General features: G+C 37.5%; 2 protein-coding genes across 2 annotated transcripts; both read left to right on the forward strand.

Annotated features, from left to right (window-relative positions):
- The first annotated feature begins 8772 nt into the window (after nucleotides 1-8772).
- itga11b (integrin, alpha 11b) lies at nucleotides 8773-57492 on the forward strand. Its single transcript, XM_084094200.1, has 30 exons — nucleotides 8773-8897; nucleotides 14425-14536; nucleotides 22011-22120; nucleotides 22206-22297; nucleotides 22859-22973; nucleotides 23059-23186; nucleotides 24779-24927; nucleotides 25981-26125; nucleotides 26431-26593; nucleotides 28589-28659; nucleotides 31283-31427; nucleotides 32413-32561; nucleotides 35380-35523; nucleotides 37536-37739; nucleotides 38242-38372; nucleotides 39272-39438; nucleotides 40038-40177; nucleotides 41307-41417; nucleotides 42240-42325; nucleotides 43688-43892; nucleotides 47011-47109; nucleotides 47934-48010; nucleotides 48184-48267; nucleotides 48937-49021; nucleotides 49154-49267; nucleotides 51060-51143; nucleotides 53243-53353; nucleotides 53999-54094; nucleotides 55206-55319; nucleotides 55804-57492. Exons 1-30 carry the CDS (start codon nucleotides 8855-8857, stop codon nucleotides 55876-55878), a joined length of 3549 nt encoding a protein of 1182 aa, XP_083950326.1. The 5' UTR covers nucleotides 8773-8854; the 3' UTR covers nucleotides 55879-57492.
- Nucleotides 57493-61945: 4453 nt separating this feature from the next.
- On the forward strand, nucleotides 61946-66866 carry LOC311071394 (uncharacterized protein). Its single transcript, XM_084095806.1, has 8 exons — nucleotides 61946-62213; nucleotides 62299-62476; nucleotides 62571-62647; nucleotides 62745-62925; nucleotides 64138-64386; nucleotides 64474-64645; nucleotides 65981-66129; nucleotides 66297-66866. Exons 1-8 carry the CDS (start codon nucleotides 62031-62033, stop codon nucleotides 66542-66544), a joined length of 1437 nt encoding a protein of 478 aa, XP_083951932.1. The 5' UTR covers nucleotides 61946-62030; the 3' UTR covers nucleotides 66545-66866.
- Nucleotides 66867-68816: the final 1950 nt, after the last annotated feature.

Here is a 68816-nt window from a genome sequence, read left to right on the forward strand (position 1 = left end):
TGGATTTTCTATATGGTTTTTAGGAATATTTATTTATTTTTCAGGTTTAGAACATTAAAATGAAACTTGCAGAAGTGAAATATTATTATTTTCTATTTTTAGTTAACATTCATTTCATTTCAAGCTACTTTTTTATTGTTTGATGTTTAATTTTAGTTTCAGTTAGCTATAATAACCCCAGGCACTAAAATGGAGTGAAATGTATTTTGAATAAAAATAAAATAAAAATGTGTAAAAATAAAAATAAATATTGAATAAAAATAAAAAAGAATAAAAATGAATGTTTTGGAGTTTTTGGAAAAAATAAACGAGACCGGTGCTAGTTGTCACAAATTGTATTTACATAAATCTTCAGCTGTGTTACTAATGCTTGAAAATCTTTGCTGATCGAAATTCTTAAATCTAAACTCTAAACTCTAAAAAATCCTCTAATTTAAGATATATTTTGATGTATATAAGATGTATAGCTTATATTTTTTTCAGCCCAGTACACTTCCTCACACAATATATATATATAATTCCTCACAATAATATAATGTAAAGCTGGTGAAATTGGGTTTTAAACCACTCCACTTTGGTGAATTTAATATTTCTCTATGAAACTGAAAGTGAATGCTGTCGGCATCATCTGAGCCGTATCACTTCATTGTTATGAACATTATATTAATGCGAGTGAAGGATTTCAGCGCAGTGGATTCAGCTGGTGGGAGCGTTCAGATTTCTATTGGCTTCAGATTCAGAAATGATTTCCCAGAGGACAGAATTACACCATCGCACGGTTCACCCGTCACACTGTCACAGTGATTTCTGCTTCTGACAAACAAGAACTTCTGAGAGATAAACCTCTATTCAGATCTATTTAAAAACAGATTATTGAAGCGTTTGACCAAAATCCAGTTCAACAAATATTACTAAGATGCATAAATAGTTTACAAATGAAATATAGTGTTATAGTGTAGAAGTATTACTTGAAAAGGATATATACATATATATGTCTGATCAAGGAAACTTTATATCTTAAACTTTTATTAAAATATAAAAATGTGTCAAAGATTTTATAAGCATGTTGTGTAGTTGTGCTTGGAGTCGATTGATTTATTTGTGATAATAACGCAATGAAACATGACAAATTGAAAATGAAATATTTTTGCCAGGCTGTCATACAAAGAAATCACTCATGCAACCAATGGAATATTAATAAATTATTATGTTGTATAGTCAGTGTGTGTTTTTTGATTTTGTATGCATTTTTTATTTATTTTTTGCATTGTAAAATAGAACCTGTTTGTTGTTCCCTCATATAGAATTTTTAATGTTTTCCTCATATTTTGACACACACTCATTGATAAGCACACACACACACACACACACACACACACACATACACTCATTGATAAGCACACACACACACACACACACACACATACACTCATTGATAAGCACACACGCAGCCACACACTCACACACTCATTGATACACACACACACACTCATTGATAAGCACACACACATGTACACACACACACACACACACACGCACACACACACACACACACACGCACACATTCACACTCTCACACTCACACACACACACACACACACACACACGCACACATTCACACTCTCACACACACTCTCTCACACACACACTCTCTCTCACACACACACACACACGGATGAGCTCATGCTTCAGGCTGACTTCACTTGTGTCTGATGTGGCTCTCAGATGGTATTTCAGCACATCTGATTCATTTTGAGGTTATTTGACGCAGGTTTAATTGAGGCCGTGTTTTGGCTGTGAACATTATGAGTTCAAACACACCCACAGAGTCTATATTTAAAGGTTTACAGCGCCTGACGTCGGCTGATCCATATTCCAGATCATTTCCATGGGTTTTTTTTTTTTTTTTTGCACCAATTTCTTAATCACTTGTTCTTCAACAAAATACATGCTCTGCAATTAAAATGAGTTGAAATTACTTAAACATTCAAGTTGATTGTACTTGAAAAAACAGTTTTCCATTTAAAACAAGATAGCAACACTTAGATACTAGTGCACGTTTTTATAGATTATATTTTTTTTACACTTTTTAAGACACGTTTATACTGAAAACAATTAATAAAAGCTTATATTAAATATATATTCTCTGAAAAAAAGAAAAATTTTCTAGTTTTAGGATTTTTAGATGTTTTAAAGGTAAACTACATAAAAACTGCAAAACTTGTTAAAATATGCTCTGAAAAGTGTAATATCTCACGCAGTTTTGCTTCAGAAGTGCATTTATCTTGTTTTAAGGATTGCTATGATGTGTAGATATTTTTTGCATTGATTTTAGACATTGAGAACATGCACTATATGTATATTTTATCTTTTTCTGTACAATACAAAAGGTCCATGCGGTGTTCTTTTCCAAAGAATAAAAAAATAAAAATTATTACAATAATTTATATTATTATGATTCAATTTGGATCTGTTCCTCACATTAATTTATCATATGACTTCCTGAATACTTTTATGGCGCCTTTATGTCCTTTTGGGATCTTGACACCTTCATCTTTTCTTGTTCCATGGAAGAAACTCATTTGGTTTCTCGTATGAACTTCAGTTTTTCTGTGAACTGGAAGATTATTCCACTATTAAGAGCATCTCTACAGGGTTAATCATCTCCAGCTTTGTTGTTCTAGCGTATCAAACATCTCCTGGTGTCTGGAGTCTCTTAAACACACGACTCATGAAGGTCAGCGGTCTCTGTTGTGGTTATATCCCCCTCACCAGCTTCCAGGATATTCATCCGTTTACTCTGGTTTCCAGAAGTGTGACGCCCACTTTTGACAAACTAAACCACACGCTGGTGTTTGAAACTAGAGAAATCACTAGTAAATTTCACACAAAAAAATCACCAAACAGCAAGCAACACTAAATTACACATGAAATTTCAAGAAAAATTCATTGTCTAGTTTTTCAGTACATCTAAACGTTCTTAAATCAAGATGCATTTACTTTCTTGTTTTCTGAAAAATTTATCAAAATGCTGAGTAAATACTATAAGAATTTTTTTATATATATATATAAAAAAAATTTAATGACATCCAAGTTTATTTTTTCAACTTTTTTTTATTTGTTTTATTTACACTAAAAGATTATATGATCAATATGTTAATGACAACATGTGTTTTTACATTGCTTTAACTCATCAAAAAAAGTTAAGCAATTTTAAACCTTTTTTTTTATAAGTTATACAAGATTCAACTAATTTTTTTAAGTCAGTTTAATGTAATTTAAGTTGAAATGTCCACCTGTGGTGAAAATCCAGTTTTTATGCATCTATGTGGTGTTTTTACCAGAGGCGGACAAAGTACACAGCTACATTACTTGAGTAAAAGTACAGATACCCCTTGCTAAATTTTACTCAAGTACAAGTAAAAGTACTACAGTCAGATGTCTACTTAAGTAAAAGTACTAAAGTACTTGTTTTTAAAAGTACTTGAGTATCAAGAGTACAAGAGTACATTTTCTAAATATTGCATTACTTCTGCCACAGTGCTTACATTGGTAAACACAGCAAACACTTGAAGCGAAAACTATCATTAACTTGTTCAGAAAATTGAAATAGTCTGGCGAGGTGGGGCCACGGCTTGGCACATTCCCGGGATGCGATATTTTTTCCCCCAGGATGGTAGGGGAAGACTCATGAATATTCATTAGGGAAGTCATCCCTGATTGGTCTGATGACCTCCATAACCCCGTCCCTAAACCTACCCGTCACTGGGGTTAAGACCAATCAGGGATGACTTCCCTAATGAATATTCATGAGTCTTCCCCTACCATCCTGGGAAAAAAAATATCGCTCCCGGGATGGACCTGCTGCGTCTTCATCCATTGTTTCGTCCATGGTTTCGTCTCTTATCTAAATCTGACCATGGAGTTGACTTTGGCGGAAAGCTGAAGGTGATTGCTGATAGGCTGTCCCAATCAGTGGCGCCTGCACAATCCAATCACATTTGAGAGGGTTTCCGAGATGTTTCTTTTTTCCTTTTTTTTTTTTTTTTTTAGAAGAAGTAACGGGTACTCACAGTTATGGATAGAAATGTAGTGGAGTAAAGAGTACAATATTTGCCTCTCAAATGTACTTGAGTAAAGTCATGAGTACTCCCCAAAAATGATACTCGAGTAAAGTACAGATCCCTCAAAATTGTACTTAAGTACTGTACTCAAGTAAATGTACTCCGTTACTGTCCGGCTCTGGTTTTTACAGTTTTTCTCGATTGCTTAAACACTATAACCAGGCTTTTGAACTAAAATTTCAAAACCATAACGCCATTTAGCAAAAAGCACACCCATTTCACTAAACTATAAACACTATTCCCTGTTTTGACACATGAGTCAGATTTGTTGAACTGTCACTGCAAAACTCTACACACAAATCCCTTCATTTCTCATTGCTTAGACCATGTTGTCATTTAGAAAGCACTAGCATTCAAAATTGTTCACTCAAGTCAGCACAGCTTCAGCTCAGTTAGCACACAATTATCCAGGTGGAAACACTAAGAGTCAAAATTTAACACACATCAATCAGGACCTTTACAGTTTTTTACGATTGTTTATACACTAAAATAAAAATGTCCACACAATTTGCAAAATTCTACTCCAATGAGCAAAATACCTCCACAGATTTGCACAACATTACACACAATGTCTGCTTCACCCTTTTTGCAAAACATTACACACAGTGATTTGTAAAACTCTACACACATTTTCACACCTTAGACACAGGTAAGGATTGTGAGGTTACTTCCTAGTCATTACAAAGCCCCGGATTGCCAAAGACCACACTAATGAACGAATTGGATAATCACATCCACCAGGTGTGGAAGCACACATGTGCTAATTTGAAAACGCAGCACTCAGGTGTGCTATAAAAGGCAGCAGGTGAGTTCACCTGTCTACAACAATGATGGAAGGAGCTAGAAGAAGAATGAGAATGAGAATGAGAATGAGAGGGGGAGCTCAAAGAGGAGATGAAGGAGGTAGAGGAAGAGGAGAAGGAGGTAGAGGAGGAGGAGAAGGAGGTAGAGGAGGAGGCCCAGGTAGAGGAAGAGGAGAAGGAGATAGAGGAAGAGGCCTAGGTAGAGGAAGAGGAGAAGGAGATAACATCACCTTTTGCGCTGCTATTACACAAAATGGGGTCCTCCACCACCATGCAAATCTGGGACCCTATAATGCAAATTTAATACTTGCATTTCTTGACAGATTGCACGAGATTGTCACAGCATTAAACCAAGTGGACCAGATGTGGTACATTGTCGTTTGGGACAATGTCTCATTCCATTGGGCTGCTCTGGTCCAGAATTGGTTCCATGAGCACCCTGAATTTGAAGTCTTATACCTTCCCCCATACTCCCCCTTCCTGAATCCAATAGAAGAGTTTTTTTCAGCATGGCGGTGGAAGGTATACGACCTGCGGCCCTATGACCGTTTGCCCCTCATTCAGGCCATGGAGCAGGCCTGTGATCATATCGAAGCAGCTTCTGTGCAGGGGTGGATTCGTCACACAAGGCGATTCTTCCAACGGTGCCTTGCCAATGAAGACATAGCCTGTGATGTGGATGAAATCTTATGGCCTGATCCAGCCAGATGGAGAGATGATGAATAGTTACAGTATTCTTGTTGCTTTTACAGTAGTTTTTCTTCAGAGTCAAAGTGTATGTACTTCATGCAGTAATTTTTATTTGCCTACAGATTTTATTTGTTTCATTGATTTCATTGTTGGTTGATTACTGTAACTGATGGTAAGAAATACTGTAAGTATTGAAATAAATACTTGAAATATTCAGTCTGCAGCATCAGTGTTGTGCAGTGCTTTGTAAGTTTATAGTAGGCCTATTTGTGTACATTCTCCCTATATCTCAAACTAATCATGAAGAATGTTGTGGGTATGTCACTATTTTTTTTTTTTTTTTGTCATCTAAATTATCCCTTACATAACAATGTCTGGCCAAAAATCTAGCACATGCTATTTCCTAAAATTAGTTTTTTTACAAATGTGTTTTATATTTATCACAGCTGTGTGAAACTGGCTGCAATAGTGTCTGATCATTGAGGATTGTGTTGGTTAAATGAAAACTAATAGCATTTTCACAAATATGTGTATATGTTTTGACTGAAGTGTGTCATTTTGCAAACAATCTAGGAATTATGCAAATTGAGTGTGGTGTTTGGATAATTGTGATTCTGTTTTGAAAAAAAGAACCCGGTTTTCAAAATTGTGTGTAAACAATTGAAAAAAACTGTATTTTTTCATCTAAATTATCCCTTACATAACAATGTCTGGCCAAAAATCTAGCACATGCTATTTCCTAAAATTATTTTTTTTTACAAATGTGTTTTATATTTATCACAGCTGTGTGTAACTGGCTGCAATAGTGTCTGATCATTGAGGACTGTGTTGGTTAAATGAAAACTAATAGCATTTTCACAAATATGTGTATATGTTTTGACTGAAGTGTGTATGTTTTGACTGAAGTGTGTAATTTTGCAAACAATCTAGGAATTATGCAAACTGAGTGTGGTGTTTGGATAATTGTGATTATATTTTGAAAAAAAGAACCCGGTTTTCAAAATTGCGTGTAAACAATTGAAAAAAACTGTAATAGATATATAAAAGGGCCCAAATCAGTTTATTGCGTTTTGGAACAATGGATCCAGAAAGACATGAAGGAAGAGGGATAAGAATGAGGAGGAGGAAGGGCAAGGACAAGAAGACAAGCAGTCTCAGATGAAATTCAAGCCACTCTAGTTGCACATGTCTTTATCATGTTTATGAGGGAGGCTGGGCTACGAGTAAGGCCAAATTTGAGTCGCTTCACCGTCGCCTCGAGAACCTTCAGGGAGGAGTGGTGGCAAACAAAATTCTATCACTGAATAAGAGACAAACATTTCCAATAGTCTTTGATGAGGTTTATTTTCTTGCAAGAAAAGGCCAGCAGTCGTACAGTCACACAGAGTGGCACAGAGTGTGACAGTGAAGGGAGGGCATCCTTTCTCCTTTATAGTCCTGACTCCAGAATGTTATCTTTCTAGGCGAATGATGGTATTTCAACCATATGTGGAACATTCTTAGACGTATCCATCATATTGTATCCTTGAGTGGAGGCTCTCCTGTCACGACCCAACACTCTTTACCATTCCAATACAATTCGAATTCCATATTAGAATATGGTTTGTGTGTGCTCTTTTACTGTCATATGTTGGTCACACACATCTTACTGTAAGTAAATATAAAAAAGAATTAGAGGAGAGAGTAAAAAAAAAAGAGTAAAAAAAAAAGAGTAAAACAGGAAAAAAAAATTTTTTTTGTGTGTGTGTGTGTTTTCTGTGTATGAATAAAAATGTGCCAATGTATCCACTGGTTGTGTCTTTTGTGTTCATCATGTGAAAAGGTTTGTGAGGAGGGGAACCACAAGCAACATAACTTACCAGTTTTGGAAATGTTGTTTTGAATTTATTGCACCAGTGTCTTAGACTATGTTGTAGTGTGTGTGATTTTGAGGGCTTGTGTGTCCTGTCTGAGGGCAAAGTTTGGTTTTTCAGCAAGAGTGAATGGTTTTGAGTGTAGAGCTTCATTTTGACCTGAAAATAGGATGTTTGGGGAATTGGGTGAGACGTTATGGATTTGTGTTTATAGTTTTGAGAATACGAGGCATAGTTTCAAGAAATGTGTTTAAGCAATCGAGAAAAACTGTAATATGCTTTCAGACAAACCACGTGTAAATTCATAAGTCGACACCATTGCTGAGTATTTTCTCTTTAAAACTGCAGTGAACCAAAGACAGTCTCAAAAACACGCTTTGAAATCGCTGGTGTTTCTGACGTCACAAACTACCTTGTAACCAATCAGATCAACGTGTGATCGACAACGAGTGGATCTCTGAGCTGAGTGAGTGGAGGCGGGGCTCATTTGCATATTCATAGAACTGTGCATACTAAATGAGGCAAGGGTGTCGAGTTACATTCAAGATATTTTAAGGCATGAAGAATTTTTTCAAAGATGTGTTTTAAGAGATAAAATGATTAACTACAGTTAACTGTACTTAAAAATTTAAGGCAGCAACTTTTTAAAAAATTTGTTGTATTTACACTGTAAAAAATTATATGATCAATAGGTTATGACCACATATGGTTTTACATTGCTTTAACTTGCCCAAAATAAGCAATTTTCAACAACAAAAAATTAACAAGTTAAACAAGATTCAGTTTCATGCACTTTAACTTAAAATGACTTACACATCCAAGTTGATTGTACAAATTTTATTTTAGTTTTGAATACTTCGAATATAATATTTTATAGTGCGGTGATTACATTACACAACTAATCCTAATCACTGTACTGTTTTTGTCCAGAGGTTTTAGCATGAAATTGAGTGTATAGATTCAAAGTAAAGCTTCATGTAACACGAGAGTAAACTTAAAGTCACAATTCTGATTTCTTGAGGTCTTTAAAGAGTGTAAATCACCATGTTATGGAAGTGCGTTGAGCTCTGCGGTGTTTCCCGACAGATGTGAAGTCCAGAGAGCTGAACATCTGGAGAGAGAGAGAGAGAGAGAGAGCAGTAAAAGCATGCGGGACGCTCCTAGAAAGCCCAGTCTGGTCTAATAAACACAGTTTACCGGTACCTGCTCCAAACTCTCTCTCTCTGTGCGAGTTTGAGGACGATCAGCCCGTTTTCAGCTCCTCCTTCTCAGATGTAGTTCTGCTGCGGTTCAGTCAGGTTCAGACCCGAGTGTGTGCTCTCGCTGTGAGGACCTCATGCACACACACACACACACACACACCGACTGATTCACGTATGAACTTATGGAGTACATCTTGCTGATGTGGATCGGCGCTCTGCTGCCAGGTGAGCCAGATTATGCATGATTGTCAGGTGTACACTGCAAAATATGATATTTTTATCTTGTTTTACAGTACAAATATCTAAATATTCTTAAATCAAGATACTGGAGAAGCAAATTGACTTTGCTTAGAACAAATATCTGCAAATGGGGTCAGAGAAATCAACTTAATTCAAAGGGAAAGCAAGTGTATATTTCTGACCCCACTAAGAGATACGCATAAATTCATTTTAAGACTTAACATCTGAAGGCATTTTGCTTCTCGAGTAAATCCATCTTGTACTACAGTATAGTCAACATTTAAAGTGGATCAAAAAAGTTGACAAGAACAGGTATTGTTCAAAATTCATTTGATGAAAGGTTTTGATCCACGTCAGATGTTGACGACTGTAGAAAACAAGACAAAAACACTGAGGAAGAAAGCATGTTTTGGGACAAAACAGTCTCAAAAAGTGAGATAAATCAGACTAAATCTCTGAAGTAATGATTTTTCTCGAATGGTTTCTCCTGGGAAATAATAACAGACCCAAATGAGTCACTATAGTTGTCATCCAGTGAGAGTATGAGGTTATATAATGAACGTGGAGCAGCTCAGGTAATTTGATGAGAAATTATATTGAGATTTGGCAGAGTTTGAGACAGTTTTTCTGAAACTCTAGAGGAGACGCATGTGAATACGTGTGCAAAAGCTAAATAAAAGATATTAAAGAGGTTTTTTCATTAACACCCGTGATAAAACAGTCATAATAGTTGTGCACTTTTCTAAATTCTGAGAAATTAAGTATTTGACATGTATACTGTAGATTTTAGTGAGTGTTGCTCGTGGTTTGGGGTCAAGTTGACCTCAAGTTCAGTAAAGTTAATCCTTTATTGCTTTGGGAACGACAGGTTGATAAAAAAGGAGGAATTACTGTGTGATCTTCAACCAGAACATCCAGATGGACTTTTAAGACCAGGATCAAACACACAATCTGGATCCACTTACACACTCACAGCACTCATCTAATGGACCTACACAAGCGGCCCTGTACTTTCTTACATTAGCATACATAGTGAGTCAGAAATTGATGAGAAGAATAAAACCATCTTCATTTGCCTGCATTAAAATAATAATAAAAAAGTTTGGGAACCATAAGATCCATCTCTCCTTTAGCGCTGCGTTTGCATGAAGCCTCCAGCAGAGGGCGCGGGTTTATTACACTGTTTACCTGCGTCTCTGAGCTCTTAAAACACTGTCATTTAAAAACAATATAAGTCTCAAAATGGAAAAAGTACGTCTGAGGCCAGATATTTTTAGGGAATGCTTTGGAAAAAGGACCTAAGTCCTGGCTAACTCCCATTAATTACAACTGGAGCCAACTTTAAAGTACAAATGCATGTGAAAGAACTTACGGACCGTATTTTGTTGTCACTGTGATGAATAACATATAACATATTAAAATTTAATCAATAACATAATTCAATTCGAATACTTGCGGTGATGTTTCTCGTTGTTTTCGTCGCCATGGTGAAGCTCCTGGAGAGCGCTCTGATTGGCTGATGATAACACAGGAAGTGTCTAGGGCCGGAGTTCTGGCGGGAGTTCTGGGCTGCGTTCAGCCCCGACAAAACGTTGCACAACGTTTTTTAAACAGAAACGGTGATGCGTTGAACACACTGTTCTGATGACGCAAGAGTTGCAACTATGGCAGCTGAGAAGGCCATTCTTTGTGTTCTTTGTGAAGAATTTTCAGAGCCTGATGAAGTCGGTATAAATATGTGTTTAATACTACAAAATATGCCCGATGTTACAGTTACTGCACTTGCCGCCCAGAACAAAAGAGAACATCCCAATCGAGTGAAGGGATTGCTGAAACTGAAATGGAAGCACACATCTTACCTAATTCAGACTAAAACACATCTATTTAGTCTCACATACTGACTTTATTTGTAGTTCATACTGTTTTAATACCCTGTATTTTCTTTCTCATTTTTAAGAAAAGCACTTAATTACCTTGTTTATTTCTATACCAAATGTCATACACTTGCAATGAAGCTAAAAATATAAACAACTACATCATTATGTTGATATCCTATATTTTTACAATAAAACTTACGACAAACATGTCTTCTAATATCCTCAGTTGTTGTGTATACCGAGCTGCATCGAACACATTTGTAAATTACTTTCCTTGAACCCATTGTGCGAGTTCACTTTAATACTGCAAGCTTTATATACATGTTGTTGCTGATTGGACTGCAGTTCTGACACACCCACCAAACAAGAGAAAACGTATCTCAAACCCCGTTGCACACCGGTGCACGCCGTTTCCAGGAAACATGACGTTCAACCCGGAAACCGTAGCAAAACGTTGCGCACCGTTTTGAACTTGAACATGCCCCTGATACGCGAGTACATAAACATCCGTCCGTCTGACAGATTAGAACCTACTTTTAGCTGGATCAAAACTCAGATACGGCTTTTCCAATATTTAATTTTGGGATACATAATTAATTATGCTCTCTTTAGTGATTGCACTGTAAAAAAAAAAAAAAAAAAAAAAAGATTGTCATAGCCTACTTGGTATTTGTCGTTTTTTCTAGCACAAACATCTAAATATTCTCAAATCAAGATACATTTACTTGAGATGCTAAATGGCTTAAGATATTAAGTCCTATTTTCTGAAAACACTCAAAAGTAAGTGAGTTTATTCATAAAATAAGAAAAATATCTGCCATTGGGGTCAGAAAAATACACTTTACTCAAAGGGAAAAGAAGACTTTTTTTTCTTCACTGGGATATTTTTTCTTGTTTTAAGCAAAAACTCACTTAATTTTTAACATTTTTCAGTAATTTCGACTTAAGTCATTTTGTTTCTCCAGTAAATGTATCTTGATGTTTAGATATTTGTACTAATACCAGACAGATACTACTTTTTTTTGCAGCGTGGATCTCAAAATCATGTGTCTTGTTATGGAGAAGTTCTGTTTCTTTATTAAGTGATCAGACATATGATGATTTTCACCTGTTGGACAGTAAAACAGGTGGGGAAGCACTGAATGAGGGATATGAGCCATATCTAGAGACTTGGATGAGTCAGAAGAGCCACTTGTTCAATAACTCAGAAATAAGAGCGCTTTCCCAGAATCCTTTTGTGAAGACTTTACCATCCTGGAATCTTACGCAGTCACTTGCCATGTGAGTGTAATGTCTGGTTCGGTTCATTTCTGGCCCAAAGTGTGGGTCATGGATTCATTTCTCATCTGAGCCAGAACCGGTCTGAAGCCACTGCGATAAATAAATCCAATTCTGGCGACCCGACTGGATATTTTTGTCTCAATCTAATTGAAATGTATGCATTTTACCTAATAAATATATATATATATATATATATATATATATATATATATGCAGTATGCAATAAGGTTGCTCACTTAGTTTTTAGACAGATTAACATCTTATTTGGGTAATAAAGCAGCCCTGAGATGATCTGAGAGCTACTGTTTGGATTAAAACATGTGAATCACACGTGAAAAATGACTCTAATGTCACCAGATCCTCTCAAGAATCCAGAGCATCTGAGCGCATGACATTCGTTATAGTCATTAGTATAGTAAAGTGACTATTTTAGCCACAGGTCTCGGCTGGTTTCGCAATAACAAGGAGCGATTGGCTCATATTTCCCGAGATGGGTTATTAAAGAAGTGTTATGGGTTTTTGTTACTGTTGTTAACTAAAACTATTAAAAATAGTTAAAAAAACTATTTAAAATGAACTAAGTACTAAGATTACTAATAAAATTTGCAGGTACATGCACAGATAGACCCCAAGTGATGCTCAAGCGCCTGCCCTTTTTGGTCTCTGACTAAATAAGTGCCCTTTTTGCAAGACATTTTTTATTTTATATTTTAGGTTTTTTTAGTGCATGGCGTCAATTCTCATTGATTCACGTCTCTCTGATCTGCATTCACTGGTGACAATCAATAGTTTTTACCCTAAGCTTTGGCGTTGTTTTTCATTGCTGTCAGATTAAACCACGATTAAAATAGCCTAACTTAGACAATAACCCTCCATTAAGCTTAACAAGCAAGATAATCTGGCATTGGCATAAAATAGCGTTGTGCCTTATCGGAAATGCCACCAAAATGAACAAAAACGCCTATGAAGATGTGAATTGTTATTGTAAATGAGATATTTTAAAGTTTTTCCTTGAAAAAAAAATTTCTTCATGGCTTAAAATATTTTGAATGTAACTCGACACCCTTGCCTCATTTAGTATGCACGGTTCTATGAATATGCAAATGAGCCCTGCCTCCACTCATCACTCAGCTCAGAGATCCACTGGTTGACGATCACACGTTGATCTGATTGGTTACAAGGTAGTTTGTGACGTCAGAAACACCAGCGATTTCAAACCGTGTTTTTGAGACTGTCTTTGGTTCACTGCAGTTTTAAGGAGAAAATACTCAGCAATGCTGTCGACTTATGAATTTACACATGGTTTGTCTTACTAGAACTACAAATAGCTACAATTTTATTGGCCTAGATCAGTTGTATTCTCTCTAAAATTAGGCTTTAGAGGTTCACAGTTCTTCTCTAAACCCTCAAAGTGTATTTAACCCAGAACATATAGAGCGACAGTCTCCAAAACACAAAGATTGTGAATATGAGAAATACATTTCCATTCCCTTTTCATCCTGGATCTCTTTCTTTATAGGACTTTCATCCTGCCGAGAAAAAGAGAAGAATACAGAGGAAATGTGACTGACCCATTTTCTCTTTTTTTCCTGCATAAGGAGAAACGTTTCCCCAGGAAATTAAACTTGAAAGGCGATGTGATATCACCACATTCAAGTGACCTTCCCCGATAAACATTTAAATGAAATCCAGAGGCACTTACTGTTGAGATGTCCAATCCAGATCCCGAGGGAATGGGAATAGACCATCACAGGACAGATAATCCCCTTGCCGATGGTGTTTAGCCATTATCTTTCATTATCTTTCATGTGCTCTGATTGACTCTTTATCATCTTTGTGCACCATGTGAGATAAATTGTGCCTCTTTAGAGTAGAATCAGCGTTCCTTAGGCGTATTGCAACATACAGACTTTTTATCAGTGACTTAATCTTAATTTGATTTATGCCAAAAATGACACTACACTGCAAAAAGTGATTTTCTCATTTTCCAGGACAAATATCTAAGCATCTTAAATCAATATGCATTAACTGGAGAAGCAAAATAACATAAAATGCATTAAAATTCGTGAGTTTATATTTAAAACATGAAGAAGAAGAAAAAAATCTTGCCAATGGGGTCAGGAAAACTTGATTCAAAGGGAAAACAAGTTTATTTTTCTTCACCAGATGGTGGATATTTGCATTTGTTTTAAGCATAAAGTCTTTAAGTTTTTAACCAGCATGCAATGCATCCCGAATCATTTGCACTCAAGATATGAATTATTCCTCAAGTCACTTCTAATAATCTATGGAACGGTCTGCAAATGAAGTATTCAACATGAATCCAATCAAAAAGCTGTGTTTGTTTATTTCAGGGCCACGGACTTGCTTTAATATTGACACAAGACATGCAAAAATCATCAAGGGTTCGAAAGAGGCTCAGTTTGGATATACGGTTCAACAACACGAGGCCGATGGGCAGAAATGGTAAGACTAGCATGTTCAGGAAAACATTTCTTCTGTCAGCCAGTCCATATAGAGCAAAGAGAAAACCAGTTCTGTCTGAAAACCTGATTGCAACCTTGAATTTATATTCTCAGTTTGAGTTTCATAGGCCTGAGAAAACATTCCCATGAAGCATTGCAAACATGTATTTCAAAATATGCATGTATGTTTTATAAGTATTTAGAGGGTGTAGGGACACTGACATTCACAGCGCCTCATGGAAGTGGGCGGAGCTAACTAGATCTTACTAGATCTAACTAGAACTTCAACTCTATGATTGGTGGAATGTTCTGTACAGCATCATGGGTAATGTAGTTTTTCCACCGTGAATTCTGCTGTTAAACGATTGTTTTAAAAACTAAGTTGAAATAATGCGAATGACATCTTCAACAGAAGCAAATACCTTCGATTAACGATCTCGTAGCTCACAGTAAGGTTGTCTTTTTATAAGTTATCGTTAAAAATACATTTTCCTAAGAGGACTTCCAGAACCTGACTGTTGCACTCAATTGCTGTCTATTAGAGACAATCAAGATGTTTTTTTAGAAATGCAGAACTTCAGCAATCATATTCTTCATGAATACTTCCATCCATGATTATTTTTCCACGATGAAATACTGTTGTGAAATGCAATCGCGCGCACAGACACACATCAGCGCGCTGCTGTCTGCTGGCACACACACAGTCTCAGAATCGACCTTGAAACTCTCCCAGCTGTGAGATGGATCACTCTCGCTGAAGTAAATCAAACCGTGCTTCTCCTGACGCCACGTTATTCAGCCGCTGATTTCTGCAAGGATTCATGGGAAATGAGAGAAGCAATAAACAAAACCGTTCACAATGAAAAATAATGACAGAAGTTTTATGAATCTGGTAGCAAGTGAGTCATTGCAGATCATAATTGTGGAATTTTTTTTCTTGGAAATTCAGTATTATGAATTTAAATTCTTAGAGAGTCAAGTAGGTTTACAGATGCAATAATGCACATTGCATAGTGCTAATTTAGCAAACAGTGCAAATGTGTAAGGCTGATTACATGATAATGTTGATCATGGCAACATATTTTCAGTGTTACTAAGTAATTATTTACTTTTCCCTTTAAAAAGCAAAGTATAAGGGTTTACTCTTAATTTTTCTGTAATTTAATTACAGTTCTGATGTAATTGAATTAAATGCTGCATAGACAACAGAACAATTCAATAATCTGCAATTAACATAAAAATTCAACGGCTGTAACGGCTTATTAATGTAAATTTCTCCCTTTAAATACTTTGGTCAGTTCAAGAATAATTGATGCAATTTTATATTATTCATTTGAAAGAATTAAAAGTGCAGTTTCATTTCTAACGGGTCGATGTTTTAGGGATTTAGGAAGTAATTAGCACTAGTAATGCGATATTTTGACAGTGCAGTAATCTAATTACACTGTTGAAGATGTAATTAGCAGCTAGTAATTAATTACTTTTTTAGAGTAATTTAACCAACGTTGCATGTTTTTACATTACTTTAACTCGTCCAAATAATTTAAGCAAATTTTAACTTTTTATGTTGCATTAGATTCAACTCGATTTTTTTAAAAAGTCAGATTAATATAATTTAAGTTGAAATGACTTGTAATGCCAATTTGATTATACTTAAATTTAAGGCAGCAACTAAACTTAAGATTTTAAGATGAAATAGGTGGACATTTTTTTCCACTGTAGTAAAAATAAACTGGTATTTTTATAGTATTAAAAACAAACAAATAAAAACAAAACGTATTTTCCAACATAAAAATATGACCCACCGCAAAAGTTAATCATTTTTACTTTTCTTTGACAAAGGCTTTTGTAGATATTTTATCAATAATATTTCTTAATCCCAAATATAAAATGTGTTTATTTTGCACCCAAAAAAGTGGGTAATTTATTTTTAGTTTTAAATATTTTTCCACCGTATTTGCCATTGGTCAGATAAACAATAATCCCACCCCAGACTCACATCATTGGTTGAGTCAGAAGTTGACAGATAAATGCTTTGAAAGAGTCACCGAGACTATGTCTGAAACTCATCCAGATTACATTCATTCTACACTGAATTAATAAAAAAATGTATCGGAAGTGGTTGCATTAAGTTGATTTTACCTACATTTAAACAAATGCATTAAGTTGAACTAAAATTGATTAAGTTCAACTTAATGCATTTGTTTAAATGTAGATAAAATCAATTGAATACAACCACTTACGACAAAAAATTATTAATTTCAACAAATCATTTTTTTTCAGTGTATATAGAACATGCTTTTTTTAGTGGTCGCGAATTACTTATTCAAAATAAGTATCTATTCAAGAGAGTATGCGATTTCGAGGCAGCCGATGTTTCACACTTTAGAAAGCCAATCAAAGAATGACTGACTAATAGTGACTGAACATTGTAAATCATGTGCGAAAATATACCAGCTTTAGGTAGACCACAATGTTAATCATAAAGCAAATTGCAGCATGGCGTATAATGACGTTACTGTAACCCAGCCGACTATGTTAAAACTAATCAATTAGTCCTAAACCATTACATGGTCACAGTTTACAGCCTTTAAAACAGGGTATTGTTTCAGACTCGTAAAAGCCCAGACACACAAAACAATACACACCATAAACCAAACTCCCACTGTCCCAAAACCTCCAAATCCGGACGTCAGCTTCCTGTTTTTAATCCCGGGGTTCGTCATCACTGGTGAATAACTCGTGGTCCCCCAGCATTGAGAAATCTGGGGGCCTTTGATGTGCACAGGTAAATAAGTGGAAAGTATTTGCACTTGTCCCGACCCGTCTACGAGCGCTGGCAAATGTGTGTTTTGTGGCTTGTAATTCCCAAGCCTCCTCCTGTGCATCAAGACAAACACGTGTGGCGCGGTTTTCCTCCTGGAATCTGATTTACCCTGCAGGAACCAAGAGGAATGTTGTTTTTCAGTTTTTGGCTTTAAAGAATGTCACTTAAATGAAGTCAAAGGACTGTTTTGCTTCATCTACTAATGGGTATAAATACTTTTAGTTCTTGAAAACTATCATCTCTCTGCATCTGAAATTTGTTGCAGAACTATTCAATGCTGTTCAGATTATGAACAACATCTGTGTATATTTCAGAGCAGACGGGTTTCTAGATAATGTCATTAGCATGTGCTTTTTATCTGAAGTGACGTGAAGTACAATTATGACGGCTCCTGGAGGAACGCAATGTTCCTTCAAATCCAATATTTAGGACTGACTGTCTGCAAGTGCTGACATTGGATCCATTTGTTCAGACAGTCAATATTAAGTCAGTTCCCCTTGAATCCGAATAAATTCTTGAATTATGTTGCACTTTAAAATCTTGAATTAATGATATCTGCAATTCATTCATGCTGGTTCTGTTCTGTTTCCCCTAAGAGGGGTTATCGCTGCTCTCCAGAGGTGTAAAAAGTACTCAAAAATGTTACTCAAGTGAAAATACAAGTACTGAGGGAAAATTTTACTCAATTAAAAGTAAAAGTATCTGGCCAGAATCGTACTTGAGTAAAAGTAAAAAAAAGTACCACATTAAAACTGTACTTGAGTATTAAAGAAGTAAAAGTAACAGCAAGAATGAAAACTAGAGATTCTTGTTTAAGCTTTTAATCTCTAAACATGCTTTAAACAATCCACTAAACATGCTTTTACCACTAATGTTCTACCTCCATTTTCTTCCACTAATTGACTGTTATAATATCTCTAATTTTGATGCGACAAGATGCGACATGACGTCACTCCCAAAGGACCAATGAACATGTCTGACCAATTTCATGGAATGTGAAAACGAATCTCATTGGCAGAATAAATAACATTTAAATTAAACTGGGCATCAGCGCAATTCAATTGGTTTGGTAATAGCAAGGGAAAATAGAATGAAGTGATCTCCAAAAAAGAAGTACTTTTTGACTATAAATAAAATTGTAAGGAGTAAAAATAACTTTTTTTTTTCTTAAAAAATTGAATTAAGTAAAAGTATTGATTTTTTATTGTACTCAAGTAAAGTAAAAATCCCCAAAAATAATACTTAAGTACAGTAATCAAGTAAAATTACTCAGGTATTTTACACCTCTGCTGCTCTCCCTGCTTTTATTCATCGCCCAGAACCATACCGCCAATCCACACTGTATGCAATTGCTAATCGTATTTGACGATATTGCAACTAATACTAATTTGATCATACTTTTCAAACTGTGATGCATTTCGAAAATTAAATCTCAGACCATTGTGTTTGTAAAAACCATCGTTTTTTGCGGTTCAGACTTCAAATGCATAAACGGATTTGAGTCAGGCACGATTGTGCCTGAGGCGAAAATACACTCATAATGAATTGCACCTGCTGTTAACCTTCATATGCTGTCTGCATTGTTTTAGTGCACAATTCAAAAGATAAATTATGCAAATTAGGGGGTGGTCCAAATACAATTGGCTGTTTTAGTAGAGTGTATATATATAATACTAACGGCTCTTTTAAACCAAACACGGTTTGCTTTTCAGTAAATGCATGAACTTGAAATGCAATGCAAGTTACTTTGGATAAAATGCATAAATCTAAATGCAAACAGGCCAAACTTTTGTGAACAAGGTGCGTTCTATAATAAGCCTCATTTGCATAGGAAGGAAGTGTGTTTGTGCTGAAAAGAAAAGAAAAAAAGAGAATGACTTACTTTAAAGTACAGTGTGATGTTTTAATCACAACTGTTTAGTGAACTGTTGTAAAGTTGTAGTTTATCAATCAACCTTAATGGCGTTTTGGGTTTTATATACTGCATGTATGATTTTTTAACTTGAAATGAAAATGTTTATTTTGTGCAAACTTAAATTGAATGTGCTATGAAAGCTAATCAGAGTGAATAGAAGCGTTTTCACTGTTTCTCCACCATAATGCACATATAAATGGCAAAACTACTTATTTAAGTGTTTGCTTGAATACTCATCGGTTGTTTAGGCTGAGAAAGATGAACCATCATCTTTTCAGATGTTGATCTCCAATTTATTCTGAAAACCCTGGCATATGTTGTATTAGCATCGGATGGCCTGGAAGAAAAAGACCAGACGTTCTTCAAATAAATTTGCCTCAGGATAGACTAAACCTTCACTACGGGTGCCAAAGAGTAACAGTACATTCCAATAATGACTGATGTTCAGAGCGCTGTGCATTGTGGGAACTGAGAGCGCTGCATATACCAAAAAAACAAACAAATGCAATCCATCATGTGTCTTAAAACAAAAACAACCCCTACTATGGTACTTTAGAGCATAGTGCTGAAAGATTACCATACTTGTTTACCATGGCATGCCGTAAAATAATTTCCCTTCTGAAAAGACTAGTTTAAACCACTTTTAGTCTGCTGCTATTTATAGGTTTTATATTTTTATATTTTATATTTATAGGGGGGGGGGGGGGGGGGTCATATTGACAGTATGACAAGACTGCGGATTGACTGACAGCAGTGTTTTGTGCAGGTCGCAGTGGGAGAAGAGGAATGTAAACATTAACATGGATGGATCTCACAGGCCAAACTGTGGGATGTGGTTTTGTCGTCGTAGTTCTTAACGTCTTGATCTCGAAGTGAACAGCATTACTGAGTTTTGCTGTTGGTTTCTGGTATTGGCTCTGTCTCAAACGTATACCTCAGAAGCTGGAAAAATCTGCTTAGCGATTCTTTGCTGCTGGGCTCATGTAGAGTTTTCTTCCCATCAGGGAGTGAATGACTTCGACTGGAACGCTGCTGGAATGTTGAACTTGTGATCCTGTTTGTGTTTCTCATAAAATGACTGTTTGGACTGATCTGCTACCGTTATACTTTAGCTGGAGTGCAAAACTTATCTCCATGATGCTAGGGTGTTGCTAGAGGTTGATATTGTATTTTTGATGGTTTTCAAGGTGGTTGTCAAAAGGCTTAGTTTTATAATTCAATACATTTTAATTAAGCATGATGCATGACTACAGAATACATCAAACAATTAAACCTGATCAAATAAAGCATGCTGTGTAAACATACCCTCTGGTGCTCTTCGGTCGTTTTGCGTTTTTAGAATTTTTTACTTTATCGTAATGGTATGAAACGCGGTAAAGGTTTTGGCACTTGTGTCACTATGTGAACACAAAAAAACAAAATCATGGACATGATTCGAAAAGGTTGAATTGTCCTGAAAAAAATAGTCACACTTGTGCTCCTCACGGTCAAAAATGAGCGCATTGAATGGGAGACGAATTTCATCTAGTGGAAGCGTTCGGTACTGCGGCCAAACAACATCTGACTGAAAGCTCATTTATTGAGATATCAACCTCAAATTTAGAACATAATATGTTTAGATTTATGGCTTAGATTTTCTTGCAGATTTAGGGCCCTATTTTAACGATCTGAAACGCAAGTATCAAACGCGAAACGCAAGTAACTTTGTGGGCGGATCTCGCAAATCTAAAATGTGTTGGTCTGAAGTAGCTTCATTACTCATAGGTGTGGTTTGGGCGTAACGTGAAATAAACCAATCAGAGCGTCATCTCACATTCCCTTTAAGAGCAGGCGTGCTTGTTCCATGGCGGATTGCTATTATAACGGCGGATTTGCCAGGAGCGGTTCACAGCCGAGGAGACCGACGTTCTCGTCAGGGCTGTAAAACACAGAGAAGTGACATTGGGGATGGAGAAACACACCCAGATTAGCTTCGGTTAAACAGGCGTATAATAATTTGGGTAAATGTGTAAGCTAGATTTATGCCTATTTTTTCACATCTTCATGGACACCACAATGATTTTCCTCATGTGGAATATTTTTCTTGTAATTATGTATGGTTTGCAAAAATGAAAACTGCTGCGTCTGTGTGTAGATGAGAGAAGCAAAGTGTATGTGCGTTTCTGCACACGCGACATTATGGCCAAGCATGCGCCCTTAAAATAAATTTACAGACGTGCGTCTGTGGAGGGAAAAGTCCGCTGTGCGTCGGGTGCAAAATAGGAATGATACATGCATCGGTATACAAAGGCAATTGGGCTGGGTGCAAGATAGGGCCCTCAGAGTTAAACATGTTTTTGAAAATATACATTTCATATAAAAATTGAAAATAGTATTTTTATGCATTATTCATAACAATAAACATAACATTCTGTAACTTTTTAAAACTTTTTTTATTTCAGCAATAATCTCTGCCAAGTGTTGTATTTGAAAAGAGATCAAACTTAAGTCTGTGCTCTAAAGCATTCAAGATTTACGAGAGTTAAATTAAATAAAATGTTCAGGTCTATGCTCAAAAAGTGAATAAATTGATTATTGATACAGCGTAAATATAATTTTAGTACGATAAAATTAAAAACATTATTGAACTAAAATACAGTACATTTCATTGAAGAAAAATAATACAATTCTGTCTTTTTTGACCGACATTCGAAGAGCACCAGAGGGTTAAGAAACTATTTTCTTGAATTTCAGGCTCTTAGTAGGAGCTCCCTTTGAGAAAAGCGGTGAACATCAGACAGGTGACGTCTACAGATGCCCACTAGACAGAAAACCAGCAACAAACTGCACACGACTGCATCTAGGTATCACATGACCAATCGGACACCGCAATATTAAGGCAGATTGCAACAAAACATTTTGTGATATTTTTTCTCTGGACTTTTCAAGGAAAGATATCCCTAAACAACGTGTCCGAACGCAAAGAGAAAATGAGGTTGGGAATGACTCTCACCTCCAACCCCAAGGATAACAGCTTTGTGGTAATATGCATGTTCACTTTGCAGACTATTTTACTACTATTTTACTTTTTCAATAAAGTAAAGCTGCCTGCACAATGAATCTCTCATTTATGTAATTGTTTGTTATAATGATAAGATTTGCGAGCGTGCAGAACTCAGAATTTGTTCAGTGCTAACTTAAAACACCTCTGATTGGCCATTGCATTCAAGAGATCGACAGATAAGTTTGTGATTGGCTACATTGCTCAACGCTGCAAAAACATGCTGTAAATAGAAACCTTTGACGGTCTCCAGAGCTCAAACAAAGACACACATTGGATCGCCAATATGCTATTATTACAGAGAATATTAAATGTTCATGTTAGTTCACAGTGCATTAACTAATGCTAACAAGAAGTATTAGTAAATGTTGAAATGAACTAACAAAGATTAATAAATGCTGTATACGTGCAGTTCATTATTAGTTAATGTTAACTAAGAAATCTTATTGTATAAAGTGTTACCAAATAATTTCATATTTTTTCATAAAAATGCTGAATGCACAAATGGGTTGTGAACAGTTTCATGCTGACTGTGTTTCAGGCATGTGGGCCGCTGTGGTCGTACGAGTGTGGAAGTTCTTACTACAGCACGGGCATCTGTTCAAGAGTCGACGGCAGCTTCAACTTCACCCACAGCATCGCTCCGGCCTTTCAAAGTAAAGTCAGACTCTTCACTGATGAAGCTTCTTGGAGTAATCCGCTTTCATCACATGCATTCTGACAGCATCAGTTTCTCCACAGGATGCGAGACATACATGGACATAGTGATTGTGTTAGATGGATCCAACTCCATCTATCCCTGGTATGAGGTTCAGGATTTCCTGATAAATGTGCTACAGAAGTTTTACATCGGTCCAGGACAGATCCAGGTGCGTCTGAATTATCACCTGGAAAATCAGTTTGGACTGTTCTGACTTATGATTTATGAAGGCGTTGGGTTGTACAAAAACAGCACTTACCACTGCTCTCGTGATTCTCCGTACTTCAGTCAAAATACTGCAAATAAATCTGATGATTTAAGAAAATAGACACATTTTAATAGAATATTAATGATGATGCAAAATGATGATGCAATATCTACATTTTTTATTTATTTCTGTTTCATGCATTACAGTTACTAAAGGCTGGACTACACTACACGACTTTTCAAATCGGAACAAATATTAAAACACCAGATATTATACACTTGCCGACTTAGAATCACACACACGATCTTTCAAGTCATTCCGAACGCAACAAACTCACACAAAATGGGGAGCTTGTTGATAGGAGACACATGACAAATGTAAACAATATGGCTGCGTTGGAAATCGCAAACTTTCCTACTATATAGTAAGCAAAAAACAGTGTGTGACAAAAGAAGTATGTCCGAATTCACAGTACTTATAAAACAGTAGGAAAAAAGTACTCGGATGAACTATTACTTTCAGCAAGATTCTGAAGTGTGAATACGATGGACACTTTACTATCCCATGAGGCCACGGGAGAGGATTTGTGAATGACAGTGAAGCAACGCAACTGCTGGTAGGTCACATGATAATGACAACATGGCAGATGTAGTACGTCCTATTACATTCATACTATACACACTCATTCTATATAGAACATACTTATTTAACGTTCGTTAAGTAATTACTTAGTCAAAATAAGTACCTACTCAAGAGAGTTTCGGATGTAGCCACAGTACTCGGACTTACTACTCTTTTGGCGAACTGTTTTTCGCATACTATATAGTAGGGAAGTATTTCATTTTGGACGCAGTATATGTTTTAAAATCGGCCAAAATATTTTTCACATCTCTGGTCTCCGATGACTGGATAGAAATCAAGCGTAGTGTCAGTTCTGGCAGGTCATGTTAGTCAAGCTCGCATCAGCTGATCCACGTCTACCTATAGGAATACGACGCCCATCACTGTATACATATATAAGCTCCTTCAGTATTATCAGCAGCGATCGCGTTTCTCAGGAGCGAATTACCCTCCTCCCTCCCCAGCTCCACCTGTCTTCAGTCAGGATTTGGCATTCTGGTTCCCCTTGAACTGAACCCTATGTTGTACTTTAAAATCTTGAATTAATGATATCTACATACATACATGTTGGTTCTGTTCTGTTTACCCTAAGCGGGGTTATTGCTGCTCTTATCCATGCTAGGCTGCATGGATGCGTAGGAAGTTCTTGTCCAGAACAGAACCATACCGCCAATCCAAACTGTATGCTAATTGTCAATAGTATTTGACGATAGTGGTCCTGACAGAATCATATTATTAAAAAAAAAAAAAAACACATGGTCTGTGCCCATCATACACTACGCGAGTTCGAGAAAACTAGCATTGAATCTGGACCAAAATCATGTAGTGTATTCCAGCCTTAAGTTGAACAACAGAATTTGACAAGAGTGTGTCATGTAAAAGCAAGTATAATAGATGATGCATCTCACCTGGTGTTGTGTCCCGTTGTCCAGGTAGGTGTGGTGCAGTACGGGGCCCGGGTAGTGAACGAGTTTCGGCTGGATGATTTCCGTACGGTTGATGAGGTTGTAGCAGCGGCTAAGAACATCGACCAGCGAGGCGGAGAGGAGACGCGAACGGCTCTCGGGATTAATGCGGCTCGGTACACTGGCATGTTTGTGTTTTGTCTGTCTTCCATCTTCCAAACTCCTGCGCATCATTATTTACAATGGAAATAAGGCAAATCAAATGAGTTGAAATTGCACAAATCACAATAAAGCGAAGCGTCATTTTGGATCAGCTAACAGAAATAATATTAATCTGGGAAATGTATATAAATTACATCCATTTGTACCAATTAATTGAATTATAATCAAAGCTCAAGTACTAATCGTCATTGTATCAGGTTTCTAGTTCAAGCAAGATAGCTTCATGTTACTTTTTTGGCTTAACTCAATGATTTCAAGTTAAAAGAACATGTGTTATTAATTGTTCAGGAGACTTGTTAATTGTTCTATTATGTTCCATATTATGGCAAGCCGTTTTAGCTTAAATTGTATCCAGCGTTACCTGTCGTAATTGCATTTTTACTAGTAAGAATTAAATTAGAGAGCTCTACAATTCAATTCTTACTAGTAGCAATTACAATTAGAGAGCTCTCTTATTCAGTTATTATTAGTAACAATTCCAATTAGAGAGCTCTACAAATGAATTTTTACTAGTCATATGTCTCCATTGACTTCCATTCATTTTTAATTACGGAGCTCTACAATTGAATTGTTACTAGTAAGAATGCAATTGCAGAGCTCTTTAATTAAATTACAGAGCTCTGCAATTATACATATCTTTAATTTGTTTTTTTTACTAGTAAAAATTAAATTAGAGAGCTCTGTAAATGTAATTCTTACTAGTAATAATTGAATTGTAGAGCTCTCTAATTGGAATTGTTACTAATAATAATTGAATTAGAGAGCTCTGTATATGTAATTCTTACTAGTAATTGAATTGTAGAGCTCTCTAATTGAATTCTTACTAGTAAAAATGCAATTATGACGAGTAACGCTGGGTACAATTTAAGCTAAAACGGCTTGCCAGTTATTTAAAATAGTTGTTTTTTAGGGGGTTAATACTGTGGTATTTTGAATCAAAGTCAGACCAAGATTTATTTTTTGAGTGTGATTCACTCATTTACACTGTGTATGTGTATTTATAACAGAACTCAAGCATTCAAACAAGGAGGTCGTCCAGACGCTAAGAAAGTCATGATTGTCATCACTGATGGAGAATCGCATGACAGCCCAGACCTACAGAAAGCCGTGGAAGAAAGTGAGAAGGATAATATCACCTTGTATGGTATTGCGGTGAGTTACTGCTTCTTTCCAGTAAAATCCTCCAGATGTTATTCAGGTGGTCCGTCAGTCATGAAACTCAAACTCTTGAGAAGTTTTCAAACAGGTGCACAGATCGAACAGGTGAACATAGTTCTGATATTCCGGTAGCACTTTATTTTACAGTCCTGTTCCTCATATACATACTATGCACTTATTATAATAATTACAATAACCTTAACCCATGCAGTTACCTTAAATTACCTCGTACTTTCTTTGGTAAGTACACTGCAAGTACTGTCAAATAAAGTGCGACTGATGTTCCAATGCCGTTCCAGGTTCTTGGCTACTATAATCGGCGAGGAATCAATCCTGAAGCTTTTCTGAGGGAAATCAAGTTCATTGCCACTGATCCCGAGGAGAACTTCTTCAGCGTCACTGACGAGTCTGCCCTGAAGGACATCGTTGATGCTCTTGGAGAGAAGATCTTCAGCTTGGAGGGTATAAACTGTAATAACATAAACTATAAAGCTGTATGTAGAGACCAGAATGCCACAGAAAACCACCAGAACGCATAGCAACATGCTAAAGACCACTCATAAGACTGTAGAAACCACATATCAACATTTAAACCACTCAGGCCCTGTTTACATCTGGTATTAAAAGATAATTCCGGTATTTAGCACTTTGAGTCTCTTTTCTGGTTTGTTTTGGATGAACTAGAGTGGTGGACACAGAAATGTTGACGATGGGTCCCGTCTCGACTTTTTGACTCGTTTAGAATCGCCTTTGACCGCTTCAGAGTGGCTGGCTATGGGCATGCCCGAGCATGTCCTTAAAACAACCCTTAACGTTCGTTTTCAAAACTGTGCAACTCACCGAGTGGTTAGTGGTGTTCGTTGATGATTAAAAACAAATATATCGGCGCAATGTATGATTTCAATCCTTGTTATTTGCTATAGTGGAACTATTTTTTCAGATAAACTCACAACCGCGTATAAACTTCCGCTCGATATTTGAGTCTGTAGCGCAGTAACATCAACGAGCAATGAGTCCTCCAACAGAAATCAATGGGATTTTACAAAATGGCAAATAAAACACGACAAAAACTGTATTTCGCTACGCTACTTGTTTTTAATCATCAACGAACACCACTAACCACTCGGTGAGTTGCACAGTTTTGAAAACGAATGTTAAGGGTTGTTTTAAGGACATGTTCGTGCATGCCCGTAGACAGCCACTCTGAAGCGGTCAAAGGCGATTATAAATGAGTCAAAAAGTCGAGACGGGACCCATCGTCAACATTTCTGTGTCCACCACTCTAGTTCATCCAAAACAAACCAGAAAAGAGACTCAAAGTGCTAAATACCGGAATTATCCTTTAAGATGCGTTTTGGTTGATCAAATCACAAGTAGACGAGGCGCATTCCTGTTGCACCTGATGTTTTAATCTGTCTTTTGTCCACTTTCAAACACTTCTGTCCTGAGGGGAGGGTCCATGGGCGGGTAAATGTTTGGGCTTGTTCAGATCTATTGATCTAATTGACGGATTTGACACAATTTACATATGAACATGACCAGAGATGACGGGAAAGCATACGGAGAGCATCAGAGTTTCTGCTCTGACAGCCACAAGATCACGAATGCTGTGAGTGTGTGTTAGAAATCAGGAATGGAGAGAGAACATGTGCTTGGTACATTTTTCATCTTCAAACCAAACTTGGGTCCAAAATCCCGTCTGGCTAGCGCGCTTCCCATAATGTTTATGCGTTTGGTCTTTTGTGGCTGTTTGAACACATTCGACCACATGAGCGTTTACACTACGAAAGCAAAATGCATTTTCAACACCTCTGGAAGTGGTCAAAAGTGGACAAGCTCAAAGTCAAGTCAAGTCAAGTCATCTTCATTTATATAGCGCTTTTAACAATGTAGATTGTTTCAAAGCAGCTTTACAGAGATAAACGTATAATTTAAGGTAACATAGATTGTTTTGGCTTTATAGCGGTTCTTTAATAAAGTTATTTTCCAGCTAAAGTTAGTTTTGATTGATTTGCTTCCGTCGCAACAATCACTTGTTATTAAATTAGGGGCCGCTAAGACGACACAATTCTCTCTACACAGACTTTAAACGCGAACCTGTGAGAAACGCTGATGGCGTTCACATGCGCATTTAGAATTGGTTCTATAGTTACGTGCGTTTGAATATATGTGCGCAGGTTTGGAATTCCCTACAGACCAAGCCTAAACAAAGTACTGGTCTTTCCTTATAAATTTTGATACAGAATTTTATTTTAACAAAATAAAGTGTTCAAAGTGTTTTACACCTGTTTTTAGCGTCTTCCAATTGTGATCTGATCGACCAAAACGCATCTTAATACCAAGTGAACAAGGGCCTCAGAATACCCTATTAACTGCACAGCAACAGCCTGCCAACCACACACAACACATTAGCATCATCACAGTGAATTTTGCACAGTAACACACTCTTTTCTGCAGGCACCAACCAGAATGGTACAGCATTTGGTTTGCAGATGTCTCAAGCTGGATTCTCCACACATATCGTGGAGGTGAGTGCATCTCCATCCATTTCAAGCAGAAGAAATATAAATATTGACAACAGCGCTAATGTGTGGAGAATTATATTAGGTACTCAGTGAGGTGCACGAAATGCTGTTATTTTGCTCTTTGCACTTTTGATTGAGTTTGAAGCTCTTGCATTAGCCTGGAGCAGAAACTGCGGCATCAGTCAAAATAAAAAGTCATTGAAAGAATGATTTGTTTACGGCTCTGTGCCCATGGGAAAACAAACCTGAGATGCGTCCTTGTAGGGCCCGACAGAAACATGACATGCCACTCTTTCAATTAAAAAAAGGCTAGTTTACGTTTGAAGCTGTTCCACATGCTGTGAGCGGCATGAAAACAGACTTCTTGAAAGTGAGCGGCATGAAAACAGTCTTCTGAGAGAAGGACTATTTTTCACGGAGGAGAGGGGTTTTAGACCAGGGCCTCTTTTTGTGTTAGACGAAGGACAACTTACCCAGAGAAAAACAAGATTTTTTTCATAACTTTCACTGTTGGATCCCAGGAGCTGCTCTTGACAGTGGCAATCCGAGACGGGAGATAACGTCTCGGAAAGATTTTTTCATTCTTGAGGGAACGAGGTCCAGAGAACACATATGGTTTTGCTGAATTACGCTCCTTGAGTGAGGAACCCTCACACAAACACTCTCACACACGTGCCCTTGTGTTTTATGTGCACGCTTGTGCATGTGACTTTATTTGTAAAGAAAGACTTTTGCCTTTTTTTTTTGCTTGTGGCTGTAAATGTTTTTAAAGGAATGACTTTGTTTCGTTTTATAAGGAAAAGACTTCAGTGTCCATCAAGCATGTAGTAAATAAAACCTAATCAGATGGAAATAAAACGTTTGGAAGTCGGTTTATTAGCTTGGGCCGCTGACACGGACATGGTATGCTAGTTTTCACTGCTTTTGTTTTGTAAAGAGCTAAAGAGGTGCCAGGCCTCGAAAAAAAAAAATCACTTACACTGACTTACACTGCTGTCTTCTGCCTTTGTTGATGAAACAGAATAGAAAATTAAATTCGAATCTGATTTACTCAATAGGCAACTTGTTTGAATAATAATTGCAATTGACTCCAACATGCATACAAATACAAAGAACACACAAATATTGAGTGAATTTATAATTGACATTTACCTCACATCGTCTGCATCTTTAAGCCTGCAATGCATTGTGGGACTGCCTTCTCTGCTGCTTTAGATTTTGGATTAAAGAATCTTAGAAAGCAGCATAATTGTGATATATATATATATATATATATATATGTTGAACATTTCTTTTCAGACAAATTCCATTAAAGAAATACATTTTGATTAATTAGAATACATTTAAATATTTCAATTTAAAAGGTTAAGCATTTTTTTTTAATTGTTACCTTTAAATCAACTCCAAGCTTATGATTTGTTTCTGTGGTGATGCTCAAAATGCTTAAATGGATCAATGTTCGGGTTCTTGTTGATGACAATAAAATACTTAATCACTAATACGAAATTCTGTCATGAAACACTAGATAGCACAGGCTGATTGGTCCCTAACTCATTCTGCTTGCAATCACATCATTCTCTATAGGACACAGCTGATTGGTTCCTGCTGTATCAGTAGCCAATGAGCTCCCAGCTCAACCTTCAAACGATTGAAACCACTGCCAATTTGTTTAGACATGAATGGTTTTTACTTGTCAGGAACTAATAATTGCGTTATTTCTGACTTGATGAGATCACAACATTATTCCTGGTTCCTAGGCATTGTTATGTGGATGCTTGGCAGTCGCTAGTGTATTCTTCATCAACCCACACAATTTGAGGCATCATTCATGTCTTTTGCACAAACCGTGCGTGACGAGTTAAACGCTGTGAAGTTTAATACTCAGGATTAGGGTTTGTTCAGGGGTTTGCCTTTGCAAGCACCACTAATAAAAGCAAATGGAACAACCCACAGAGTGTATTGGAGAGAGTTTATTGTGCAAATGTGCCATGGAACGCTGTCAAAGTGTCCACGTCGACATTGCATGAGGAAAACTTTGGCAGTGAACGCAGTTTTAGCTCTGTATTCAGACTCTTGCACTCGCTCGCATGCATTCAGGATCAAGCCAGAGAATTTTAATACTAAAATAATACTGAAAACTCTTAAGCAACTGCATTGCAATGCTCTGGCAGCCACCTACAACTTTCTTGTATTGTGGCTTTAGCATCACACATTTAGTTAGTTAGTACTTGATATTCAGTCTTACTCTGAAACAGAACTGGAATAGGACTATGACCAAGCGTATTTGAGTGCAGTGGTGGTTTCGGTCAGAAATGGGTTTAAATGCTACAGATGTTAATACAGTGCAGAGTCTTTGGCAGGAGCTCTCAGATCGGTGCGGGAGAGGTTTGGCAAACGCTCGGTTTGCATTCCCTATACCGCTGAAGTCCCTGCCTGGCCGTTTGTCATGATCCTATATTGAATCCTCCCTTCAGGTACATGAACCCAGACCTGATGCAAGACTGTGTGCATGTGTGTGTTTTTTTATTGTGTTGTGATTGTGTGTATTTTCCTTTAAAAAAACTAACATATGGTGAAAGGGATTTTTGAATGTGAACAAAAAAAGATGCAAACCATTCTCTTGAAGGATGGGATTCTGGTTGGTGCCGTTGGCGCATACGACTGGAACGGAGCTGTTCTGAAGGAGACCCGTCACGGTAAAGTCATCCCACCAAAGTCTTCTTACATGAAAGAGTTCCCAGAGGAACTGAAGAACCACGCTGCATATCTGGGTAAGACAATTAAGCCTAATGAGGATCTGATTCCATGATGGAAACAAATTGAGTCGTTCAAAAACTTTCTATCTTCTGTGGAACATAAAAGAATAGGTCAAGAATGTTCACTCTATTCTTTACCAGCTTAATTTGTGTATCCACATATTAAAACCCATCAAATTAAGATGTTGCACTAGAGTATATGTCAATGGCATTCGTTTTTGCACGCATTGCAATGAATAAAATGACCCATCAAGTTTAAATAGCAGAAAGTGTAAGAGATTTGAGTGCTATGAAGAGGAATATAAGACTTTAATTTCAGTCTGTTCCTCAAAGAAAGTTATCATATGTCTTACTTGTGTAGTATGGACTAGGGCTGGACGATTAATCGAAAAGTAATCAAAACCGAAATTCAGAACATCTAACCAACGTAATTTTCCCATGTTGGTCATTTCGTTTTTTTTAATCCTGTTAGTACTTTTCCCTTAAAAACATAATAGCCTACCACGTGTGGTCACCCCATCCAGTCAGCGGCTTGGAAGCAACATGGAGGCGAACTAAAACACAGAGTAAACACATACAGAAAGTGCGCAAGCCCCAAAGCGAGATCACTTTCGCATGCGTCCTCACGAAAGTTTGTCAATTGTCGCTGTCCTGTGATTTATCACTAAAGTAGCTTAGAAACTCAACAGTTATAGCATAGATTCTTCAACTTTTGAAGTAACTAATAACTAATAACTAACTAATAATCGTTCATTAATCGTAATTGAGGTAAAATGTTCTTTGAGACTTTGATTTTAGGTTGTATCGTCCAGCCCTAGTATGGACAAATCTTTAATACATCAACTAGCTTAACCAGCAAACTACTTCAGCACCAAACCAGCATAGCAATACATGCTGTCTTTCCCTAATGTTCCTCTTGGAATGTGTTTTCCACGAAAAAAGTCAATTGACAGATAGCTCATATTTATTTATAATGTATAAATTTGAGAGTTGTTTCTAGGGTACATGGTGTCCTCGGTGGTCTCGGCTCAGTACGGTCAGCTGTACGTCGCTGGAGCCCCTCGATTCAACCACACAGGAAAGGTGGTGATCTTCACCCTGACCAACAGTGGAAACCTCACCATGCTGCATTCTCTCTACGGTCAGCAGGTAAAGCCAAGCACACACTACAAGACCGAAGACCACACTTTCATGTTTTAAAGAAAGTACTGTGGAAGGTATTTTTACATTGTACTCCAAGGTACTTTCAAGAATACCATGGTACCACCAACCATGGCAGAGCTAAAAAATAAAGCTTACTACAAATTATTTAAAAAAATGTACAATTGTTTTTGCAGAGAAATGTTACATTAAAGAAAGAATTTATATCTGTGCTGATGTATAACATCTAAACTACTGCCAAAAATATTCTTATTTTTTAATAATGCATAGTAGTATCACAGTACTTTATGCAGGTGCAAAATCGTAGCCATCTGCCTGTTGCCAAAACTCTTCTAGTGTGCACACTTGTGAGATACTTTCAGGGCCCTATTTTAATGATCTGAAACGCAAGTATCAAACGCGAAACGCAAGTAACTTTGTGGGCAGATCTCACACAAATCTAAAATGTGTTGGTCTGAAGTCGCTTCATTATTCATAGGTGTGGTTTGGGCGTAACGTGCAATAAACCAATCAGAGCGACATCTCACATTCCCTTTAAGAGCAGGCGCGCTTGTTCCATGGCGGGTTGCTATTATAACGGCGGATTTGCCAGGAACGGTTCACAGCTGAGGAGACCGACGTTCTCGTCAGGGCCGTAAAACACAGAGAAGTGACATTGGGGATGGAGAAACACACCCAGATTAGCTTCGGTTAAACAGGCGTATAATAATTTGGGTAAATGTGTAAGCTAGATTTATGCCTATTTTTTCACATCTTCATGGACACCACAATGATTTCCCTCATGTGGAATATTTTCCTTGTAATTATGTGTGGTTTGCAAAAATTTGAACTGCTTTGTCTGTGTGTAGATGAGAGAACCAAAGTGTATGCGCGTTGTGCACACGCTACATTATGGCCAAGCATGCGCCCTTAAAATAGCATCTGAATAACTGGCTTTAGACTAGGTTTCTCCTGGTCTGTGGCGGAATTGTTTTCTGAAACTGCAAAATAGCACCAGGGAACATTTGCGCCGGAACACGCCTCCTCTTTTCGCTGAACCGCCCCCGGGAGCGCAAGTTCATTCCCTAATTTACAGACGTGCGTCTGTGGAGGGAAAAGTCCGCTGTGCGTCGGGTGCAAAATAGGAATGATACATGCCTCAGTGTACAAAGTCAATTGCGCTGGGTGCAAGATAGGGCCCTCAGAGTAGTTGCAGACACTATGATCAATTTCAGAATGGTTTTAAATCTAGCCAAGCAGCCATCAAGTGTGCCTATAGTGTCCTGACTAACGAAACCGCAACAATGAGCAACTAAATAGTATTATAAGATGCGTTAAAGTCCTCCTGGAAGGTTCGTTAGGGTTAGTCGTAATTACCATGTCAGTAGCATTCAAAACACTTGGCACCTTTTTGACAAATAAATACCGCAAGATTCTCTACTTGTACAAAATCATGAATAAAGAATGTGGATTGAGCATTTTGCTGTTTAACATGCTGTGCTGTAACCTGCAATTATATTCTATTTCGTAACTGTACAAAACAACCATTGAAGTTGCAAGAGAGTGAAAGAGTGCAAAAAGTCAGAGCAAAAACAGCTCATTTATAATGTTCTTCTCCATCATTTGATAAACTACTGCCATTATCTGCACAAAACGTTCACAATCGCCTCTTTAAACAAAATTCCATTTACGACCTGCTTTCCACAGATGGTAATAGTGTGACGTCAGTTGCACAATGGAAATAGTGCCGTGTTGTCAATAATCTATAATAGGGCTAATTTGCATGAAATAGTGCATGCAAAAGTAGTGTGTACTTGGCCTAAATGGTGAACATTTCTCCTAACTCCTAATCCATCTGTCTGCATTTTTCCATCATACCTTCTCTCTCTGAAACGGTGGCGTGTTTGATTAGAGAAGCACATCAGTAGATTAATGCAGACCATGTGTGTGGACAGGAGACGGCATGTGAAGGTCTAGACTCAGTCACCCGCTCCAGATGGGCAGGCGTCTCTATGGCCCATGTGAATCTCATCTGCACGTGTGTGTGTGTGTGTTTGTGTTTGTGTACGCATGGCCTCCAGTGAATGCACACAATAAACGCTTACTGTTTCAAACGCTCCTGGTCGCCGACCACAACATTCATTTAGCTATCAACCTGTTATGCACCAGACCGTGTGTGTGTGTGTTTGAGAGCCCTTAGGGAAGCACTTAGAAGGGAATGTGATAAAGTGTGTCTCCGGTTTTCTGCCATTTGTAGTTTTTTTTGCGAGTTCAAAACAGCGAGGTAACAGAAGAATATGCCATACAGTGATGCAATAGAAAAAAATATTGTCTGGCTGTTGAAATACAAATAAATATTTATCTGGTTGGTGTGAAATGTTAACTTTAATTAAAATGTTACTTTATAAAGAAATTTAAGCATCATTACAATGTCGGCATTTAAATCACTTTGGTTGGAGCAAGTCGACCAAGTGCCTTTTCAACAAAAAAATATAGCAAAACTTTGAAAACGATTTATTCAATTTTCAAATTATTTGAGGTTTCTAAATGCATTGCTTCTCCCATCACACCACATCATTTTGTGGTTCCTCAGATCATCAATCTTGTGACTAAGTGATCAAACTTGAGATTCTCACCAAGTGAATGATAAAACAGGAGTACAAAAACACCATTTTACAGGAGAAACATATTGCATTGACTTGAGGGTGGACTCTTTAGTTGAGAAAGTAGCAGCCATTTAGAAACCAAGCTGAACAGTTGCATACATTATGGCCTAATGTATTTAGATATCAAATGCTGACATGAGTGTGTTTTTGTTGAATTGTAGATTGGGTCGTACTATGGAAGTGAGTTGGCACCGATTGATCTGGATGACGATGGATTGACGGATCTTTTACTTGTTGGAGCTCCCATGTACTTCTACAGAGGGTGGGAGAAAGGCAGAATTTACATCTACACCATCAACTCACAGGTGACAACGCCAATGCAACACCATAATGTTATCTCAAAGAATACTGGTGCTCGGAAAGTCTGTTAAACATAAGTAGCACATGCACCGTTAACAGTAGCCTATCCTATAGGCCAGGGATAGGCAACATCGGTCCTGGAGGGCCACTGTCCTGCAGAGTTTAGCTTCAGCCCTGATAAAAACTCACCTGCCTGTATCTATCTAGTAATCCTGGAAACGTTGATTGCCTTGTTCAGGTGTGTTTAATTAGGGTTAGAGCTAAACTCTGCAGGACAGTGGCCCTCCAGGACCGGAGTTACCTATCCCTGCTATAGGCCTACACCACTTGTTTACACACCTCATGGTAAATCTACAGCGCCACAGCAAAATACATAATATATTTTGTTACCTGAGTGGTGAGTTTGCAGGTTGACTCGAATATGAGGTAAAAAAGATGGCTGCCCTCAGTGCGATGAGATGGATCTCCCCACCCGGCGGGCTCGACTGGCTGTTTTCGCTGATGACGACCCCGCGCTTCCCGCTCTCTCTCTCCCTTTGCTCGAGCCGCACAAATAGTAGCGCCGCTCACAAAGGATGCCAGTGCGGACGGAGATGAGCGAGTACACGCCTCGCTCTCTCCTAGAGAAACCCCCTCGCCGGTCCTGTTCTCACAGGCAGACCAGCGCCCCTCTCTGTGAGCGGCAGGTCTCGTCTCTTTTGGAGCATCGGATGAGGATGAAGAAAAGGATGGCAGCCTTTCCATTGCTGCATCCGAATGCGACGAGTGGGCGGGCTCTGTTTCTGTCCCCGCACCGTGAACACAAGCCAGCGCGAGAACCAGCATTGACGCAGAGCTTCTCCGTGCACCAACCAGGGCCGTTGAAGACCTCGGGCTCGAGTGGTCTTCACCCGAGGAGCCCACACGCAGAAGGCTAGACGAGTGGTTCCTGCAGGGGTGCCGGCCGGCCCCTCAGCAGAGACCCGCCCCCTTCTTCCCAGAAGTGCACGACGAGCTGACGAAGTCGTGGAAAGCGCCACACTCAGCTCACCTAAAACCGTCCTTCTCCTCGACGCTCTCTACTGTAGGAGGCGCTGTGGAGAAAAGCCAAACCGCTACAGGATGGAAAGCCAAAGCGTCGCATCTGTCCAAGCCTTGCCACTACACTTCAGCTCTCGCTGGCCGCACATACGCCGCCGCTGGCCAAGCTGCTTAGGCGCTTCACATCATGGCTGTCCTCCAGGTCTTTCAGGCCAAACTTCTCCGTTCAATGGACGAGTCTGGACCTGAGCCGAAAGCTTTCAGGGACCTGTGCAGCGCCACAGACCTGGCCCTGGGAGCCACAAACTCAACAGCCCAGGCGATCGGACGAAGCATGGCGAACTTGACGGAGCTTGAACGGCACCTATGGCTGAATTTGACTGACATGAAGGAGGCAGACAGGGCAGCTTTCCTAGACTTCCCTATCTCCACCACCGGTCTGTTCGGCCCTAAGTACATTCTTTCCTGGGTACAGTGATAGACTATATACAAATGAGTTCACACCATTCAACGCCTCGCGGCATCTTTCAGAGCAGGCGCTTGAGCATTTAGTGTGTTTGAATCAATGAACGAACGAATCCTTCACTGAATTAATTCAATCCGTCAGAGCGATTACTGAAAAACACCTGACACTGAATTAATGTGACGTCATTATATTATATTATGTTATATTATATTATATTATATTATATTATATTATATTATATTATATTATATTATATTATATTATATTATATTATATTATATTATATTTTTGTGTGTTTTGAAATAAATGCATGAATGTTGTAGGCTATATTTCTGAAGTATTGGGAAGTATTGGGGTAAATAAACTAAATATATAGTATACAGTTTGATGATTGAACCGGAAGATTATTTTATCAAAAAATACCAACTAACCAAACTTGTGAGATGACAGCATTATGAGGTCATACATGCTACAGTATTTCATTCTGAACACAACTATTTTCTTGTCTTTCTCTCTTTCTTTATTCTACAGGGCTCTTTTATAGCAGATGGGACTCTTGGACCATCAGAACAGGCCCATGATTCTCGTTTTGGTGCGGCTATGTCCGCCCTTCCGGACTTGAATGGTGACGGCTTCAGTGAACTGGTAGTGGGAGCGCCACTGGAAGACAATCACAAAGGAGCTATCTATCTCTTCTATGGCCGACAAAAAAGCATCCAACCCAAATACAAACAGGTAAGACTCAGCTGAGTCACTGATTTTACTTTATTAAAAGCCTTTCTAGTAATGCCAAAATACAAAAACATAAGAACAGGTGTGACCTTTTGCACCTTCCCAGCTAACAGGGAAAGTTTTTTTCTTATGTATTTATGTGCTGATGTATATGTACTGTGGAGCCAGGGACAACTTTTCACAACGTGGATAATAATAAAGTAAAGTAGAGTTCTCCGAACTTTGGCCAACGTTCTGACAAGGTTCTGAACAAAATTCTTCCAGTAATGTTAATAGAATGTTCGTTCAAAGTGATCTGGTGTTTGGAATGTTCAGAGAACACTCAAAAGTAACATTCCCATAATGTTTTTAGAATTATAAAATGGAATGTTTCCTTAACATTTGCATAACTTTCAGAGAATGTTTTGAAATAATGTTTTAATAAATTAATGGTAACATTAGCAAAAGTATTCTGTGTTACCTGGGTTATTTCCTCACTATGAATGTTTCTCGCCCTCGATCTCAGAGAATAGCCGGTGGTGACGTCTCTCCAGGTCTCCGTTATTTCGGCCGCAGTGTTCATGGGATGATGGATGTAAATGGAGATGAGCTCATAGATCTGTCTGTGGGCTCTTTAGGGGCTGCAGTTCTGCTTTGGTGAGTTGGCACTATTCACCAGTGTTGGGGAAAGTTACTTTGAAAAGTAATGGATTACAATATTGCGTTACTCCCTTAAAAAGTAACTAATTGCGTTACTTAGTTACTTTTTAAGAAAAGTAATTACTTTTGCGGTACTTTTTTCCCACCTGGGCTGGGCTTGTTTTTTGTTTTTTTTTATATCAAAAAAAGTTCTATCTTTGGGCAAATGTAAAGACCCTTTTACACCAAAAGTGAAATAATAAGCCTCAGGCTGAAGGAAACACATGTACAGTAGAGGCGCCGCTCAAGCAAACCTTTCAGCTGCTGCCATTCTGGATAACAGAAGAATAGGATGCAGGAGAAAAAAGTTTAACACTTACTTCACCAATACAAACTAAAAGTAAATTACTTTAAATAAAAAATAATAATAATCTAAAGTCATTTTTGCTTATGGTTTGGTATGACAAGTACATTGGTCAATAAAGTGAGATTAAATGCATGAAATATTTGTTTTCTTTAACATATTTAATTATTGGAGGTTTGTTGGTACTCTGATTTAGCATTTTACAGATTTTATTCATTCTGAAGAATCCTGCTGAATCTGTTTTTTGTGCAAGTACTAATGTAAATGCACGCTCACATTTAGTCTAGCTAACCATCATGTCTACACACGACGCTTCTGCACTCACGACTTGTCTCAACATGAGGACAGGAGAGCGGTCAGTCAATAAATGGGAAAACAAAGTAACTTGCGTTACTTATTTGAAAAAGTAATCTGATTACGTAACTCAAGTTACTTGTAATGGGTTACCCCCAACACTGCTAATCACATTAGGAGAAACAAAGATGATACACAGTTGAAATATAACGGAGAACTCCATTAAGACAGTTTTATTCCTTCACGTGTTTTCGAACAGGTCTCGCAGTGTTGTCCGTGTGGGGATCAGCGTTAATTTTGAGCCTTCAAAAATCAATGTTTTTAATAAAGACTGCATCCGAGGAGGCCGAGAGGTGTCGTGTATGTTGGCCAACGTCTGCATGAACGTCACGGCACGGACACCGATGATGAATCCAAAGAGAGTCGGTATGTAACGTGATATCCATCAGTGAACCTGAAAATGACTGACCAGTCAGAAGGCTGAATGATAAAAGCACATTATTTTCCAGTGTCCTGTGCCTGTGTGTAATCTCTTTCAGATGTTGCCACGAAAGGCCACTCCTTAATATTAGAACAGTTTTTCCTAATGCATAAAGCCTCAGGCCAGAGAGAAAACACTTTAATCCCGGCATTTAGAGTGAAAAGCCTGTGGAAACCATCATAAAACTGTGTCAGGCTTCCCCTTCGTTTCCCATCTGGAACTTATAAGATCAGGTCTGGAGGGTCATGCATGCACTTAAACTGAGTCATAGACAATATTCATCTCTTCATCAAACGTGATTTAATGGCCATATTTTCACACTTAAAAAATATGGTAACACTTTACAAAATAGTTAACATTACTTGCGTTGCATTGTTACAATGTTGGTAGTATATGTATAAATGACCAATGTTTACTTGTTTATTTTTAGATATTTGTACTGGAAAACAAGACAAGAATACTGAGGAAGAGCATCATTTCTTGCAGTGTAGAAACTGAGATGTTGTTGTTGTTGTCGACACTGAGATGTTGTCTTTCTGCTCAGCACTGAGGTACAGCTTTGGTTTCGAGGAGAATGGATATTTCTCCAGAGTCGTGTTAGACAGCACAGAAGACCCTCAGCCCAGAGACGTCACCCTGAGACCGGACTCAAAATACTGCCAGCAAGTGTATTTCCACGTTCATGTGAGACACTTTCTGTACCTCATCATCTTCATCCATTTAAGCTTAAATGATTAAATTTGTATGTGAGAAAAAGAAAGCGTGGAGTGAGACGAGAGACATGACACTATAACTACACTTTTATTTAAAAGACAAATTAATAGGTTTATTCAGTAAGGATCCATTAAATTGAGAAAAAGTTACAGTAAAGACATTTATAATATTACAAAAGATTTCTGTTTCAAACAAATGCTGTTCTCGTCAACGTTCTACTCATCAAAAAATTCCAAAAGAAAACATATCACACAAAAAAAAAGCAGCACAACTGTTTTCAACATTGATAATAATCATATTGTTTCTTGATCATCAAATCATCATATTAGAGTGATTGAAGAATCATGTGACACTGAAGACTGGAGTAATGATGCTTATTCACATAGAAAACAGCTATTTTAAATTGTAATAATAATTTTTACGATATTTTTATTCAAATAAATGCAGAAGAGACTCTTTCAGTGGCATTAAAAAATAATACCGACCCCCAAACACAGGTGTATTTAGAAAATCTGCCAGTTAAACAGCTACAGTTTAGCTTCTGCACCCTCAAACAATATCTAGGCTTACATTTAAGATCTATATATTTGATTTGCATATAAAATTACAGTTTTAACATAAAAAACAAATGTTTCTGGCAAACCATATTATTCATTTATTTGATCTATTTAATTTTATTTGCATCTGATTTTATTTAAATCACATTTTCAAAATGCATTTGTTCAAATCGCTTAGAATCAGAATCAGAATTAGAATCTGTTCCTTATGAAAATTACATTTCATGGTTAAACAAGAAGAAAATACAGTTAGTGAAAATGTATGAAATTTAAACAAATGGGATTTATTGATGATAAATATATAAAGCTGTTTATTGTGTATTTAAAACGCATTCAGTGTATTAGTACTATCACAGAAATATGACATGTTTCATGCTTCAATGACTGACAAATATGCACCACATTAAGTTTATTGGCTTGTTTAATGCAAAAACTGTGTAATCCAAATGGATGGACATTTTATATGCAATTCATCTTCATTTAAGGGCTAAATATTTGTTGAGTGCAGTGTGTTTTGAAACCGAATCCGGTTGTTTACACAGGAAGTGACAGACTACTCTCGACCCGTGATCTTCACTGTCAGCGCTGGCCTGCAGAACACAGAAGAAGGGCCGGTTCTGGACGACGGATGGCCGACCAGTCTGCAAGCAGAGGTGAGACAGACCGCTCACACTAAATGCGTCTCTATAGCATGCATTGTGTTATTTATACGCGAAAATGAGTTTTTACGTGCATATGATACGCATGGGTAGGTTTAGTAGTGGTGTGGGGTGCGTGTGTATTACACGCAATAAAGTGTGAATCATATGCACGTAAAAACTCATTTTCGCGTATAAATTGCACGATAAACACAATGCCAGATTGATACTTCGGTAACACTTTACAATAAGGTTCATTAGTTAACATTAGTTAACTACCTTAGTTAACATGAACTAAGAATGAACAATACTTCTATAGAATTTATGGTTGCACTTTATTTTAAGGTGTCATTGTTACAGTGTAACTACATATTTAAGTACTGAGTAATAATAATTAACTACATGTACTTACTATAGGGTTAGGGTAGGATTAAGATTTGGTTGAGGGTTAGTTGCATGTAATTATGCATAATTTACTGTTATTACTATGGTAAGTGCATGTAACATATGTAACAAGGACACTGTAAAATAAAGTGTTACCGAATTTATTAATCTTAGTTAATATTAATTTCAGCATTTACTAATACATTATTAAAATCAAAGGTTGTATTTGTTAACATTAGTTAATGCACTGTGAACTAACATGCACAAACACTGAACAGCTTTATTTTCATTAACTAACATTAACAAAATTAATAAATACTGTAACAAATGTATTGTTCATTGTTAGTTCATGTTAGTTAATACATTAACTAATGTTAACTAATGAACCTTATTGTAAAGCTTTATCATAACTTCTTTGTCATGCATTCTTCTAAAATCTCTCTCTCTCTTTAGCTTCCGTTCTGGAACGGTTGTGATAATGACGATCAGTGTGTTCCCAACCTCGTCTTGCAGAGCAGCTCTGACTTATTAGATCGCAGGTTTGTCCTCACACACACTTTTGCTTTCCTCACACATTGAAACACACCTCTACTTATTACACACACAGGGACAGCACACAAACATGCCAAAATATTAAAAATAAAAGGATTACATTGTAAAAGATTATTATTATTGTGTACATAAAGATATGGTGGAATCCGGCTTGTCCCGTAGATGGTCTCGCTTTAACCTCACACACACACACACACACACACACATGCACACACACACACAGCTTTAGCCTCAAGCACGATCAGATCCATTTCCTCGCTAGAGAAGCGTTCAGTCTTTCCGCTTGCAAATTCCTCCATGTAAATAGTGAATCCGTCACGGCGCGAGCGCAACTGGCTTTTAACGGGAATGGGAGATCAGACTCTGATTGGTTTATTGCATGTTATGCCCAAAACACACCCATTCCTCATTAAGAGAATAGGGACGACACTTTTAGACCATGCGCCAGGAGCGCCGACCATTTGTCCCATCGTAAAAGTAGTACTAGTAAACTATTAACTAGTAAAAGTGGATTCGAACGCACTAATGCTGGGGACACACTTAACGACTAGCTGAAACATTCTAAGACTGAACTGAACACACTTACAGACTGTTTCCAACGACTGCAGCAGATTTAAACACTGAAACTGTGAACACCGACTGAACATGACTCGGCGCGTTTGGGCATGATCAGTCGTAAGTCTCAAATTACGTTCATAATCGGCCTTACAGTTGTTAAAGGGGTCATCGGATGCAAAATTCACTTTTACATGGTGTTTGCATATAAATGTGTCTTTGCAGTGTGTGGACACAACCACCATACAATGAGAAAAATCCATTCACACTTTTTTTTTAATCCTCAAAAAGCTTAAACACTCTCAATAATCAAGCCGTTTGGACTTTCTGAGCAATATGATGTCATATTGCTCATGCTCCGCCCACGACCGCTGACGGACTATCCCATATTAGCATATTTCCCGTATTAGCATATCTCCCATATTAGCATATTTACGCCCTCAGCCATTTGTATACTGTCCGCCAAGGCATCACTTTACGTGTCTTGTGTCGACACCCCCGATGGAAGAGAGGTGGGGGGGGGGCAGTTGCTCATTATCATTTAAAGAGACATGCACCGAAATGGGTCGCTGTGAACAGAGCTGTTTTTGAGGAGGTAAAAGGGTGTTGTTTTACACAACCAAAGTATGTTACAAACTTTACATGAAGACCCTAAAGAATCACACCAACTTGTGGAAACTGAGCATCCGATGACCCTTTTAAGTGTGTCCCCGGCTTAAGTGCACTTGCATCGTGCGCTTTAGACCATGCGCTTAGATCGTTAAAATAGGGCCCTGTGTCTCTGTGTGTTTCAGGCAGTTCTGCGTGCGCAGCGAGCGCTCCTTGTGGCCGGTGTGTGTTCATCAGAGAGCGAGAGCGAGTAATGAGCGTATGGTGGAGGCCAGCCGGAGGAAAGTCCTGGTTGAGGCGCGTTTGGAGAACCGAGGAGAGAACGCGTACGGCACGATCCTGCACCTCACGCATTCTCCAAACCTCCAGTTCTCCAGTCTGGTGGTGAAGGTTCGTCTGATCCCATTCCTAGAGTCAAGTCAAGTCGCCTTTATTTATATAGCGCTTTTTACAATACAGATTGCGTAGAAAGGCGAAAAATGTGACAGTGGCGAGGAACCAAAACTCCATCACTGACAGAATGGAGAAAAAAACCTTGAGAGAAGCCAGACGACTCAGTCTGTTACGAACTGCTCTGAGACAAGGAGGCTGAGATCCAAATGCAGTATTTATTGAACAGGGTAATCCAAAAACGTAATCCAAAGTACAGGCAGGGTCAAACCCAGGCAGGCAGTCCATACAAACAAACACAACAAGGCAGGGAACACGGGCAAAAGAGTAATCCACGGAACAGGCAAGAAATCCAAATACCAAGAGACATGAAACCAGGAAGAATGCTCAGAATTGCAGTGTAACACTAAACAAGACTTCGCAGAGAATGAATGAGAAAACCAGGCTTATATGGGGTGAGCTAAACAAGATAATGAGACACAGGTGAATGTGATAATGGATGAATGTAGTTTGTGAGGGAATGACAATAGTCTGGTGTGGAGTGCCCTCTGGTGGCTCTCAAGGGCACTCCAGCTGGTGACCGTTACACAGTCGCTCAGGCCAACGAACGTGTATGATTATGAGTTTTTATTAGTTACTAATTACGAATTTTTCTAGTTTTAGAGCTTCTGAGGTGCAGTGAACCCAAGGTTACCCCGTGAGTCAGTCCTAGAGCTCCTGTCCGATTTTAGGAAAAAATCTAGTCTATTGGAGACGTCCGATAGATTTCTTAGGCGCACCGAAAGAACACCACAGACACAGTGTGATCACCATGGGAAAATCTCAGAGTAAAACTGGGAGCTGTGAAAAATATGATACACCAGTGTTGTGCCAGATGAGAAGTTTATCTATGTATTTACTCTTTTAATTCATTTTATAACGGTATCATTTTTATATCAATTTTAATACCTTTTATAACTGTTTTAACTTTACTTACTTTTATTTTGTGATTATTTTAATTCCTTTCTGTGTAAAGCACTTTGAATTACCGTAGTGTGTGAAATGTGCTATATAAATAAACTTGCCTTGCCTTGATCCGAGTCTCAGCCCGGGCTTCACCTGTATTTATGAGGGTTTAGAGCGTTAAAGAAGGACTTTAAACATGAGATGGAAGGAGTTGCTGATAAAAAGGGAAAGGGAAACCATGAGTATGTGTGTGTGGATCTGTTCCAAAACCCAGGAAATTCCTAAATGACTTCATACCTATCTAAAAAAAATGTGGTCTAAAAATGGTGCCGTTAAGCAATGTTTTTTAAATGTTTTTTTCTTGTTTGTGTGAACGTTAAGGGAACATTCCATTTTGCAAACATTATGGGATTGTTACTTTTAAATGTAACTTCTGAACATTCCAAAACAAGTAGCAACATTTAAAATTGTAGGACGAACATCCAACTGAAATTATTAAAGACCAGATAACTTTGAACGAATGTTCTTTTAATATTACTGGAAGAACGTTTGTTAATAAATAAGAACGTTATGATTTAGTTGGGAACATTCCCTGTTAGCTGGCAGTATCATAATCCCAATGGAAACAACACAATTGCCCTAGAGGAAATGTTATTGCCCATTCAAAGGTTGCTCATTCATGCTTTAGGAGTGTTTCAGTGAACGCGGTGGTTCTCAATCAGGGCTTATTGAAATAAGCCGAAACTAGTTTTAAAATAAGCTAAAACAGCTGAAATAATATTTCCTATTTTAAAAGTGCAGTAAGCGATTTCTGAGAAACACTGTTGATATTTGAAATCAACCCAAACAAACACACCCCTCCCTTCATTGCTCCGCCCCCAAAAAATGCACGAACATGCAATGCACGCGTGGATGTGTCTTTATCATCGCTGAAGCAAAGCAAAATAATGCTCTGAGAAAAATAAAGAGAAGATGACAAACGAATGACAAGGAAGAACTAAAAATGTGCACGAATACATACAAGAAAGAGTTTGTTGTTGGTCGCCAGCAGCTCCAGACAAACAAAACTCAAAACTGTCCAGTTACTATCACTAACATTACAACAACAGCATATCTTGGTTCTGTGAAACTAAGCAAAACTAATGTTACTCACATTTGGAGCAGAAGCAACGCAACCTCCGCGTCCGTTTTCCTTCTTCTTCCAGTGATATACTGCTGATTGGCCTACTCTCTCCTCCCCCATCATGAGTGGACACGCCCCCTACTGCTGATTGGCTCACTCTCTCCTCCCCCATCATGAGTGGACACGCCCCCTACTGCTGATTGGCTCACTCTCTCCTCCCCCATCATGAGTGGACACGCCCCCTACTGCTGATTGGCTCACTCTCTCCTCCCCCATCATGAGTGGACACGCCCCCTACTGCTGATTGGCTCACTCTCTCCTCTCCCATCATGAGTGGACACGCCCCTTACTGCTGATTGGCTCACTCTCTCCTCCCCTATTATGAGTGGACACGCCCCCTACTGCTGATTGGCTCACTCTCTCCTCCCCCATCATGAGTGGACACGCCCCCTACTGCTGATTGGCTCACTCTCTCCTCCCCCATTATGAGTGAACACGCCTCCTACTGCTGATTGGCTCACTCTCTCCTCCCCCATCATGAGTGGACACGCCCCCTACTGCTGATTGGCTCACTCTCTCCTCCCCCATTATGAGTGAACACGCCTCCTACTGCTGATTGGCTACAAGTTTTGTGCTGCTCGGTCCAATCTACTTTCAACAGCGTTTCTCAGAAATCGCTTACTGCACCTTTAATTCTTTTCCCTAAAAACTACCATTTTTATTTAAGAACCAGGGTTCCCATGATTGTGGACAACCTGAATATATAAGGGCTTTTAAAAAGTGTTATTTCTAGACCTGGAAAATAATGGAAATTAATAAAATCTTAAGTCATGGACATTTTGAATATACATTTTACATTTCTACAACTTAAGAAAATGTCTAAAGTGGACCATCAAATAAAGTGTAACCCACTTCTAAAGTCAACAAATTGACTATATGTGTTCATGTGTCATCTTGAACACATGAACACATATAGTCACGATCTTTATTTGAGGGCTTTTCTCAGCAGAAGTGTATTGGTTTGAAAATAAAAATTAGTTTGTTTTTTAGGCACCTTCAGACATTGCAATCGAGTGCCTGAACTCTGATGATACGAGCCTCTACCGGACATGCAACGTCAGCGCGCCGTTTATGAGGTCACACGCTCAGGTGAGACGCCTCAAACCTGTCTGAATATTGATCAGTCAGTGATCACATGGTTTAGTGATGGCATTACCTTCAGTTAACCATTTCCTTTTGCAAATGGCATGATATTAACATGGTGCTTTATAGAAAATGTGATACATTTCCACACTCCATGGTATTGTAGCATTTCCAAAAACATGCATTGGTTAATTTTTTGTAAATAAAGATGTGGTCAGAATAATCCTGCCGCTCGATTGCTTGGAAAAACAAATATCACATGTTCCGATTTGAGAGAACATTGGAGTCAATCTGCAGCAAAACAGAAGCCTGGGGTTGTTGAAAACATGTCTGTAATCCTCCTGACATCGACAGAAGCCGCAGAACGGAAAACTCGTCACGTAAAAACCCGTGATTCTCTTCATATGCAGATGTTTGTTCATGCCTGTCAGAATGGGGCAGATATATCATCATTTCTCTGCTCATTTTCCACTTGCCGAAGGTCTGATTCTCGTACGCCTTGCGTCTCTTTCTCTCAGTGGGATTGTTCCTCAGGTATGTTCTGTGGTTGTTTAGTTTTATTTTGGGCTGGCGTCGACCCAGACTCTTCGTCTGATTACTCGAATTCCCCTCGTGTCTCTGGGGCCGGATGGAAATTCAATGCACCTTCTGTTCAAATCCGGTACAAAGCAATTCCATTAATCAACTCCGGTACGGCCAATTAGACGACGATGAGTAATGCAGAAACCATAAATGACTAGAATAGAAGAACAGTATGTCCTTTTGTTGTGTTTTGTGTTCGGTTTAGCTTCTTTGTTGTCATTTGTTTACGTTTTATTTCATTTATCCAGTTATATTTTCGCCTGGAGTTTGAGTTCAGCAGATCTGTCTTCTTGAACTACGTCCAGATCAGCCTGAGGGTCTCCAGGTGAGGTCATGACCTTTGAACCAATGAGGATATTTTTTATTGATGTGCAACATGAATATAGATTAAATTCCTGTTAGCAATCAAACACTCAGCCACAACCAGGTTACTCATGACTACTTTTTTCATCGTTTTGTTGAGTTGAATCTAAGAGTTCTCTGTTTGTTTCATTCCAGTGAAGGTGAAGAGATGTTTCCAGAGGACAACATTAATGACATTTATCACAGTCTGAAATATGAGGCTGATATTCTCTTCACAAGGTAACATAGTAGAAGTGAATCTCACAAAGAAATCTTTAAAAATCAAGTAACTATATTTAGCATAAGAAAAAGTAAGTTGTGTAAGTAATCGAAGAATCTTTTTATTTATATATTTTTTTTTAATGAAATATCATTATAGCAATGTGAAAAAAATAACTGATTTAAACTGTGGTTAGGGCCTTCAATCTATTAAAACTTTGAATAAAAAAATCTTAAAGGTCCAAAATAAATCATTTTTTCATGCAAAATGTTTTTAGAATTTAATTTTGATTTTGTGGTGAAATATGACCCAGACATGTTCTTGACAGGTTTTGTTAGATTCACCCAGAAATATTACGGTAACACTTTAAAATACGGTTTTATTTGTTAACATTAGTCAACATCAACAAACTTCTAAAGCATCTCGGTTAATGTAAATTTTAACATTTACTAGTATATTATTAAAATCAACACATGGTCTTGAGATAACATGAACTAAGAATAAACAGTAGTGTTTTTATTAACTAATGTTAAAAAAGATAAAAATAAATACTGTAACAAATGTATTGCTCATTGTTAGTTATAATGTTTGCTAATGCATTAACTAATAAGACCTTATTGTAAGGTGTTACCATGTTTTTTTATATTGAATCATTCATACTGTGAGTCAGGACAGTCTCTTTCTTTCAGAGATTCCAGTGCGTCCCGTTTTGAGATCAAACCTGAGCTTTCCCAAAGCGTTGGGACCGGACCGCCCTTCAACCTCTCTTATCAGGTGGGCTCGCCATATCCAAACCATTCTTCATAATGAATCAGAGAACTGCCTATCTGTGCTTTTGAACAAAATAAATATTTCCAGTGGATGTCTAAGATGTCTCTGCTAAAACAGAACCTATTTGTTTTGCAGATCCAGAATCTTGGCCACTTCCCTATATCTGAGCTTCTCTTCACGTTAAAGGTCTTCAGTGTGACTAGAAAAGCAAACACTCTCGTGCACCTCTCAGACTCGGATATCGATCAGGTGCATTTTCTTGTTCACTTATTTATATTAACATATTTTTACCATCACTGAATTTCAATCTCAAACTACAAATCTCGCAACTGTGACTTTATTTTTCGCAATTACGAATTTATATCTCGCAACTGTGACTTTATTTTCACAATTACAAGTGCATATCTGACTTTTTTTTCCGCAATTACAAGTTTATATCTCGCAACTCTAACTTTATTTTTCGCAATTACGAGTTTATATCTCGCAACTCTGACTTTATTTTTGCAATTACAAGTTTATCTCTTACAAATCTGACTTTATTTTTCGCAATTATGAGTTTATATCTCGCAACTCTGACTTTATTTTTCGCAATGACGAGTTTATATCTCGCAACTCTGAAGTTTATTTTTCGCAATTTCAAGTTTATATCTCGCAACTCTGACTTTATTTTTCGCAATGACGAGTTTATATCTAGCCACTCTGACTTTTATTTTTCGCAATTACGAGTTTATATCTCGCAACTCTGACTTTATTTTTGCAATTACAAGTTTATCTCTTACAAATCTGACTTTATTTTTCGCAATTATGAGTTTATATCTCGCAACTCTGACTTTATTTTTCGCAATGACGAGTTTATATCTCGCAACTCTGAATTTTATTTTTAGCAATTTCAAGTTTATTTCGCAACTCTGACTTTATTTTTCGCAATGACGAGTTTATATCTAGCCACTCTGACTTTTATTTTTCGCAATTACAAGTTTATATCTCGCAACTCTAACTTTATTTTTTTGCAATTACAAGTTTATCTCTCGCAACTCTTTACTTTATTTTTCGCAATTACAAGTTTATATCTCGCAACTCTAACTTTATTTTTCGCAATTACAAGTTTATATCTCGCAACTCTGACTTTATTTTTCGCAATTACTAGTTTATCTCTCGCAACTCTGACTTTATTTTCGCAATTACGAGTTTATCTACCGCAACTGACTTTATTTTTCGCAATTACGAGTTTATATCTCACAACTCTGACTTTATTTTTCGCAATTACGAGTTTATATCTCGCAACTCTGACTTAATTTTTTCGCATCTACGAGTTTAAATCTCACAACTCTGACTTTATTTTTTTTGCATCTACGAGTTTATATCTTGAAATTCTGACTTTATTTTCTTCAATTCCTAATTTATATCTCGCCATTCTGACTTTATCTTTTACTTAACTCACAATTCAGACTTTTTTCTCAGAATTGTAAGGTATGAACTTATAATTGCGAGGAAAAAAGTCAGAATTGTGAGATAAAATAAGGCAATTACCTTTTTTATTTTTTTTATTCTGTGGTGAAAACAAGTGCCTATATAAAACAGGAAAAATAAATAAATATAATTCAAAGGAAAAACTGTTTTTGGCAGATATTTGTTTGTGTTTTAAGCATAAAGTCACTTAATTTTGACAATGTTTTCAGAAAACAATACTTATAACTTAAGTCATTTAGCTTCTCAAGTAAATGTATCTTGATTAAGAATATTTCGATATTTACTGAAAAACAAGACAAAAATACTGAGTAAGAAAATCATTATTCGCAGTGCATGTTAATCTGAAACTGAAAATTGTCATTATTTTAGTCAACAAATCCTTTAACTGCTTCCAGAGCTTCTTATTTTCATAATGCAAGTGATCTGTTTATCCAGTTTATTTGAGTTGGAATAGCATGAGTTCAATCAGTAGTTCTGTTTTAGTAAGAGGTGTTCCTGTGTAAATCCTCATCTGTTTTATTATCGTGAAAGGCTTGTGGCGTGTGTTTGAGACTCTGTTTGCTCGTCTCAGATGGCTGGATCGCACTGCAATGTTCCACGTGTCATCACCGCCGGCTCGTCCTCGCAGGAAGACCTCTCTCTCAACCCGCACATGGTGAACTTTGCTCTTTTTACACATTGTCCAAACTTCTGCAAAAGTTTTGCGATAGACTAACTGCATCCATCTGCCGGGAAACAAAGCAACAGAATGCAGAAGTGATAAAGCTTGATGAAAACAAACCACCCGACCTGCTTCATCATATTCAGCTGGCTAGAGATAACAAGACCATTCGTTCACAGTCTATATGCGCTCCAAATTGGAAATGATTCACTCCTTTAGCAGTTTCCTCTCTGGCACATTCAATTTCCAAGTGTGATGTGATCAAAGCTGTTTTAAAAGGGACTCATTATGCTTTTTTTCCCCATGATCATCTGTCTTTAGTGTGTAATGTTGCTGTTTGAGCATGAAAAAGTTCTTCTCTACATCAGTGTCAGTGTTTCTGAGTTTCTTCCGGGAACGAACACGTCTCAATATTCCTCATTATAATAATTAATACGCAGAATAAAGGGGCGGGGCCTGGTTGAGTTAGTTAGTAGTGTGTTAAATTGGCGGTTATGGTAAGGGGTGGGACCTTTCCCAAACACACTCGAAGCACTCGACCAATCACAACTAGGCTTGGGTATCGAGTATCGAGTATCGATTGGAACCGGGACTAGCTTTGCGATTTTCCCGGAATCGTTCAAAAGTTTAAATTTCGATTCCTAGTTTCGATTCCCAGTCTGCCGACCGGAAGAAGACACCGCTGTTAGGGGCTGTTTACACCTGGTCACTTCATGCGTTTTCTCAGATTGGATAGCTATCTGATTAATCAAAACGATTCCATTTACACCTGGTCACATAAATGTGTTTTTGCGAAACGGATTTAAATCCGATCTTCAATTCCCGCGCTATATGCAGATTGTGCACGTCACTGAAAGCAACAGATATGAGCTGCATTTTATTGATCATCAGCTAATTTCAAAATCAAAGACCGCAATAAGAGAGAGTGACAACAGCCCTGGTAAGATCATTTCTTTCTTTACTTTTAATGATGATGATTATGTGTTAAGCGTCTGCGACTTACTTTCACTTTACTTTGCGATAGTTTGCACGTTGGCTTAATGAACAGATGCTCAGCTTCTCATCTGCGGTGACGCGCGTGTTCCAGTATCGTCGTATCTGGCTATTACATTACATAGCCTATAACACGCTCTCACACGTTTATTTATTTATTTTTTTGCATTTTTGGGAGGAGGACAATTTACATATGTGGTTTCAACAACCAGATGCATTTACACTTGTCCAGTTTCGTCTGGAATGCGGCCCAGGCCACCTCCTGAAGTGGTTTGAGCGATCGGATTCATTTTACTCACGTTCCCCTATTAACTCACAGTGCCTCATAAAATGTATTCAGAGCAAACAACCCTGACGTTAAACTTTAAAAACGTACTTATACGATGTTTTCTTATTCTTCGGTATCTTGCAAGTTACAACCATATTCTCTCGTCCTCTGCTCGTTCGTTTGAAAACTGCGCGCGATGCCGGCGAACGTAAAATAAATAAATAAATAAATGATGAAAACACATTTACACATGAGTGTAAACAACCTTATTTAGCCTATTTTACCTGATAGCCCATTTAGGTCAGACTATTTCCTTCAGAAAGACCGTTGGTTAGCTAGCTCATTTAAAATATCCTAAAAAAATTGTTTAAAATAGATTTGATATTTATATTGTACTGTAGTTGAAAACAGCCCTGTGAGAAATTCATAGTAAAGTTCATAAAAAGTAAAAAATTCATAGAATTAAAATTGATCTAAACTTTTTTGACCCTACCTCTTAAAAGAATCGGAATCGAGAATCGTTAAGAACCGGAATCGAAACAAGGAATTGGAATCGGAATCGGAATCGTTCAAATTCAAACGATACCCAACCCTAATCACAACACACTGCTCCAGCCGACCAATCAGAGCACAGTGTGCTTTTCAGGAGGAGGGGCTTCATAGAGACAGGAACTAAACAGAGCGTTACTGACAGACTGGGAAGAGAGGAGCCGCAACAATGGAGAATATGAGGAAAATAATCAACATTCGAGCAGGAAAACCTGTTCTAGTAGAGACTAAAAACAACATGGCCTGTTTAATGTCATTCATATTGGGAGATTTCTGTTCACAGAACGCATCCACCAGCGATGCATTACTTGCGCAATGTAGAATCAACCTGCTTCCCCAAGGAGACGTTAGCATCACCGCAACAGGATGGCTCAATCTTCACACTTTATTAGCCGTGAGTATTTTCTGTTTAACCCTGCTGGAAATCCTGATGTTTACCAGCAAACTAAACCTGATCATATGGCTTCAACCTGGGAGACTGTTTTTTGGTTGAACTTTACCGTAAAAAAATAAGGTTTAAGTTTTACAGATTTAACCTAAACATATTATTTATTTAACTGAAATAATATGAATATACCAAATGGTATATTAAATTATTAATATATAATACTGACAGTCACCTTAAAAATCCAGATGATAAAGAGAAAGTAGCATGATCAATCAAAGTCAGCATAACTAGCTTTTCCACAAGCTGAAGTAAATACTAGTGTAACACACATGACACTAAAATAATGCAATAAACATTCATTTAACAGCATAACATAAGACCCTAATCTACAGAACTTGACTAGTTATTTCAATGAAAAAACATTGAATGTAAAGTGTCACACAGGGAATTATGGAAATTCGTCTAAAGTGGACCATCAAAATAAAGTGTAAGCATGTTTTTTTTTTTTACTTCTATTAAGTAAAAAAAAATGTTCAAAACTGGTTTTGAATTGGAATTGAATCAGTATTGAATCAGAAAGTTGTTGCGCAGACATTTGGAAGTGGTCCTGACTCTTAATGAGCTGTTTTTTGCTTTTGTCTCATTCCTCAGGTGAGATTTAAACGGTTAGATCTGGTAATGACGGGAGCCGTTGAGTTGAGCCCCTCCAGTCCGATGTTCCTCCATGAGGAAAGGCCCATGAGACATGTGAGTACGCTGGAAAACCCATGGATATGAAATGAAATTATGCATTTGAGCTCGCTTTATTACGTTTGCTTGTGCATATGTAGGGTTGTAATGAGAAAGAAAGAGCCGTTGTTTACAGAAAGTATTGTGGGTTTTTTCCTTGAAGTGTTTGTGCGTTTTGTTCAACACAAATGAGGCCTTTCTATGGAAGCTTGTTTCCGCCACAGAATAAAACATTTTAAAAGATAATTGCGACTTTTTATCAGAATTGCGAGTTATAAAGTCAGAACTGTGAGATGTAAACTCACTATTGCGAGTTTTTAAGTCCAAAGATTGACTTTTTTCCTCAGAATTGTGAGTTTATAAAACGTAAATGTGACTTTATATCATGCAATTTTGACTTTATAACTCGCAATTGCGTGTTATAAAGTGAGAATTGCGAGATATAAACATGTAATTCTGAGAAGTTTATTTATTTATCGCAATTCTGACTTTATATCACGCAATTCTGACTTTATATCACGCGATTCTGACTTTATATGACGCAATTCTGACTTTATATCTCACAATTCGCACTTTATAACACACAATTGCGACTTTATATCACGCAATTCTGAGATAAAAAGTCACTCGCAATGTAAACTCGCAATTTTGAGAAAAAAAAGTCAGAATTATGAGATTAACAGTCACAATTATCATTATTTTTTATTCTGTGGCGGAAACAAGCTTCCATACCTTTCTGATACACTCTTGAAAAAAAAAAAAAAGGTTCTAATATTGGGTTTTCACAACCATTTTTTAGCTCCCCCAAAGACCCTTTCAGTGAAAAGTTAATGATCTAAAGAGCCTCTTTTTCCACTATAAAGAACCTGGAATGGAATGGAATGTTAAAGGTTCTTCATGGAACCATCAATGCCAATAAAGAACCTTCATTTATAAAAGTGTAAGCAGGTGGAAAATGAACAAACTCTTCTGGAGAATCACGCAAATGTCATACTGCCCCCTTCTGGATAAGAATGCAAATGGCTATCAGGCTTTTTACCGGATAACCCGGTGCACAAATCTTGTCATATCTTGTATATCCAATTCCTCTAAGAATTTGACTCTAACGTTTCGTATTCTGGTTCTGAAGATAATCCTGGAGATTAGGAAGGAGGACGAATACAGAATTCCCATCTGGGTGATTATTGGAAGTACTCTGGGAGGACTACAGCTTCTGGCCCTGCTGGTACTGGCGCTCTGGAAGGTTTGGGATGGAGTTTATTCAAAGTTACCCACTGAAATGAGCCAATCTTAAATTCCATCCATATGTTGCCATTCTCTTTTACATTAGATTAAGTAGAACCTAATTTACATATATGTGACCCTGGACCACAAAACCAGTCACAAAGGTCAATTTTTTAATTGTTTAATTCATACACAATGTGAAAGAATAAATAAGCTTTCCATTGATGTGTGGTTTGTTATGACAGAACAATATTTGGCCGAGATACAACTATTTGAATATCTGGAATCTGAGGGTTCAAAAAAAATCTAAACATTGAGAAAATGTTTATTTGTTTATTTGCTATTGCCACAAATATGCAAATATGCGTGCGACTTGTGACTAGTTTTGTGGTCCAGGGTCACATATTTACATAATAACAAACATGTATTTTAGGGTTTGTTAGAGGTTAAATCTCCTGGGACGCTTCCACTAAAACAAATCACTGTTTTTCTTTCATCCTCAGCTTGGATTCTTCCACAGGCAAAAGAGAAAGAGAGAAGAGCAGGCGACCAATGAGAAGACAGCAGAGGATCGGTAACCGCACGGCAACCAATGAGAAGACAGCAGAGGATCGGTAACTGCATGGCAACCTCCTCAGCCAATCACTCAGGGATTCTCCAGACACGGTGTGCGTCAGCCAATCAGCTGCTCTCGAGCACTGCCACGCCCTCCTGCAGTCTGACCAATCAGCTCGCTTTGTGCTGCCAATTAAGACAAGAATATGTAAAGAGAAGAGGCTGAAGCTTTAGAGTGAGACTTTGAAATCCAGGTCAAAAGAGAAAGAGATGGAAAGTATGGAAGCTTGTTTCTGCCACAGAATAAAAAATAAAAAAAACTTTTTTTCTCACAGTTGCATGATATAAAATCAGAATTGCGTGTTATAAAGTCAGAATTGCGTGTTATAAAGTCAGAATTGCTTGATATAAAGTCAGAATTGCTTGATATAAAGTCAGAATTGCTTGATATAAAGTCAGAATTGCGAGATATAAAGTCAGAATTGCGTGTTATAAAGTCAGAATTGCGTGATATAAAATCAGAATTGCGTGATATAAAGTCAGAATTGCTTGATATAAAGTCGCAATTGTGTTATAAAGTCAGAATTGCGTGATATAGTCAGAATTGTGTTATAAAGTCAGAATTGTGTGATATAAAGTCGCAATTGTTATAAAGTCAGAATTGCTTGATATAAAGTCAGAATTGCGTGTTATAAAGTCGCAATTTTGTGATATAAAGTCAGAATTGCTTGATATAAAGTCAGAATTGCTTGATATAAAGTCAGAATTGCGTGATATAAAGTCAGAATTGCTTGATATAAAGTCAGAATTGCGAGATATAAAGTCAGAATTGCTTGATATAAAGTCGCAATTGTGTTATAAAGTCAGAATTGCGTGATATAGTCAGAATTGTGTGATAAAGTCGCAATTGTGTTATAAAGTCAGAATTGTGTGATATAAAGTCGCAATTGCACATTCTAAAGTCAGAATTGTGTGATATAAAGTCGCAATTGCACATTCTAAAGTCAGAATTGCGAGATAAAAATTCGCAATTATCTTTTAAAATGTTTTATTCTGTGGCGGAAACGAGCTTCCATAGAAAAGAACTAGTCAACGAAAAAACAAACACTAATGAATAAGGCTCCAGTTTTTGGTACTGATGAAATGTTTGTGTGTCGTGAAACAAACCTCAGATCATGGAACCGACTTTTTTGCTGCAGCGTAGATTCAAGCTGATGCACTTGCACATTGTAAAGAATTTTGAACTTGAAATATGTAAATATGAAAAAGTTCAGCAATATAATGCAATACAAATATTTAACCATAAAATTATTAATATCTTGCACTTTTTGTTGTCACTTACATCTTTTCATGATGTATAATTTTATATAGGTCGAGTTTTTTTGCAGCTGGAATTGAAAGTATTCCATTTGTATTTCTGTGGGGTTTTTCTATCATTTGAAATTGGTAAAAGTGCTTAAGGGTAGTTGAAATAATAAAATGGATGGGAAAAACATTTTATGTGCTGTAACATTTTATGTGCTGTTATTTGCAATAATTAATTTTTTTACTTTTTTAACTGTAAATTTACTTAAAATTCTAAAAGTTTTTTGCTGTTTTATAAATGTTACTGTTGCGTGATGAGTATTTTAGACATTAAAAAAAAAAAAAAAAAAAAAGTTCAATATTCCATGTATTTTCTCCATTAACATTTTAATGTCTAACAAGTAGAAAATTCTATAGAAATAAATAAATAAATCCTCTTTGACATCTCAACTACCCTTAAACACTTGATGATCACTGTCTTGAATAACAGTGGCTGTGTTCAGAACGCAATACTAGTTTACTACTTATAAACACTATACTGCTAGTTAGTGAAATAATATGCATTATAAACCATTTCAACAGTATTGTCTTGGAAATAATAAAGACTAACATTTAAAATCAGACTAACAGTCTGTCAGAAAAGAGTTGTTAATGTATTGCATTGCAGTAATACTCTATTCTGTGCATTGTGCAAATTTTGTCAAATGTAGGTGATCATGGTATACTGCAGAAATAAGTAAGTGTGGTATAATGCGGTTCTGAACATAGTTACTCAATCCTAAATGTTGTCAGACAGTATGTTTCTTATGACATGGCTTTACAGCTTTCACAGTATAAGACACCGTGGTGAATCTACGGTCACTTGTTTTAACTGTTGTCACTTATGTTGGCATTTTATTGCATGTAGATGACAGCCGAATGTTCATGTGTTTTTTGTTTTTTTTATTGATCCACTGAATAAATTAAAATCATCAATTTAAAACACTTAAATCTTTCTTTTTGAAATCGGACCAGAACAGAATTAGTTTTATAGACTAATATGAACAGTGCCTACATATGTAAATATTACAAAACATAAAAGTTTAAATAAAGTGAGCAAAATATTTTGCTTGCTACATCACTCCCATAGTTGCATTTGTGTTATTTCAGAGTTTATCACTTTTTCTAACATGTTGAAAACATTCAGAAAAAATAATCAATAGTTGTGTCTGACACGAAGACTAAAGGTGCTGGAAATTAATCAAAAAGTAATCAGTTACATTAATAAAGTAATTAAAATAGTTACACTACTTATTAGGGTAACTTGTAATCTACTGTAACCCATTACATTTCCAAAGTAACCTTCCCAACACTGTTTACACGACAACAATGTACTAAAAACAGAAACGTTTTTACTTTACGTACAGACGACAACGCTGTCAAAACAATCCCCATTCACACTGATCCGTGAAAACGATTAAAAACGCTGTATTCTGCTGCCAGGCCAGTAGATGGCGATGTCACTTTGTAATGAAACCGACTTAAAATGTAATACATTCACGTTTTTGTAGTTTACAATTACGATAATGGTATCTCTAGCGATGCATGATATACCGGCCACCATATCGGTATCGGCGGATATATGTTAATTTTAATGTTATAGTTATCGGCCCGATAACAAACTTTGGCCGATATATTAAAGCCGATAAATAATGGATTATTTCCTTCAGCTGAGAGACTTCAGATGCGCACTGTTCAACATGATGGTTTGAATTGCTTGAAATATGATTGGAATCACTTCAAAAGAAGGAAAATAAAGTTCAGCGCAAGTCTGTCATATCGGCTACATAACATTATAATGAGAACATCATAATCGTGTGCTTGTGTCATGGATTTTAATGGTGGGACTTTTGTTTTCGTAATCAGGCTCTCAAAAAATATATAAAATTTTGATTTCGATTTATCGGCCAATAAATCGGTTATCGGCTTTCAGATATAAAGAATTATCGGGTATCGGCCACTAAAACGTGCACTTTGAATTAGAGGTCTGCGCGGGACTGTTTTTTAAGTCCCGCTCCCGCTGGGGTTATATCCCGCACCCACCCGTTCCCGCTATATATACACTATTTGTTCACCCGCTGTCTGCTTAGAATAATTTTCTTCCCGACCCGACCATCCCGCTTAATATAGATCTCCCAGAATTTCACATGTACATTTTCACAGAGAAAATAAAAATGTAGTCTGCACAAACATTTTTTTATTATTATTTTATTCGCCTTGTCAATATACAAAATTTAACATTTTGCTGCAGACAGTAGGGGAAAAAATGTCGCAGCGAAAAAAAAATGAAGTGTAGGCTATTATTTTTATTCGTATTATCAAAATTCGTAACATTTTGCTGTCAACACAGGAAAAGTGTCAGAGAAAGAAAGAAAATATGACATGTCATTATGTCAAAATATGTAGGCCTTAACCGAACAATATGTAGGGCAGACTGTAGCCTATACCGGGTGGTCGATAAGATTAAGATTAGGTAAAGCGAAGATATGCTGTTCTGAAAGAATGTCGGCGTCGGGAACGTGATATTGAATGACCGACCGCTCCCGTTCAAATTACACCAGAGTTACCGATCGCTACCGTTTTTTAGTCGGAAATTTAATCCCGCGGCGCAAAATATCTGGTCGGGTCCCGCGGGACAGCCGCGGGAATGCAGGTCTCTACTTTGAATCCCGTTTTCAAAAGTTTGCGTTTTCAGGCCCCCAAAACACCATTGTCGTGTCAATGAATGGCCAAAACGCATAAAAAGTTTTCCATTTTTAGTTGAAAACGGTTTCGTGAAAACGGCCCCTAAGAGAATTTTGCAAACCCTTCTTAAAGGGGTGGTAAAACACGATTTCACTTTTCTAACTTTAGTTAGTGTGTAATGTTGCTGTTTGAGCATAAACAACATCTGCAAAGTTACAACTTTCAAAGTTTAAAGCAAAGGGAGATATTTGCTTTTAAATAAATCAATTTCTAGGACTACAGAAAACGGCCGCTAGGGACTACACGACATTCCTGCGGGCTTGCTGACGTCACTAAGCCCAATATTTACATAAACCCCTCCTCCGAGAATATTAAATAAGGGGGGCGTGACAATATATTGCTTTGGAGAACAGTTGTTGTGTAGTAGGCTGGAGTGTTGTTGCCGCAATGCCGAGGAGACGTTGTTATTTTCATTCGGATTGCACGTCCACTTTGTTCAACCTTCCTAGGGACGAGGGAGTTAGAGAGCAATGGTTGAAATTTATTTTTGATTCGGTCCCTCTTAATTATTATCCAAATCTCGCTCTCTGTGCTGCACATTTTACGGAGGAAAACTTCCACAATCTTCGCGAGTTCAATGCAGGATTCGCAAAACGGCTTGTTCTGAAAGATGGAGCAGTTCCAACGTTAAAAACAGAAGCTGTTTACGGCCCACAACCTGTAAGTATGATTTATTTTTCCTGTAATAGTTCGTATTGTTAATTGTACGATGTAGCAAGGAAGTAAACAAATGACAACGCTGTTTGTTAAATGCTCTTCATATTTAACGTTATCCGACAAACACCTAACGTTACACACTTTTTTTTAAATCTCAACAGCGAACTTTTAATTAGTGTAAATTATTCTTTGATTAGAGCTTTTATGTGTGTGTTTTTTATCTACATGCTTGTTTATCTACAGTCATGCTAAACAAGGTTCTGTGTTTGATTTGGCTAACGTTACTGTAGTAAAGCCAATGTTTAGTGTTCGTTAGAGGTTAATAGTTCTTGCGACAGATATTTGGCTACAATCATTAAAAAAATACAAAAGTAACGGTGCCATTCAGTGATCATAGGTCCGCAGTCTTTACTCAAAATAATCCATTTGAGGACTGTAGTATTAGGCTATTTGTTAGAACGATTAGCCTATATGAAATTCTTGTTTATGAAGCTTATTTTTTGTGGTGTAATGATTATTTTACAGTAATAAAAAAAAAAATTGTACTCTTTTACATGTCAAATGTATGTTTTTACTCTTATTTGATCATTGATTACATAATGTCATTATTTCTTACAGACAACATCTCAGCAGGGTTCGAGTTCCCAAGAGATCCCCACTACATCTACACTCCATGAAGTTGGATGTCAGTCAGACCCTATAGAGACTGAAACTGGAGCCACAGAGATAAAGCCCAAGATGAGATCAGTGGGCACACAACTTTCAATGGGTACATTCAGCAATTTCCACTTCAGGAGCAAAGGTATGAAATACAGACATTAAATGTGTTTATGTGTTACTTTATCATATCTGCAGTACTAGTACATACTTTTAATTATAATTGTTATACAGGCTAATTATGTGCATTAGAAAGTGGCTTATGCGTCTCACTTTAAAAAAAATGGCAGATGTTTTTGATTAATTGAATTTTGTACTTTTTTTTTTTTTTTTTTTTTTTGGACTTGTAGGCATTCAGGCAAAATTGTATGGTTATGATGTGGGCACTGAAACAACTGACATGTTTCCTGATGCGCAGCTGTCATCAACACCAGTAAGGGGCTCAATCTTTAGGCCCAGCAAGAGACCTCGTCTGGTGTTAGATGAGGAGGAAGAATCAGAATTACATGTCGAACACAATGACTCCACATATAACCCAGATTCTGTTGTCACTCAAGAATCTGAAATGACGTAAGATATAAATACATATTTACATACATTTTTACCAATACATTTGTGTTTTCAAAATATATATAACATGAAAGCAACTTCTTAATATTTATTCATTTTATATTGCCTTAGGATAGATCCACAGCCCGACCACAGCGATAACAAATACATTGTTTTTGAAAGCTGTCTTCGAGAGCTGTTTGTGTCATGTCCAATTTGTAAGATGAAGTGTGTTGTCCAGAGCAGACGAAGGGGGACATTTGTTGCATTCACCCAGCTTTGTGAAAAGTGTAACTACCACAGACAGTGGCAGAGCCAGCCCATTGTAGGGAGTACCCCACTTGGAAACCTGCTATTGTCTGCAGCAACATATTTTACCGGTGGATCTTTTAAACAACTGGAGAAGGTATTACAATTACATTAAAATAAAAAGTACTGTGTTGTTTCAGTATACGTACTGTATCAATGTTATTTAATTTCTATTTTCATAGATTTTCAAGGCCATGAAGCTCCAGATGATGCATTATGTAACTTTTAGGATTCATGCAAGGAATTTCATTGAGCCTACCATAATACACAAGTGGAACCGAGATCAACTGAATCTTATTAGGCAGCTGCAAGAGGGAGGAAATGTTGCTGTGGCTGGAGATATGCGTGCTGACACACCAGGTACGTTTAGACTATAGTCTTTGATTTTTCCTAAAATATTATGATACTGATATTATCAGTAATGTTCTATATATGATTATGATGTTTATAATAGGACACTCAGCCAAATTTGGCAGCTACACCATTATGCACATGGAAACCAACAAAATTCTGGATCTTCAACTAGTTCAGGTTAATAATCCCTAAGCATATAAAATAATTTTGACGCTTTCTTTAATCTGTTATTGTTTATATTCCTATATTTGAATTGTTGTGTACCCAACAACAGAGCAACGAGGTTGGTGGCAGTTATCATATGGAAAAGGAGGGATTAAAGCGTTGTCTCGATAAGCTGGAGTATAATGGTTTAGCTGTTGACTACACAGTCACCGATCGCCATCCGCAGATTCAGAAGTACCTGAGGGACCGCAATATCACTCAGTTCTATGACGTGCGGCACTTTGAGAAAGGTAATTATTTATCTTTGTGTATTTAATCAAATAAAAAGTTGATTCTTGTTCAATTAATTGTGTTCAACTAGGGCTGTAGTACTCGAGTCCGGTCTTGGACTCGAGTCCGGACTCGAGACCGCTTTTCTATGGTCTCGGACTTGTCTCGGACTCGCTGGTATTCGGACTCGGACTTGTCTCGGTCTCGGCCACTGGTCTTGCCAAATATGGCTTTTGGTCTCGACCAAGTCCAGGTGTCTTTATTATGTTCCCAGTAATCACACATACGTCGCCGCGATATTAAAACAATATATTATTGGAGGGAAAGTGAAACACTGGCCACCTAATAACTATGGGCATTTCGGCTCTTTTTCGTGAGCCGGTTCGTTTCACTCAGCTCACTGAAAGAGCCGGCTCTTTTGACTTTTGACTTTAAACGGCTCTATAAAAAATAAATGTTTAAATAAACTCGCTGAAAGTCCACCGCTAGTGCAACGTGAATATTCACATTTTTAATTGTCCATAACACCCCGAAAACTAGCCTGCTTGCCTTGCACATCTAATTAATGGGCAAAGTTTTCCGACTTTTTTTCTTACCTTTCTTTCTTTGCCTATTCCACGAGTGGTAGGCTAAAATATTATTTTTCGTCACGTCATCCGCCCGATCCGCGGTTTATCCCATAGACTGTAAAAAAATGTATCCGCATCTCTTGTGTGTGTGTGTGTGTGTGTGTGTGTGTGTGTGTGTCTGTGAGTTGGCTCGGCCCTCCCTCATGCAGTTTAATTGGTTGACATCGCGTGTATGATTGACAGGAACAGAATGTAAGGCTGATCAGACAGTCGAAACGAATGTGTGTGCTCCTTTAGGCCTATATAATTATTATTTTTTTGTTGTTCTTTGAATTAGTCAATTATTTTAAATAAAATTAAAATTATTCATTATTTCATTATTACATGATTTAATTTCTATAGGCTAGCCTATATTTTTTTAGCAGACTGCTTTTTTTTTTTCCTGTCCTGGACTCGGTCTTGACTCGGACTCGAACCTCTTTGGACTCGGTCTTGACTTGGACTCGACTAGTCCTGGTCTTGGACTTGTCTTGGACTCGACAAAGGTGGTCTTGACTACAGCCCTATGTTCAACTGTTCAACCTAACTTGTTCATTTTTATTTTTGGTGTAATTTGATTATCTTGAAATAATGATTGTACAACCGAGCTTTTACTTTGTACAGGTTTATCTAAGAAGCTTGACAAACTTTCAAAAATGAAGGACTGCGAGGTGCTGAAAAAATGGTTGCACAGCATCAAGAACCATGTTTACTGGAGTGCGAATTCATCCGAGTCAGGGCCTGAAAAGGTGGCGAAGTGGAATTCACTGCAGAACCACATACAAAATGTACATGTTCATGATAATCCCCTCTTCCCCAAGTGTGAACACCCAGACAAAGTTTCAAGGGATCCAACAAAATGGTTCCAACCAGGTATGACTATATAGAGACACTAAATAAAATGACAGTAAACTGTTAAATTTAGTATATTTTATTAAGATTTTTTTAATCTGGATACAGGATCAATAGCACTCCACAAAGTGGAAAAGCTATTATACAACAAGAGAGTTCTCAAGGATATAGAAAAGCTCAGCCACCACTTTCAGACGTCCTCACTGGAGGCATTCCACAGTCTGATTTTGCGTTTTGCGCCAAAGAACGTCATCTTCCCTTTCATAGGAATGTTGTGCAGGTAATAATCTTTGACATAATCGGTAAAATTTATAAACATAGTTTCTAAGAATTGTTATGTAAATGTTTTTTTATTCATTATTTTATTCATATTAATGATCATTCCCTATAATAAATAATGTACTTTCCTAATAAGGCAGAAAAAGGTTCAGTTGGCTAGGAGCATTGTCTGTGGCCCTATGTTATCTATGTTATAAGTAGCAGTAGGGCTGTACTCAACCAAAGAAAATCTTGGTCGACTGAAGTCCTGAAGTTTTCGACTAAAATCGACTAAAAATGACGTTAGAAAAAAAACGCTAAATTAATTAGCTGCGCACTATGCGCAGTACTTGGTAGCCTTGTTGTCCGCCTAAATGAATTATAAATAAACATAAAAAAACTAGTAGGCTATTTGCAGTATTAAATCGTTTTTGTAATTTGCACTGAAATGAGTCTGACACACGAGTCTGTCGGCTCTGACAGCGTTGCATCACGTGCACCTGCGCAATATCATAGCCTATGATTTCCGAAAATAGTAGGCTACTATGTTGTCAACTAGTGATATCATGACAAGAACTTTTGAGGAATATGTAACATAATTTAGACAATTGTTTCTGTCATATGTATTATAATAACTGACAGACTATAATTTCAGCCGCTCTGTGGAGCTCGCACAGAGTGAGGCTGAACCTATTTTTTACAGTCTATGGGCTGAACATAGGAGCTCAGCTTCGCGGCTGAGACACGAATAGACTATTAACTTAAAGCTTTTACTCTTAAACACAAAAGGCACATCCACTTTAATAAAAAAAATAATATTTATTAAACAAACCAGATCAAGTAATATTCAGCAAACCTTCTAGTAGCCTACTTTCTTCAATCTGTCCGTCTTCTCCGGTGGGTTGGGCTAATCCAAAAGAAGTGAAAACAAGGGGGGTGTTCTGAAGACAGACTGTTACCTGGGAAACAGGGGTGCTCTGAAAACGCCCCCATTAGCAATTAGTGCTTTCCACCTGATGAAATGAACGCGGCAAAACTGATTACCGGCAAATGAACGCTACAAAACTAATGAAATGAACGCGGCAAAAAATCGACCAATCAGAATTTTGGTCGAGCCAGAAAGTATCGACCAAAATAATCGACTAATCGACTGGAAGAATACAGCCCTAAGTAGCAGAGATATAAAGAGGTAGAGTGCCTCCCGTCTTGGCGCGCACTCACATTCTCTTGACTTGCAAGAAAGTAACTATTATAATCATTGATTGAACATTTGTCTCTTATTCAGAATTGTTTGTTTATTTCCAACAATACAGTCTACTAATCTCTGCATATTTTATGGATTGTGCAATGATTACAGGCTGTATCTTGCAGCAATGCACTATAATGAAAATGCTAACCGTGAGCAGGCAACAACAACTGAAGGACAGGCTGTGTATAAATTCATTTTTCCAAAGTCCAAAAAGGGGGAATGCACAGCAAAGCCAGTGAAAGTAGACCCAACATACAGTAAGTTGTAAAATATATTTTATTAACAATACTATTAAAAAAGCTATAATAAAATAAATATAAACTTATTTCTAAATATTACACAAATGTAAATTATACAACAAAGGTAGATTGTTTATCAGTAATTATGTAAAACCATAGACTGACTCGGTATTCTCTTATTACAGACTATGTCGATGACCTTATGGGCCTTCTACTACATAAAGTCTTTGTGGATCCCGAGCCATATGCTGACGAGCTGCACACAATCCCCATTCCACCTCCTCTGTCATCACAGTTTGAAAAACCCACCAAAGAAGAGGTGATTGCCCACCGTGTGTCACGATTCAGTCGAGGGGTGGCCGGAACCCAACATACTGTCCAGCTGGATCAGGAAACTGCAGGCGTATCCGGCGGACAACACATGACGGGATGACAACCCTCACACTACGTCCTAGGTAGCCCCAGCACCAGCTGACAAAGCTGCGATAGGCCAGATAACGGAAACGCCTATGGCAGGAATAGAAAACCTCAATATTGTAAATAAAACCAGTGGTATATAGGAAACATGTATATGTGATGTGTAAATATGTTAGATAAAAATTGATATTTTGATAGTTTTTGTCTTTAATACAGAACAAATTTTGTATTTTTTTTTTTTTATGATTAACATGTCTTGTGTATATATATTTTTGAATCTATTGTCTTTTATTTATATTATTTTACACAACATAATTTCATTAAATTTAATAAATACTTACTCCTCTTCATTTCTGCGCCTCACTGGTCCATAGTCGGCTCTGTAAATATTATTGATGTTTTGTAAAGTATACGGATTTAAGCAGTTTGGTTCAAAACCTGGATGCTCAACCATACAGGTGCTGGTCATAAAATTAGAATATCATCAAAAAGTTTATTTATTTCAAGAATTCAACTTAACAGGTGAAACTAATATATTATATAGACTCATTACATGCAAAGTGAGATATTTCATGCCTTTATTTGTTATAATTTTGATGATTATGGCTTACAGCTTATGAAACCCACGAAATCAAAATCCCAGAAAATTAGAATATTACATGAAATCACACAGTAATTACACAGTGATACCATGGTCATTAAACCAGGTTTTGGTTATTTTGGCAGTGTGGGCCGGTGCAAATCCTGCTGGAGAATGAAGTCAGCATCTCCATAAAGCTTGTCTGCTGAAGGAAGCATGAAGTGCTCTGAAAATGTCCTGTAGAAGGCTGCGTTGAGTGGACAGCACAGTGGACCAACACCAGCCGATGACATGGCTCCCCAAACCAACACAGACTGTGGAAACTTCACACTGGACTTCAAGCATCTTGGATTGTGTGCCTCTCCATTCTTCCTCCAGACTCTGGGACCTTGGTTTCCAAATGAGATGCAAAATTTGCTCTCATCAGAAAAGAGGACTTTGGTCCACTGTGCTTTATTAAATCCAGTCAACGCAGCCGTCTACCAGGACATTTCCAGAGCACTTCATGCTTCCTTCATTTCCCAGCAGGATTTGCACCTGCCCACACTGCCAAAAGAACCAAAACCTGGTTCAATGACCATCGTATCACTGTGTAATTACTGTGTGATTTCATGTAATATTCTAATTTTCTGGGATTTTGATTTCGTGGGTTTCATAAGCTGTAAGCCATAATCATCAAACTTATAACAAATAAAGGCTTGAAATATCTCATTTTGCATGTAATGAGTCTATATAATATATTAGTTTCACCTGTTAAGTTGAATTCTTGAAATAAATCAACTTTTTGATGATATTCTAATTTTATGACCAGCACCTGTACATGTAGGAGGGTCTGGAACCTCCATCATTCGTTTTACAACCTAAACAGTAATGTAAGACAATGAGTAGGCTATATACTGTACAACTAACCTTTGTTCGTCTTTTAAATATGAAAAAAGGATTATACATAACTATAAATAAGCATATAGCATAATTTTGGTACTAGCTTATTACACTACCTTCTGTATTTCTTTGCAGCAGATGTTTTCCACTTCAGTTGGCATTTTTGCACAGTTATTACATGTACACCTAATAGAGTAATATTTTTTTTTTATATTAAAAAAAACTTATTGAAAAGACTATTAATAGACAAACACTTATTATTGTTATAAATTAAACATCAACTATTACAATTGCTACAATTATATAACAACGCATCTAAAAAGTATGAGACAACAACAAAAAACAAACCATTCTGAAACGTCATTTAACAGCCATCCTTGAAAAGGTTCTGCTCGATCATCTTCACTAAAATTTTCTGGGTCCGATTCGGGCTCAAATTGGTATGGTTTTATTGACGCCATTATTTCCCATGTCTAATACCACAAAAGCACAGACTACCGGTAAAGGTAAAGGGCGTGACGTTTCCGAAAAACGTGCACTAGGCGGTTAGCGAATCACATCACACTGGGCCAGCTAACCAATCTGAGCCCATTGCGTATTTTTGAGGGACTGGCTTCATAGAACCCGGAAACCATCAGACCGTTTTTACCATAGATATCATATATAAATGCTAGATGTCTTATGGCGCAGTCACTTCCGGCATCACCGTTCGGCCATCTTACCACAGTGAAGCTGTGCATTAGGTGAGTGATCAGCATGCACACAAATCCTCATATCTCGCTGAAATATTGACGGATTTACAAACGGTTTGGTTTCTTACAAACGT

Source organism: Abramis brama (assembly GCF_963993115.1).
Source record: "Abramis brama genome assembly, chromosome: 20".
In the NCBI taxonomy this organism is placed as follows: Eukaryota; Metazoa; Chordata; class Actinopteri; order Cypriniformes; family Leuciscidae; genus Abramis; species Abramis brama.

Coding starts and splice junctions, on each gene's coding strand:
- LOC311071394 (XM_084095806.1), top strand. CDS start 62,031: ATGAAGTGTGTTGTCCAGAGCAGACGAAGGGGGACATTTGTTGCATTC. Junction 62,648..62,744: donor TGGATCTTCAACTAGTTCAG/GTTAATAATCCC, acceptor ACCCAACAACAG/AGCAACGAGGTTGGTGGCAG. Junction 64,387..64,473: donor AACAAAATGGTTCCAACCAG/GTATGACTATAT, acceptor ATCTGGATACAG/GATCAATAGCACTCCACAAA.
- itga11b (XM_084094200.1), top strand. CDS start 8,855: ATGGAGTACATCTTGCTGATGTGGATCGGCGCTCTGCTGCCAG. Junction 31,428..32,412: donor GAACCACGCTGCATATCTGG/GTAAGACAATTA, acceptor AGTTGTTTCTAG/GGTACATGGTGTCCTCGGTG. Junction 41,418..42,239: donor CGACCAGTCTGCAAGCAGAG/GTGAGACAGACC, acceptor CTCTCTCTTTAG/CTTCCGTTCTGGAACGGTTG.